Here is a 71,562-nt window from a genome sequence, read left to right as displayed (position 1 = left end):
TTTCTCAATTACCATCTCACAAATTTTTATTTAACAAACGGTACGGAAATATCGATAACAAATAAACCAAAATTTTCTCGTAACACAAGGTTTAACAATTAAAATACTGCGGGCATAATTTATACAATTTAAACAAATATTTTCATAAAATAATTAACCTAATTATACCCGAAAATAATACTTAAAACCTCGTACGATTATTACCGAAATATACTTTGCTCATGCATAATAAATAAATTAAATCACAATAAAACCATAATTAAATTGTACCACATGAGCATAATTTAAATACCAATTAAACATAATTAATTGCCCAAAATATTTTTGAAGGTGGGTCACTCACCTTAAGCGCGTAAATCAGCTAAGATCCTCCGCAGGATCAACTCCACTACTCGCGCATGCACCTAAAACATCCACAGTATACCAACCAAATATATTAATATTTTATTCGGGTAATTCCCAAATGGGTACCCGGGGAGCGAACACAACAACAACTAAAAGTTACGAGTTATATACCGAATCGAAGCTCAAGTGATGAGGATCACGGATTCGATCTTACTTTCCGGTGATCGGACACGAGGTGGTCGGAATCTCGCCGGAAAGCTTTCGGGTTTCGACTTCGCAATTCTCCCAAACCATCGTGAATTGGTGAAAAAGGATGCCGGATTCGGGTTCAGGAGGTCGAACACAGTGGACAAGGACCGGCGGTTCGACTGGGTACTCACCGAAACAGTAACTTCCGGCGAGCCGCCCCGGTCACCGGCAACCGTCGCCGGCGGCGGCGCGTGCAGTGGCCGTTGGCTGAGATTTTTTGCATATTTGTATATCGAGGGGAGAGGAATCCAACGGGACCGGCGGTGAGGCAAACAAAGGCCGGACGGCGGAGAAATCGGGGTTTGAAGAATTTCGGCCCCTCGCTAGAAAAAGCTCCGATCCACGTGCATCGGAGGTCCGGTGGCCATGAAATTTGGTGGGTAGGCCAGACTTGAGGAGGTGGTGAGGGGTGGCTGGTGTGTGTGGCCTGAAAATGGCCGGAAAGGGGTCAATTGGCGGTGGCCGGCGGTGGAGGGAAAAATCGCCGCCGATTTTCGCTTCCTCGATCCGAGCGCATCCGGCGGCCAACGGCCGTGAAATTTTGGGGTTTTGCCAGAAATGGGGAGAGGATTCCGTCTGGCCGGCTCGTGTAAGGTGAATCAGCCAGAAAATTTGAAAATTTCGGCGGCCGGTCGATTTCTCTCTCTCTCTCTCTCTCTCTCCTCTCTCTTTCTCTCTCTTCCCCGAGATTTTTGTCAAATAAAAGCCATCGTGTGACACTGTTCATTCCACATGGACCAATCGGGTGATGACACATGGCATCACTGTGCACTTAAGCCAGATATAATAAAATATTACGGTATCCGGCGAATTTCAAACGTCCATAACTTTTTAACCAAATGTCCGATTTCAGTGTGCCGCTAGTCTATGCACTCATATCGACGAGTGATTTACAACCATATAAGAGTCAAAACAAAATTACACCACAAGAAAAAGTCAACTCCCGGCACCTTTTGGACTGTTTGTACCTCAACTTGTTTTGCCCATAACTTTCAAAACGTAGCTCCGTTTTCGACGTGCTACTAGTCTACGAACTCGGGGCATCATGCACTTCGCCACGGTACCCTGGTCAACTAGAAATTCCAACTTGAACAAAAAGTCAACTTTTGACCCGCTCGGTCAACGGTCAACCTCGGTCAACGTGCACGAATTCCGGTGCGATTTGGGATGGGATGTTACAGCAGAGGTACGTTTAGCTTGAAGGGGCGTATTGCTCAGCTTAGGTTTTGTTTTCATATTGCTAGATCAGCATAATAGTTGGAGGAGGTCATGTGGCTCACCACGTGGTTGTAATTAGATATTAGTTTGTTCGCTTTAGTTTTATGTTAAGTATAAGAACCTAGTTTAGCTTCGTCTATAAATAATATAATCTCAGCCTCTTGTAACCTAAGCTTCTGCAGAATTACTAAATAGAAAATTCTGGAAACTTTCTAGTTTCTCCCTACTACTTTCTTGCCCTTTCTTTTTCTTTCTTGCATTTTCTTTTCTCACTTTTTGGTGAACTATAAGTGCTCAAGGGTCTTTTTTATCCAGAAGTTAGATGATATGGTCAAATGTTTAATTGTCTCGATGCAAAATGGCAAATTTCCACAAAGTTTGCAAGACCTTGTTTTTTTGAAAACGGTTAGCTATTTTTTCTGTCTTTTTAATGAAAAGTAGCCGTTTCTTCCCAAGCTAAGGAGTAATTGTAACACCCCGTCCCGAAGTACACCAGAAATTTCTCAAATTTGACCAAGGTTGATCGGGTTTGACCCTCGTTGACCGAAAAGGGATCAAATGTTGACTTTTTGCTCTTGATGAAATTTTACATTGATCGAGGTACCATTAAAAAGTACACGTTGTCACAAGTTCATAAACTAGTAGCACGTTGAAAACAGAGCTACAGTTTGAAAGTTGTGAGCAAAACAAGTTGAGGTCCAAACTGTCCAAGGGGTGCCGGAGTTGACTTTTTGTTCATGAAAAGTTGAGCTTTGACTCATGCATGGTTGTGAATTACTCATCGATACGAGTCCGTAGACTAGCAGCACGTCCGATTTAGACATGTGGTTTGAAAGTTATGGATCTGTAGAGTTTTTCAAATACAGTATTATTTTAATATTATTTTTAAATATGTGAATAGTATGCAACATGTGACTTAATAAAAGGTGTCATGGGTCATAATGGTGAGATGTCACATGTCAACTATGGTTAAATACCATATTATTTTATTATTATTTTATACAATAATATTATTATGAGATCTTTAATTTTAATTTTGTTATTGTTTTTATTATTATTACTACCATATGGTACTTTCGGATAAGTATCATAGCCTACGGGCAAGAAAGATACCCATCAGACAAGTATAATAGTCATCGGACAAGTGATAGCCTCTGGGCATGTGAGATAGCCCTCAGGCAAGTTGCATTAATACATGTGTGGGAATATAATAGTCCTCAGGCAAGTTACATCAATACCATCATCGTTAAAACGTTTGTTATTGTTTTTTAATTGTTAATGTGATGTAGTTTACCTTTCTTTCTATGTTACGTATTGGCATATTTGTAAAACGATATTTAAAGTGTATTTGACATGTGCAGCACTCAGTGGGTGGTGTGGGCGGACGAGAATCTATGATGGTATATCTTAATTGGTTATTTACTAAATTAATCCCATTATATGCCTTTTGTATAATTTGTTATTGAAGTGCTGCCAGTTGTAGAACTTAAATTGTAGTAATGTGGGAGGAATAAGGTGGTGTATATAGAAGTATATTTTCAGTGCAGGAAAAATTGTGATAAGTTCAACCCTTAGGGGAGGTTCTGCCGGATTTTCCATTGGAGGATCCGGTAGAGTTTTCTTGGAATCAGGACTTGTCTAGGGTTCCGGTGAGGAATTTTGGACGGGTCCTGACAGTAATGATCATTCTGGAAAAAAAAAAATGACTTTTTTCTTGTATAAAATTAATGTTTCTTTCTTTCTTTCTTTCTTTATTTTTTAAGTTGGAATTTGTATTTTTAAATATTATAAAAGGGTTTCAATCCAGGTTCTACAATATTCAAAAACTACAGTCCTAAATGGCTCCTAAATTTTTTGTCTCAATGGAATAAATGTTTTCTTCATAAAAAATATTGAAAAACTACCTTTCTTCATATTCTAGTTAAAAAAATAAATAAATTCTTCAATTAATTTGAAAATATCTTTTCTAAAAAAAATTTAACAAAAGTTGAAAATATTTTAATTATATTTTTATTTATTAACCCACATTTTCTGATTTTTTTAATAAATATATATATATATATATAAATATAAAAATAATATGGTAAAGGACTTATAGAAATTGTAAGGTACAGCATTCATTGGCATCAAATCTTCATGATATCGGTGATGTGAGAGTCCTTTTTTATAACTTTCTTATTATATTATATATAAAAATATACAACTAGACTCGTATTAAATGGAAATAGTAGTGCTAAATTGATTTGATTAAAACCGGTATAAGGATTTTAGACGTATACTTAAATTACGAGAACCAGAAACAATCATTCTAGGCATTCTATGTAGTCTTATTATTTTCCTGAATAATAAATTAACTATATTTGTTGCATCATCAGTTTTATTACATACAATAAAATCACCCACACTCCCTTATGACATATTAAATTACCTTTATATGCCTTGTAAAATTAAATTACTTTTAAATGCCTTATTCTTTTTTTATTATTATTTTTGCAAAAATTAATTTTTTTTTAATGATTTTGTGAAAATAAATGTGAAGACTTGAATGTTTTGCTAATTTATATTCTTAAAGTTAAAATAAAAAAACACTATGTTATAATTTTAATTAGATAAACTTTTTAAATTAATCAAATGATTAAAGTGTATTATGATATCACATATTTTTAACTAAATATATTATTTTTCAAATATATTTAACCGAAAGTATTTGTCAAATATATAACTTAAAAAGAAGATTATGTAATTAAAATTATCATTTTAAAAAAATAACAAAATTTAAATAAAATTTAATTAAAAATAAAAAAAATTTTCAAAATTTTTAAATTAATTATTGCGGAAAAAAAAAATACACAGGGAAACAAAGGAATTTGAAAATAAATAGCTTTATAAGGTTACAAGAGTAAAGTTCATATTATTCCAAGGGGTATAATTGATTTTTACAGAACCTGATAGATTTTATATTTAATCAAGACCTGAGGGTCTAAATGGATTTTTCCTTTAATTTTTGATATAATAAAAATATTTTTACTAAACCAAAAATTCCAATTTTATTTTTATGTATTTTTTTTGTAATTTTTTTTTCTTTTGGTTTAATTTTTTTTATGGTTTAGGCATAAAATATTATTATTATTAACTTTTGGTCTAATAAAGTTATTTCATTTAATTTTTGGTTTAATAAAAATAAGTTTATTGGACTAGAAATTCAAATTTTATTTCTATTTTTATGTTTTGATCTAATTTTGGTCCAATATTTAATTTCTTGGACATTTTAATTTAAATAAGGCAGGGGATGAATATAATTTTTCAAAAAAAAAATCATAAATATAAAATGGAAAAACAAATAATTTATTTTTCAATATATATATATATTAATTTTTTATTGGAAAAACGAATTATAGCATCAATAAATGAAGCACAATGATATCATTCAATAGGATCATTAATCTCTAACCAATTGGATTAATTTGCATCAAATTTAAAATTTCAAAATTCAATCAATTCGAACAATTTCAAACTTCAAAACTTAAATCATACAATTTTGAAATATTAAACTATCAAAGTGAAATTAATTTTTTTATTTATTTTCACAAAAAAAAAAGGAATATATTTATGAATTCTGAGTATATTAATGAATCCTGATGGTTCCTTCCACTCCTACAGGATGCTGGAAACTTTCTGTTATAATGCAATAGATGTTCTACTTCAATATATATATATATATATACACACGCATTGAAAAACTACATTTCAATTTGTATATTATATGTCAAAAAAATTATTAAGTTGAAAATATCTTTTCCAAAAAATTTATAAAAAAGAGTTGAAAACATTTCAATTATGATTTTTATTTTGGAAGCCATATCTGGTGATTTTGTGTGTGTGTGTGTGTGTGTGTGTGTGTTTCTGAATAGATATTTTATTACAAGATAGAAATAACGTCTGAATGGACAAAAGGATCCAACCAAGAGGGACCCTTCAGAGTGCTCTACATATTGAGCATTTATAGCTAAAAGATAGGCAACTTTATTTGTGCTTCTTTTTGAAAATAACACAATTAAAACAACCCAAACTTGCTAGTTTCTTTCTTTCCTTGATTCCTCTAGTAAAAAACAATTGAAAGATAGACACCTGTCTTCACTATTCAATAGCCTTATTGTACCTTGTGAATCACTCTCAATAATGCCTCCGCAACCCCGACTCCAAACACAGAATTGACCCACAAGAATAGCCATCAACTCTGTTTCTAAAGGAGAAAAAAGTTTATTTACTGGTTTCAACATAGGCACCATACTTCATTTCTAATAACCACTCCCAATCCCAACAGCTGAATCTACATTAATCTTTACTTCACTAGGTTTAGAGGGAATCCAATGCATAATCCTCACTTCTTCTCAACTATTAAATTTCATCATACTCACAATGAAAATTTGCTGCACCATCTGGTAAAAACTCATACGTAACCAGGCACTTTAATCATTTCATCTAATTTCAAATAGCCCAGCTTATACGAAGCACTAGTCTTTCCACTTTGAAATATTATGTTCCAATGCCCAGTATAAGATATCAGCAACAGCGCTGACCCCAAGTGATAGCAGCTCCTCAAACATTTCAGAATTGTTCCAAATCTTTCTTGCCTCTCTTCTTTGCTACAAAAACCACACATAGGATTAATAACAAGAATCTTCCTTTCAACTAAATTCTTTAAGCACTATAGATTAATTCCCAGAAATGCCCTCCATGCAAACATCTTCTCTTTATTAGGCAGATTCATATTCCATACAGTCATTCATCCACCATGCTTTACCCACTTGTCCACTAGCTTCTCCTCCAGCTTTTGTTCCTGTTTTCCCTCCTATAACCCATAGTTATTGCAACTCAATAGCCAGGTTTCTCTGTATAGGCGCCAGGAGCTAGAAGAAGCTTGATAAAACCAAGCACATCTATCTTCCACACCCCAACCACCTACACGAATTTTAAAATTTTTCCCTGTGCGTCACATGGTAAAAGCACATTGTTCAATTAATGGTATATATTCCATCCACTTGAAGCCGTTAATAATTCTGAGACTCTTATATCAGCGTGAAGAATCCTTGGAGAAACCACTTTTTAAGAAAGATGGTCGTGGAATCCAATTATCGCCAACGACAAACACCAGTGATCCATCTCCAATCCTCAATGTACATCCTCTTGCAATAACATTCACTTCCCCCCAATAAACTTGCATAGCGATTTTTCTTTTGTCTTTTTTTAGCAAATACCAATCTTACACTTACCTAATTTGTACTAATTGATGAATTTAAAATAACAAACACCAGAATAAATAAATAAATGAATATATATATATATATATATATTTACATATATTCGACTGGAGATTCTAATTTCTTTACATATAAATTAGGCACATATTACTTACATATAAAGTGCACTAATTACAAAAAAAATTAAAGTTCATAGAAAATTAAAATACAGCCCCAAAAGGAAACCCCACCAATGGCTGTAATTGTAAACAATAAAGATAGTTAAATAGAGAGTACCTAACAGCAAGGTTAGAATCAAAGGTGCTGATCATGAGGACGGCAGTTCTGAATTCTGAGAAGGTGCTGATCATGTTGGGATGGAGATGGAGCCATATGGAGGTGGAGCTGTACCTACACCAATCGCTAATTTCCCCATAAAAGGCACAAAACCGTAAAGTGAAAAGCCCCGAAAAGTTGTAATAGGTATGGAAAAAATATATATATATATAAATTAATGAAATAAAAAATAAAATAAAAAGAAATTTGAGAAAATAAAAACAAAATGCAAAATCAAAAATTTAAGTTTTCATTACCGTGCTCAAAATGGTAGCTCCCTTAACACTAACGAAGTTCTAATCTATAAGGGCTTGATGATGCTTCATATCTGCAATTGCAAGGATAAATATAATAATCTACCGCTTTATTCCTGCAAAATTAAGAATATTAATGTCAAATCCGTAATGTGTGTGTATATGTATTTAAATTTTTATAATGAAAAAAAAAAAAAAAAAGGAAAAATGCAGAGACTTACAGAGCCCTCATGGTCAAGAAGACGAATCCCATAGAGAGCGGGTAGATGCATGGGAATGATAAATGGAGATGCGGTTCGGTGAAATACATCACTTTTGGAACAGCAACACCAACTATACAAATTCAGATTTATTTGCGCAACCAAAATTTCTTCTGTCACTTCTCTTCTATAGCAAATGATTAAATAATCTTTTATCCAAAAAAAAAAAAAATTAAATAATCTATAAATTTTTTTTTATTTAAATAAATAGTTTTTTTAGAAAAAAGAAGGAAAGCAACCACAGATTATGCAAACGCTTAAAAAAATTTCCAATTGGGAATTTCGAAAAACCAAGATCTTTTGGTTCTGAAAAATTTAGATTTATAAAAACTTGAATTTCATCTGATCCAACAATGGGACTTTGCTACTTGAATTTCATCTGGTTGCCAACTTTTCTTCAGCAATTAGTTTTCTCTCCTTCCTAGATTTCTGGTAACATTGTTTTCATTTTTTTTTTTTTTTCTCTTTTACGTTCAATGTTTCTGTCTTTCCCATTTTCTTGGTTAATGATTGATTACGAACCATGGATTAGAATCCAATAAATTTATTTGTGAATTTCGTTAAAAAAAAAATTATATATAAATATGTTGGCATGTGAAGGAAGTAGGATTCTAAATTTGGAATTTCGTAAAAAAATAAAATAAAAAAATTCTAAGTTTTGGGGTATAAATAGCGAATGTTAAGTTCATGATGTAGTTTGCAAATTTTTTCCTTAAAAGTTCAGGGATATTGCTGCAAAGAAATCCTTTTATTTAATTTTTGTCACAAACGAATAAGGCTTTGTTTGGATCTTCAAAATATTTTTTTTAAAAAAAATGGTCGAGGAAAGAAAAAACAAAATTTTTCATATGTTTAGTTTATACAACAGCCACCTAAAAAACAAAGAGGAAAAAAAAAAAATTGGAAAAACAATGGTGATATCCCTGAATGTTAGAAGTTACTGTTGGCAGAAACTTCCTATGTTATAAAGAGGAGAGAATAATATAATAGAGAGAAGAGAAAGAGTTACACAGAGAGGGGCATTAGATATGGAGGAAAAATGAGAAACAAAGAGAGATGATGAAAGAAAGAGAGCGTAAGAAGGACAGAGAAAGAGAGAGGAGAGAGACACAAAGGGAAAGCATGAGAAAGAGACAGAGGAAGAGCAAACGAACAAAAGACATATAGAAAGAATGAGAGATAGGAGAGAGGAAAGAGAGGTCAAGAGAGAGAGTTATAAAAAGAAAGGTGAGTTTCCAAAAGAATTCCGATTTTCCTCCTAATTTGAAAGGAAAACAGAAATCTACATTTTTATGTTAATTTTTCCCTTGACTTTTCCTCCATTTTTTTTTATCAAATCATTTCACAACCAAACAAAAGATTTCCTCCTTTTATATATCACTTTTCAAGGTTGATACAAAGCCTAAAAGTATAAAACGATTATTCTAAACCTTTTTCTTCCCCATCAAAAGCCTATTATTGAAAGCACCAAAGAATACAGGCCAAACTAGCAAGAAAATCAAGCAAAAAGCGTATCGTCATCGTGCCTTAATAGAGCATTTGTTTCCAACATCAAGCAATAAAAGCATCTTCAATATTACTCTCTATTTTAGAGAACATAATTTTCAATATAAAAGTACCTTAAACAATTTCAAAAAAATAAAGAATGAAATTTTTTATGCAACTCCAATAGCACTTTTTAAGTACTCTTTACTTTGCATTTCCCAAAAGCAATAATGGTTCACTTTTTCCTTTTTTTTTTTCTCCCGACAAAAAAGTAGTACTTAAAAAAAATGAAATATGATGTTAAAATTAACATGCATAATTATAATGATGCATAAGAACATACGAAGTAATCAATAAATATATTTAAAATCTTTATGTAGACAATTAGTGTGATTCTATATTTGAAGAGTCAAAAGTCACTCATTGTTTAAATTTTTTTAATTTAGAATCCCATTAAATCTTTCAAAAAAATTTGTGGCTCTCTAGCGGTATGTTTGGATTGAGGAAATCGGAGAGAAAGGAAAGGAAAGGTTTTAAATCCTTTACTTGGATTGTTAAGATGAAAGGAAAGGAAAATAAGAAAGGACAGAGACGGAAAAAGAATAAATAAATTATGCTTATTTTAACCATCTAACTTACTACTCAAATTTGATAGGAAATGAAAAGAAAAGAAAAGAATTTAATGAAACTTTTTCAATATTCCAATATTGTTCTTATTAATTAAAAACTAATTTATTGAGATGTTTTATATCTAGGTTTTTTTATAAAAATATAAACTACATTAATTATATTTTACTTTTCCTTTCCTTTCTATTAGTAATCATCCAAACAAACAACTATTATTAATATTTTCTTTTCCTTTCATTTCTTCATAAAACTTATCATTTCTTTTCCTTTCCAACCTCCAATCCTTACACAGTGTAAATTAGAGAAGATAATGCTTATAAAAAGCATGTTGAAGATTCTCTAAACTCTTTTATAATTTCTTTTCCCTATGCTTATAAATTCTAAACTCAAATAAAGATTGGAGTTTATTTTCAACTTTTAATTATTCTTTTTCTGCAAGCCGAGTAACAAAAAATAATAATAATAATAATAATAATAATTTTTGAATAGATAAGGAGGGATAAACAGCATTTATTATATAACAATAAGTGACCTAGATCCTATACTTGTTTTTTCACAACTTTCTTTGTGCTTGAATTTAAATTTCAACCATTGATTATCAATCTAACGGGTAAAAATACACCATTTTATTAACAAAAAAAATTAAAATGATAAATAAATTCAATTTAAATATGTGTTCAAATATGTTTGATGATAGGACCAATCTTGAGAACTTCCAAGACTTCTTAGTGGTCTTGCCTAAGGAAGTTCCACTGGGCAATCTTTAGAGAAATCCAATAGAATCTCACTCAACCATGGACAAATGACATATATAAATATCAAATAAAATCTCAATATATAAAGATATAGCAACAATAGCATGCAAGTCTACAACTATAGTTAACATTTACAACCCGTCATATTATAGATTATTACTACATATACATAATATGGTAGCTACTACTGGGGTCCATAAGTTAGGTTAGAGCATTCTAAGAGCATTTGAAAAATTAAATAATACAACTTATTCGAATAAGTCTAGGAAAATTAATATGAATAAGGAAAAATAGATATTGCTAATGCTGTGGAAAACATGGAATAACAAATGTTGAGTGAGGTAAGACTGTCTACTAACTACTTGGACTTAAAAGAATGAATTAAAAATAAATAAAACATGAGATAAAGATTTTGCAGTAAGTGGCACAGTAAATAGAAAATTCATATTTTATTTTTGTAAATCTTTCTCTCATAATCTCTTGTAACACTTTTTTAAAAGGTTTCTCGTTTAAAGTTACTTTCCTAAAACCTATACACCAAATCAATATCATAAAACTAATCCTTAAATTGTATAAATTAATGACCATTAAAATATTTTAAAATTGATTAATTATGATTTAAATATTAAGCATAAAATAGCATAAACATAATTTTATAAAAAATACGGTAAAACTATAAATATAAAAAAATCGACAATGTACTCAAAAATAAAATAATATACCATATAATAAACCTAGTGCTAACAATTGGTTTATGGTATCCCGAAACACCACTGAATAATAAAAAAAAAGAAACATGTGGGATAAACCCACATCGCGACCCTTAACATTATAAAAGTATCATGACAATATAAATCTATGGAATGAACTCACCTCACAACCCTTAATATATGAAAAGTACCGTGGCAATAACGTACCTGTGTGCTGAACCCGCTTCACGACCTTTAGCATACTACATGCATTGAGGCAAATGTATGAGCTATAATATAATACTGAATAAAGATATTGGTATTATATGGTATACCAATTAAAAATAATAGTACAACATTTATAAAATAATCTTTTTAATATCATATTTTTCCATTTTTTAAACAATACCATATCATGAAGCATAATTTAATATTCAAATCTATCCGTTAATTTAAATATTTCAAAAATTTTCAAATCATCATTTCATACCAAAACATAAATACCACAATTAATACATATCACCATAAACCATTTTTAAGCACTTAAAAATATTTGTAATTCGCTTTCTTAAAATCAATTACTTTTGAAAAGGGATAAAATATCAATTTAATTATCAAGATATTTTAATATCAATATTTACAAGTTCATTATAAACTTATTAGAATTTAAAACCATTAAAAATCTTATCAAGAGTTACATGAAATTATAATATATATATATATATGTAAAAACCAATATTCATATATACATAAAATTAACATTTAAATCAAACCATATATATATATATATATATATAAAATATCCAAACCACATATATGGTACTACAATGTCCAAAACTATTTAAAATATGACCATTCACAAGTACCGCTAATGTTCACTTTTGCTCCTTCATAGGGCCATCTTAAGACTCAATATGAGTGCTTGTAATATAATAAATTATTTTTCAAACTCCTATAAATCAAACCCCAAGATAATGGTATGCACCAATGTCTTAAAATAATTTATACAACTAAAATATTATATAAATTGGATGCCAAATAGTTTAATTATACTACGAACTCTTAGAACCTCGTACCCAAAATTAAAGTTTTTTTTTATTTATTTTAAAGCCAATTTTATGAAATTGAACTTTCAGTGGATCCTATTAACATCTAATTACAATAATTTAACTTCAATTTTGTCCAATTTGTCTATTTTTGTCCAAACATAGTCTAGTTATACCCTATAATTAACTAATTGACCTAAAAAAAGAAAAAATAATCCATTGATGTCCAAAAATCACACACTTTAAATAGAAAGCTCAAGAGATAAGAAATACATTCGTATGCTCACATCGGTCCAAAAGTGTCACCGGTGGCCAGAAAACTCGTCGAAAGAATTAGCCAAATTTTCTATTGATGAATCTCTTAAATAATGAAGAATCTTGACAAACAGAGATCAAAAATGGATTCAGAGAGTCTAAATTAGTTTAGAAAGGTGTATGAGTTAGTTTGAAGTAGTCGAAGAATCTACTCGAAAAAGCCAAACAGTTGATCCTGATGCGTTGACTGGCAGTTTAGCCCGAAAATTTGGCAACTTGATAATTGAAAGGTGGGCTTGTTAGTGGTCAAGTTCGTGTAGCTTGCTAGTGGCCAGAAAAAGGAAAAATAATGGCGACCTGTGTCAGGACCCGTCCAGAATTCCTCCCCGGAACCCTAAACAAGCCCTGATCCCAGGGAAACCCTATCGGACCCTCCAATGGAAAATCCGGCAAAACCTCCCCTATGGGATGGACTTACCACAAATTACCTGCATTGAAAACACACTTCTATACTCATCCCCTTATTCCTCCCGCAAACTACAAATTGTTTCACAAATTTTGACACTTCTCAATATAACAACAGTCCAGTGCATAAATAAAACATAAATGTCCCAATAGTATACAGAGCTTTAAGAAATGCTAATCAACAGAATTACAACCAGGGTGAAAGAAATAATACACTGAAATGAAAGAGTACAGAAGTACTTCTCGAAACACAACAGCAGCGGAAAAATTGGTTTGCTCCGGAAGAACGTCTACCACCACTTGCACCTAAGGGAACATAACTTAAAAACATGAGATGCTAATCATCTCAATGAGTGACCCTAACTACTGAACACTTTTAATGATAATAAAATAATAATAATAACAATTAAGGAAATTGAATAAATACCAACAATTAATAAATAAATAATAATAAATAACAACTGTTGGAAACAATAATTTCCCTCAAAACTCTCACCAATCACTCCGTTTGAAATGTTCCCTTTTTAAAACAATTTCACAAAACCCGATGTACATACTTCCCGAAAACCAAGGGATTAAACCATTTGATAAACAGTAAATAAATAAATACATACCCCAATATATAATTAAAATGTAATAAATTATAGTAAATAATTTTTTGAACACCTTTGGGGTTTAAAACATTATTTGTAAATTACACCTGACGCACCACACCATATACCGGTGATGACCTCCGATACCCAGCGTCCCGAGCACTTCGGCGTCCCGAGCACTTCGGCGTCCCGACAGTACCGCTGCTAAAACCATCATCTCGGCCAAGGAGGGGGGCGGCTGTGGCCAATAACAAACTTGCCTGCCCACGGTCCAATGGCAACAACGGGAGAAATAATACCTGCGCGCTAAACCACATAATACTTGCGCGCTACCACGTGTCCATACGCCAGAACACCAATACTGTATGAGTGCATCTAAAATAATCATTATTAACCAACCGTACCGTTTTCCAAAAATTACCGTGGAAAATATATTAAATTCTCACACTTATCATCCCACATATTTTTATTTAACAACTCGGTACGAAACATCGATAACAATAAACCACAATTTTCTCGAAGTACGAGGTTTAACAATAAAAATACCGCGGGCATAATTTATAAAATTTAAACAAATATTTTCGTAAAATATTTTATCCAATTATGCCCGAAAAAAATAATACTTAAAACCACGTACGATTAATACCGAAACATACTTTGCTCATGCATAATAAATAAATTAAACCACAATATATCATACCACATGAGCATAATTTAAATACCACTTAAACATAATTAATTGCCCAAAATAATTTTTGAAGGTGGGTCACTCACCTTAAGCGCTTAAATTAACTAAGATCCTCCGCAGGATCAACGCCACTACTTGCGCGTGCACCTAAACAACCACAGTACCAACCAAAAATATTAATATTTTATTCGGGCAATTCCCAAATGGGTACCCGGGGAGCGAACACCAAAAGATATCTAAAAGTTGCGAGTTATATACCGAATCGAAGCTCGAGTGATGAGGATCATGGATTCGGAATCTCGCCAGGAAGCTTTTCGGGTTTCGACTTCGCAATTCTCCCAAACCGTCACGAATTGGTGGAAACGGATGCCGGATTCAGGTTCAAGAGGTCGAACACAGTGGACAGGGGCCGGCCGGGAGACTGGTTACTCGCCGGAACAGTAACTTCCGGCGAGCCGCCGCGATCACTGGCAACCGTCGCCGGCGGCGGCGCGTGCGGTGGCCGTTGGCTGAGATTTTTTGCAGATTTGTAGATCAAGGGGAGAGCAATCCAACGGGACTGGCGGTGAGGCAAACGGAGGTCAGACGGCGGAGAAATCACGGTTTGAAGAATTTCGGCCCCTCGCCGGAAAAAGCTCCGATCCCGGCCCGTCGGTGGTCCGGTGGCCGTGAAATTTGGTGGGTCGGTCGGACTTGAGGAGGTGGTGATGGCTAGCTGGCGCGTGTGGCTGGAAAATGGCCGGAAATGGGTCAATCGGCGGTGGCCGGCAGTGGAGGGAAAAAGTCGCCGCCGATCTTCGCCGCCTCGATCCGAGCGCGTCCGGCGGCCAATGGCCGTGAAATTTTGAGGTTTTGCCGGAAATGGGGAGGGAAATCTCGCTGGTCGGCGCGTGTAAGGTAGATCGGCCGAAAAATTTGAAAACCTTCGGTGGCCGGTCGGACTCTCTCTCTCTTTCTCTCTCCTCTCTCTCTTTCTCTCTCTTCCCCGAGATTTTTATCAAATAAAAGCCACTGTGTGACACTGTTCATGCCACGTGGACCAATCAAAAGCTGACACATGGCATCACTGTGCACTTAAGCCAGATATAATAAAATAATACGGTATCCGGCGAATTTCAAAGGTCCATAACTTTTTAACCAAACGTCCGATTTAAGCGTGCCACTAGTCTATGAACTCGTATCGACGAGTACTTTACAATCATACAAGAGTCAAAACAAAATTACACCACAATAAAAAGTCAACTCCTGGCACCTTTTGGACTGTTTGCACTTCAACTTGTTTTGCCCATAACTTTCAAACCGTAGCTCCGTTTTCGACGTGCTACTAATCTACAAACTCGGGGCATCATGCACTTCGCCACGGTACCTTGGTCAACTAAAAATTCCAACTAGAACAAAAAGTCAACTTTTGACCCTCTCGGTCAACGTGCACGGATACCGATGCAATTTGGGACGGGGTGTTACAACCTGATTGGATGTTCAAATAGATTTGGATCGATCCAATTCAAGTCCTTAGTTTTGGAGAGAGCTTTTTCAAGTTTTGGGGAAAAAATAAGTATTTTGGATTTTGTTCACTTTCGAACACTCTCTTCAACATTTATATAGGGTCTTGGATTACTAGCAGATCAAAATCCAAGACTGATTTGGAAATTCATATAATATTAATGATTAAAATTTTTTAGAATAATAACTTTGAATCTTAATTTAGAATTTGACATGCCAACAGTCGATGAACTCATAACTACGAGCTCTAAATAATGGTTCATTAGTCAAATCAAAACCTTAGATATAGAAAAAGTCAATTTGAGACCCACATACTATCCACTTGCTCAAACCCGATTAAACTTATACAACATGGATATTTTGATATGAATTGTTAAATTTGAAATACTTAAAATAAAAAAAAGTAAAAAAACCTAACCCAACAGTAAATTTTACATAATCAAATTATATGATATAATATTCATATTTAATGATTAATTAATATCCCAATGCTTCCCCTTCCCCCTCCCAAAAAAATAAAAAAAATAAAAAAAAGAGGTTAAGAGCTGGACTTAATTTGAGGATATGTATATAATTATATTTTTATCTTGACCTAATTAATTACTAAGAAATTATTTTCACCATTCCAAAGAAACTCTATATAATTATAGAAATGTTCACCGGTTAGTTCCTAGGCCAACAAATCCAATCAGCTGATTTGTATATCGCCGATGACATTTTTTAGTTTCATAAACCGACCAATATTGACCCGTCGATTTCAATTGTCTATGTGCAATATGGGAAGACGAAGAGTTGAGGAGAAGAAAGCAAAGAAAGATGAAGGGGGAAAAGAGAAGAGAAAAGGAAAGTGATGCTCTTAGAAAAAGCCTTGGTCTTATATATATTAGTTGTTATATAGAAAGATAATAACTACCTTGTTTGTAAATCATGAATTCAAATAAGTCAAAGAGACTCGCAATATGTAATCAAATAAGGCAAATAGTGACTTGTAAAATGATTGGGAACATTCTCAAAAGTGAGATTTCAAACTCTCTATTTCTCCTTCTCTTTCTCTGCATCTATACTCTCCCTCTTTTTCTTTATGTCTTTGCTTTTTGGTGAATCTTGCAACGGAGATGGAACTTAAGGCATAACATGAGAAGAAATGGTGATATACTTGTCGGTTTTAGTGAACGATGATTTTCCAAGATGGGAAACCAAAACCAACCACCACCTTCACACCGATATAGATTAACCAACCAAATAGCCAATCATTGAAAATTTTCCGTCAATGTAGTTCGGTCGGTCGTTTTTTCGATTAACCAGTATTTGTGCACACCCTTATATAAACCCGTTCTTTATACACCACCAATAAAATATTCTAAACTTTTAAGAAAATTTTATACATGCTTTCTAATGCCTAAATTCCACACACCTTCACATTTCAATCCAAAACAATCCTCTCTCTTTTTCAAAAAAAAAAAAAAATGGTTAGTGAAATGAAAGCAATGGAATAAAAAAACCAATTGAAAGCCATAATTCTAATCACTTGATCCACAATGTCAAGCCCGAATCCAATTGCGACATCAGCAATGACAATGGCATCGATTGATGTGCCAAACTGTGCTTAGGCATTTGTAAATATTTTAATTTATTAAGCTAACATCATTCTTGCACATCTAAAAACAAATTAAATACTAAATAATGATTTTTTAAGGTCAAACATCATGAATAATATATTTTTTAGAATATTTAATTGTATAATTTTAAATAATTTTAAAGATATTAGATCATATATTTATGAACAATTTCAAAATTATTCAATTGTAAATTTACAAATGTTTTTGGAAATATTCGGTTGCACTTTATGGAGCGAATTAATAAATGTCTCAATAATAATTTGATATGAGATTACAGATATAAATCTATAATACAGTTAGATAAAATTTCTTCGTTAATACAATTAGAACTTCTTTAAATCAATATAAAAAGAGATAATTATTATTGAATTCAAACAAAAAAAATTATTAAATCATACTATTTCTTTCCTACTTACTTTCACCCTTACAAAAACAAAGGAATATTTCAACAATTCAGAGGTCATTTTATTTTGAATTAGGCAAATCCACAGCCAAAGGAGGTCAAAACCCAAAAGAAACTAAGCCGTTGAAAGACAACAGCACTCTTTTTACGCAAACACTTAAAAAATAATAATAACAAAACAAAAACAAAACAAAACAAAAATCATCATTGGTATTGGTACTTCACTTCGGTGGAAGCTCCAGTTGAGATCTCAATATAATGGATTCAAAAGAAGTCGATATTTCCCAGAAAAAAAAAATTAAAAAAAGGTAGAAAATCTAATTGCATGCATTTCAGTGCACAATGTAAAAAAAAAAATTTTACAAAACTGAGTATTATAATAATACCCTGTATCTGTAAACTATTGAGCTGCCAGTCTCTAAAGATGATCCAAGAATACCTCAAAACTAACATCATCTATAAGGATAACCATCTCCCCCAGGAACAGTAGCCTCATTGTTAAAGAAAGCGTTCCTGCATAATTTACATTTACATTAATATGGTTCCCAGCAAGAGGGAATATATATGTTTGTATCAAAGTATGTGTTATTTTCCAAAATGTTAATGGCACTAGCTCTCATATTTGTTAGGTTTACTCAACCTTATAATATACTAAAGGAATACAATCGAAACATATGACCGCAGAACTTGGTAATGCATAAAAAACTTGGCATATATATACTGAAAGATGATTCTTCAAATCAAAGAATTAAGAAGCAGAATATTGTAAAAAGTTATAGACGCTCCCTGGTTTATAAAATTTACTCCCTTCAAGTTTGTGATTCAACTAAAAGGCATAACTGATTGAGAAAAAAGTGACTTTCATGGCAAAAAAGCGACCCCAGCACAAACAGCATCAATATCGGAAGGAAGGTTACCAGTGCAAGCGGAAACAGACACCATTTATCAACATGAGTCAGGCCAAAGAACAAAGCAGGACAAATGATAGAAAAGAAGAACCAAAAAGTTTAAGAATAATCTGAGAACCCTGCTGGTCACAAACTACAAAGTGGGGAACTGGAAATCTTACCTTGGAGCTTGCAACAACTGGGCAAAAGCCTGCAAATACATCGTAGCTTAGTTCATAGGCCATAAAATTGTCAACATTGAGTCGTTACCACCCCTGTAATTGAAACTGTCTCATAAAAGTGAAAATATTATTTAGGGCGAGTGGGATATTATGACTGGATGAGACACTTGGAAATCACTATTTAATTACATAAAGAAATGCAAGACAGTGTTAGCTGGAGCTTGCAACAATTGGGCAAAAGCCTGCAAACACATAGCAGTTTAAGTATTGAATAAATTAATATTTACGGACTTTGCATAATCAATTACTCACTTACAGGGCCTATTTTATGCCATTAATGGGACTGATTTATTTTATTATTTTGTAGTAGGGCCCTTGGTCACACACTTTCTATAAGACTCCACTTGGCCCATTGGACTGGAGGACCAACTCTCTTTATAAGCCCATTGACTTATCCATATTTTTCCTAGTATAATTATATTATCAAATTATTATTACTTTATGTGTGTCAAAATTAATGGATAAGTCTGACTTGTAGAGACTATTTAAAGGGTCTAGGGCAAGCAGTCATATATACCATACAGTATTTGGAGATTAGGGTTTTCAGAAATCTGAGAGTGGTTTGAGAGTAGTGTGTCCATAGGCATTACTTTACGTTGTTTCTATTTTGCAGGATTAAAGATCTAATCTATCAATGGATGCGTTTGGAGGTTAGTTATTTATGATTTATAGAATTTATTATGTATATTTAGATCCATAAAATTTCTAACAATTGGTATCAGAGCCTAGTTAATATGCATAATAAATTTCTTTGTGATTAGTTTTCATTGTATCTATGATGATAGAATTGAACTGTATGTGGCCATTGAATGATATGTGGGATTCAAATATATGTTCTTTATTTTATTTTTCTTTCTGCGTGCATGGATCTGTGAAGCTATGATCTTGATGTGTGAAGAAACATAATACATGTCCGATTGTTATTTGTAATAAAAAAAAAATTGTAAATATCAGGCATGTATTTGTTTTCCAAAATTTTGGGGAAAATTTGTTTTGTATGAATTCATGATCTGGGTTAACTTGGAAATTGTTTTTCAGTTTGAATGGAGTGAATTAGACTAATTAATTTGGTGCAAAACCTTGTAAAATCGATTATTTATGGACCTTCCATGGCCGAACGTTTTCTTGCTTGGGTGTTTGCTTTGAGTTAAATTTAAATCAAATTGATTTGTGGAAACTGTTACCTACGGAAAGAAGAACCAAACGCCGTCGCTATTGTCAGAAACGGTGGCCGGAACGGCGAGATATGGCCGGGTAAAACTAGCGGGTCGCGTGACCCGGTTGGGTGAAGAAGAAGAGAGAAACGGCATGCCGTTTGGAGCTTATGCTGATGTCAGCACAACGTGTCGTTTGCTGACGTCAGTAGGCAAAAAAAAAAAAAACCTTATTTATTTTTATTCTCTTTTATTTTTTTATTTTTATATTTTATTATTGATTTATTTGTTGTTTATTTATTAATTAATTTAATGATTCAATTGTTCAATTTATTTATTTATTTGTTTAATTATCACATTCCAATTTTATTAAATTAAATTAAATATTTGTGATTGAAAAATTGAATTGTGTGAGCTTACCCAAAGAGGCTTTGTGCCTAGTTGGTATAGTAGTGTAAGATTTTAGGTACTCACCTGTCGTGAGACTTATTTTATCTGCATTATGTGTACCAATGTAATGTATGTTGGCATAGTGGATGGGATGTTTTATATTTGCCTATTTCATGAAATTGCCAATATGTTATTTTTCTCCCACTTATTAACCAAGGTCTATACAGGATAACTAGGCTACCCTGTCGGTAGTTTTAGTTGCTTTGTATGACGCTTGGAATGGCAGTGGAAGTTAATTAAATGCCATGTATTGCAGGTTCTGAGTTGCCCTGTCAGTGATTCAGTTCAATGCATTTGATTGTGGTTATTTGGTTGACTGTCTCTGGCCCGCGTAAGGGTATCTTTAGTGCTACAAAGACCCTAAGCGATATTTATGTTTGTGTTTTTATGTTGAGGGGCTAGAAAATAGTAATTGAATTGTCTTAAATTTTTTAGATGTCTTGTTGTTTACTATTTTTACAGCTAGTAGCACCCCAAACCTTCTGCCCATGACTGCCATGATGAAATTGGATGGGACAAATTATCAGAAATGGAAGAAAATCTTAGTTATGAATTTGACTTTCATGAAATTGGATTTGGCTTTGGAGATAGATCCACCAGAGATACCGACTGATGAGAGTACTGCAGCAGCTAAGAAACTTTATGAGGATTGAAAACACTCTAATAAGTGCTGTATGATGATGATGGAGAATTACATGGATGAGGCCATATATGCTAGTATTCCTAAAGTGGATACTGTAAAGGGACTTCTTGAGGAGATAGGAAATAAGTTTATCAAGTTTGATATGAATGAGAAGCATCATTATTTGGACCTATTGAATAATACAAAGTATGATGGTATTAAAGGAGTAAGGGACCATATTATGCTACTTTCTTCCTATCATAATAAGCTGAAGGATCTTAAGATGGACATTGGAGAGGAGTTCTTGACCTATTCTATAATGAGGAGTCTTCCATCACAGTTTGATAATATAAGGTCGAGTTTGAATACTAAGAAAGAAGGTTGTAGTTTGGAGGAATTGACTACTATCCTTGTCAAGGAAGAGGATGATATTAAATTAAGTAAGTCTAGGTCTGTTGCTATGGTTTCACATCAGGTAGATAAGTTCAAGAAGTTTTTCCAAAAGAAGGGACAAGGATTCAAGCCAGGACAAGGTTTCAAGCCTGGGCAGGGTTTTAACCCAAATAGGAAGAAGTTTTCTGGTATGAAGCCTAAAGGACCGAGGGATGGTGCTTTTCAGATTAAAGAAAGGAAAGAGTACTTCAATGGAAGGTGTGGATACTGCAATAAAGTTGGACACAAGAAAATAGACTGTTGGACCTTAAAGGGAAAGCAAGAGAAGAAAGGTAATATTTTAATGATTGAGACCAATATTATTGATGTGCCCATGAATTCTTGGTGGTTAGATACTGGAGCAACAATTCATGTCACTAATTCGTTGCAGGGGATGATAAGCCGAAGGGGCCCAACCAATCTTGAGCAGCATGTTTATATGGGAGATAGCTCAAGAGTGAAGGTGAACATTGTGGGAACAATCAAGTTGAAGCTTGCCACTGGATATGTTTTGGAGTTGAAAGAAATTTCTTATGTACCTTCAACAAGAATAAATTTGTTATCTATTTCACTTTTGGTTAGTCAAGGTTATAGTTTTTTGTTTGGAAATAACAAAGTTGAATTATTTCAGGATGGTAAAGTTGTTGGTTTTGGAACTTTATGTGGCAATTTATATAAGCTTGATTTATTTAATAATGGTCTCAATTTCTCTGTTAATTCTATTGTTGCTTCCAAACGCCCAAGAGTTAATGACAATTCCTCAATGTTATGGCATAAACGTTTGGGACATATTTCTAGGCACAGAATAGAAAGGTTAGTGAAGGATGGGATACATTCTAATCTTGATTTCTCTGATCTGTTGACTTGTGTTGAATGTGTGAAAGGGAAGTTAACTGCCAAGGTAAGAAAGGATAAGTTAGCTAGGTGTGGAGATGTTTTAGAGTTAATCCACACTGACATATGTGGACTTTTTACACCAACTGCTTTGGGTGGTTATAGATATTTTATTACCTTCATTGATGATTACTCTCGTTATGGATATGTTGAGCTTATTCGTGAGAAGTTAGATTCTTTAGTTGCCTTTAAAGAGTTTAAGGTAAAGATGGAGCTTCAAAAGAATAAGAAAATAAAAGTTGTAAGGTTTGATAGAGGTGGTGAGTTTTATGGTAGATATGATGAGACTGGAAGGAACCCAGGGCCTTTTGCTATTTATTTGAGTGAGTGTGGCATTGATGGGCAATATACGATGCCTGGTACACCTCAGCAAAATGGCATAGCTGAGAGAAGGAATAGGACTTTGTTGGATATGGTGCGGTCTATGTTGGCAAATTCTAGATTGCCAGATTATTTGTGGGGAGAGGCTTTAAAAACGGCGGCTTATATTTTGAATCAAGTTCCAAGTAAGTCCGTTCCTAAGACACCTTTTGAGTTGTGGTCAGGAAGAAAGCCTAATTTGCACCATTTTCGAATATGGGGTTGCAAAGTTGAAGTAAGGATTTATAATCCCCAAATTAAGAAGTTGGACCCTAAAACCATTAGTGGATATTTTGTTGGCTATTATATAGGATCTAGGGGTTCAAGATTCTTTTGTCCTTCTCACACCACCAGGATCGTGAAATCAGACAGGACCATTTATTTTGAAGATGATTTTGGGTTTGTTGATAGTAATGGTCCAAGGGAATCTCAATTTAGAGAAGAAAGTGTTTTCATTCCCAGTATAGTTGTTCCTGATAGAGATATTGTTGATCCAGTAGTTGGTTAGAATGAACTCATTGTTGAAGAGCAGGATATTCTAGCTATTGCAGATGCTGATGTACCTTTGACGAGGTCACAAAGGACTAGGAGATCAGCTATTCCTTATGACTATGAGGTTTACTTGCAGGAGCATAAGTTTGACATAAGTGATGATTCAGATCCAGTCACTTATGAGGAAGCCATAAGCAGTTCAAATTCAAATTTTTGGTTGGATGCAATGGAAGATGAAATGAAATCCATGGCATCAAATGGAGTTTGGGATTTGGTTGAGTTACCAGAGGATAGCAAGCCTATTGGGTGCAAATGGGTCTTTAAGACTAAAAAGGACTCCAATGGTCAAGTGGAGAGGTATAAGGCTAGACTTGTAGCTAAAGGGTTTAGCCAGAAGGAATGAATTGATTATACAGAGACTTTCTCTCCTGTATCCACAAAGGATTCTTTTAGAATCATTATGGCGATTGTGGTGCATTATGACCTGGAGTTGCATCAGATGGATGTCAGAACTGCTTTTCTGAATGGTGATTTATATAAGGATGTATATATGGTTCAACCAGTTGGTTTCCAACAGACGGGGAATGGTAATTTGGTTTTTAAGCTTAAGAAATCTATTTATGGTCTTAAGCAAGCTTCAAGACAATGGGATCTTAAGTTTGATGAGGTTGTCACCAAAAATGGCTTTAAGGAGAATGTTGTTGATAGATGCATATATATGAAGGTCAGTGGGAGCAGTTTTATATTTCTGGTGTTGTATGTTGATGACATACTTTTGGCTACTAATGACACTAACCTATTAGCTGAGACAAAGTAGATGTTGTGCAACCATTTTGATATGAAAGATCTTGGTGAGGCTTCTTTTGTTTTGGGTATCAAGATTGTTCGAGATAGGACTAATTATGTATTGCAATTGTCTCAGAGAGCTTATATTGATAGAATCCTTAAGTGATTTGATATGCATAATTGTTCTCCTGGAAGTGCACCGGTTACGAAAGATGAAAAGTTTTCTAAAGATCAGTGTCCCAAGAATGATAGAGAAAGGATGGCAATGAAAAATGTTCACTATTCTTCAGCAGTGGGTAGTTTGATGTATGTTCAAGTATGTACACGGCCTGATATAGCTTTTGCTGTGGGTTTGCTTGGTAGATTTATGAGCAATCCTGGTCCTATTCATTACCAAGCAGTTAAGAAGGTCTTTAGGTATCTTCAGGGTACTAAAGATCATATGTTGACATATCGTCGCACCAACTCTCTTGAAGTAGTAGGTTATAGTGATGCAGACTATAAAGGTTGTGTGGATGATAAGAAATCTACCACTGATTATATATTTATCATGGCAGGAGGTGCTGTGTCTTGGCGAAGTGCCAAGCAGTCAGTGACAGCATCCTCGACTATGGAGGCAGAATATGTGGCATGTTATGAGGCTACTCGTCATGCAGTTTGGCTACGGAATTTTATCCGTAATTTAGGAGTAGTTGACTCCATTGAGAGGCCTATTATGATGTATTGTGATAATACTGCAGCGGTGTCTTTCTCCAATAATTTAAAAGGTACTCCTGGTGCGAAGTACATTGATGTGAAATATTTTGTGGTAAAGGAGAAGGAGAAAGTTGAAGAGGGCTTCATTACTGTTGTTCACACGCCGACTTATAGCATGGTGGCAGATCCACTGACCAAGGCTTTACCGGTAGGCATATTTGAGGAGCATGTGTCCCGTATGGGATTGTTAGGCAGTTGAGACTGCTGTGGGTCAGTGGGAGTTTGTTATGTTTTTTGTAGTAATATTCATGTTGAGTATTATTTATTTCTTTGAATATTTTAATACATTGATGTATGTGGATCATTATTTATTTATGAGATGATTTATTACACATATTATTGCTCCTTATATTTACAGGCCTGTTAAGACTATTAGTCTATGTATATGTGTATGTTGATCCACAGGTGCCATAGTGAATCCCTACTACCTAGTTTGGGTATATTGTTGTATCCTATCGATACGCAATGTGCTTGAATGAAATGGTTTTGTGTGTTGGGGGATTGCACATGGTTAGGTAAATCTCTACTATCTAAACTGAGTTTATAGCATGCAAAGTACTCAGTTGAAATGGTATAATGTTATGGGAGATTTACTAAGAGAATCTCTACTGCCTAGTCTAGTATATTATTGTGCCATGTCGGTATACTATATATTTGGATGAAATGGCATTATGGTTCGGGAGATTCTATAATAAGTGAGTTTGGATTTTATATGATGATGATTATGCAGTCCAAGTGGGAGAATGTTGAGTAAATTAATATTTGTGGATTTGGCATAATCAATTACTCACTTACAGGGCTTATTTATGCCATTAATGGGACTGATTTATTTTATTATTTTGTAGTAGGGCCCTTGGTCACACACTTTCTATAAGACTCCAGTTGGCCCATTGGACTGGAGGACCAACTCTCTTTATAAGCCCATTAACTTATCCATATTTTTCCTAGTATAATTATATTATCAAATTATTATTATTTTATGTGTGTCAAAATTAATGGATAAGTCTGACTTGCAGAGACTATTTAAAGGATCTAGGGCAAGCAGACATATATACCATACAGTATTTGGAGATTAGGATTTTCAGAAATCTGAGAGTGGTTTGAAAGTAGTGTGTCCATAGGCACTACTTTACGTTGTTTCTATTTTGCAGGATTAAAGATCTAATTTATCAATGGCTGCGTTTGGAGGTTAGTTATTTATGATTTATAGAATTTATTATGTATATTTAGATCCATAAAATTTCTAACATTAAGTTCATACGCATAACCAAGCCCAGAGTATCTCACATTTTCTTTTTCTCTCTGTCAAACACACACACACACACACACACACACACACACACACACACACACACACACACACACACACACACACGTATAGAAATATATTTTGGCATTAAAGACAAGGACAAAAGGTATTACATGCATAACCAAGCCCTGAGTAGCTCACATTTTCTTTTTCTCTCTGCCAAAAAGAAAAACCAGACAAGGACAAATATCCAGAAAATTATCTCACCTTCAAATTTTCAATTGATAAATGTTTCAATTTTTTCGGCCAGTAGTTTTTGCTTTACACCATGAAATGTATTGAAGACTACATGGCAATAGAATGATAGAAACGCAAAAACCATCACCCAGTTATTGTTAATATCACCATATGCTGGCAAAAAAGGAATATTAATTATTACACATATATAAACAAGCAACAAAAATAAAAGTAAAGATAAATGGATTATTCACATAAACTGGACATAGTGACGTAGGCAAAATATATAGAAGGGAAAATTTTGTGACCCGTTGGATCCCCCATGTCTTCAATGGGATCGGCGTGTATGTTTTTGAAAAAAAAAAACAAAGGCCCCTTCTATATGAGTCAAAAGGAAACTTAGTCCAACAAGCTCTGTAATGAGGATAAACATCCCCACTTTGGGCCATGAAGCCTGGCTTCTCCTCAACTCCTGAACTGCATTATGCACCACCCGCACACGGAACATCCTCATCCATATGACCAACCTGAAATATCGTATATAGAGCAGTATGGGTATGTCTCGCCATGGCTTATCTATTTTAACTGGAGTGACCTATTGAAAAAACATTTATGTGGTTAGAAAGAAACAAAATAAAATAGACAACAAGTAATCATCCATGTCTTAGAACAGACAACAATTTCTTGACATTTCATGAAGCATATGCTACATAGACATATGCTCTTGGCATATGCTACTATACATATGGTAAGGGAAAAATAATAATAATAATAAAATAGATAACAATTTCTTGATATAAAGCTAAAGATAAGGTAAAATTCATCTTACCCTCCGGAAGATAAAAATCCATGGTATGTATCCAATAATATCACACACAACAAAAAAGCTGCAAAAAGAAATTAAAGAATGTAACTAGATATATATATATATATATATATCAGATTCATATTTAAATATGTAAATGTGTATTAATAATGTATATGAAAAAACTAAAAAGACTAATTCACCAAAAAAATAAAAAGAAAAAGATAAACTTACATGTTTATCCATGTCCACCCAATGCCTCGGCGTTTTCTGATGTACAGTGTAAGGGCAACATCAACGGAGCCTATGAGGGTTATTAGCCAGTCCAGCCAGCTTATGACAGGGCTCCTTATAGAATTCGCAAAATGAAAACTAAACTGAATTGGGCTCGCGTAAATGATAAAAGCAGTCGACAACGCCATCAAGTATTTCCATGCTAATGAATCATGCCACCTGCATTGTACAGCATGTCGATCAACAGTCTATTATACAGTATAAAGGTGACAACAAGATGAGAAAGCTTGATGAGGAAAACCAGTTTAAATAGCTACTGTACAGAACAGTTACAATAGATAAACAATGCTAGGCTTCTCTTCCTAAATACGGGGTATAACAAAAGCAGATGATGAATACATAAACTCATATCGTTACAATATTCTATCGCAGTCAATCCACATTGAATACACAAAATATCACCATGTCAACAGGCAGCATGTAAGCACCTGAAATACACAAAAAATAAAGCAAAAAAAAATTTTTTTTTTTTAAATGTTGGAATCTGACCAGAAAAAGAAAGATGTTTGGCTGTTCACTCCGTTCTTCTTGGCCCTTAATTTAAGCACAATTTTCACATTAAGATATTTATTAGAATAAATATAAAATGCAAAATCAAAGCCAATTTACCACAAGAAAAACTAAGAAAGATATTACCGAACAAAGCGACCTTTGTTGATCGGCTGTTGTCCGCTACTGGTCTCCGACGTTATTTGCTGGAGCGGGCGGCGACGTCTGATTATCAGCTTGCCAGTGATGGTGAATCTTTCATTTTCACCTTGAATGTCTATGACCTCCTCTCTTGGTTGCTCAGGTGCCTCTGGCAAGAGAGAGGTATGTGATGCATCTCCTTGTAACTGTGTATGTGATCCTGATGCATGTTGTATGTCTGTCACCGCCTCCCTTGGTGGCTGACGTGCTTCTGGTAATAGAGAGGCCTGTGATGCATCTACTGGAGACTGACTTTCTGACCCTGATGCGTCTTGTATGTCTTCCAGCTCCTTGATAGGTGGCTCATGTGCCTCTGGCAATAGAGAGGTGTGTAATGCATCTGGGGACTGTGTTTCTGACCGTTTCACCTCCTCGATAGGTGGCCTAGGTGCCTCTGCCAACTGAGAGATCTGTGATGCATCTTCTGGGGACTTTGTTCCTGACCGTCTCCTTCTTGAGACACAAGCTCACCACCTTCACAACCTGAACCTTTCTCCTTCACTTTAGGTGGTTTTTGTGGAGATTTTTCATCCTCATTTCTGGCGGCGGATTTCGCTTTTAAACTAGAATCTACAGATGTCTGTTCTGATTCCTCCTCCTCTTCAATCTCAAGGTTACTGAACCTTGAGGTGGGTTTGGTCCTTTCTCTTGAGGTGGTTTTGGTCCTTTCCTTTCCGGTGGTTTTGGGTTTTCCTCCCCGTCTCTGGCGGACACAGAAGCTGTAGATGTCCCTTTTCCTTCTTCATTGTCGTCAGACACAAGGTCACTTAAGCATAACCCTCCTCTTCAAGTTCCTTCTTCTCCAACAGAGGGGTCCTCAGCTGTTTTGCTTTTTCATCAACATCCATCTCGGTGACTCTGTAAGCTACAATATCCCCGTAACCAAGGGGAATACTAAGAATATCTCTTTAGCCTAATAGAGTAAGCAGAAAGTAGACTCTACACTTCTGTTGTACAAACATGCCATTTCGCGGCTTCCGAATGAAATATGTGGGTTTCTCTTTTCTATTTTTTTTTTTTTTTATTATAAATCTTAAGAAATTTTTTCCTTCTTTTATTTTTTGTTTGGTTTTGTTTTAAAAGATTACTTTTAGAAATTTTTATCAGAAATCCCGAAAATGGCTGAGTTATTAAAACATTTTGTTTTGGTTCTTATTTTTATTTTACTGAGATTGTTTTGTTTGATTTTATGTCTTCAAAGATTATTTTCATAATTTTGTTATGATAAATGATTATATTTTTATTTAAATTAAATAAAAAAATTGATTGATTCAATGGAATCCTCTCGTGGTTACCATTTACCGTTTTTCTTCACTAACAATGGTTTTCAGAAAATTTCCTTTAAAAAAAAAATGTTTTTCCCTACTAAAACATATATTCACACCAAGGCAAGCTTTTTTAATCATGAAAAATATTAGTAAAATTAAATTTAAATGCTACTTTTTAGCTTCCAAATAAAATATGACGGTGTTCTTGTTTTTTTACTTTTCTTCCCCTCCCCCCCCCCCCCCCCCCCCCCTTGAATTTTTTAACTTTATTTTTATTATAGATCTTAAGACATTTTGCTTTTGTTTGAGCTTGTCTTAAAAGATTGGTTTTAGAACTTTTTGTCAGAAATTCTGAAAATCGTTATGAGTCATAAAAACATTTTGATTTTGTTTGATTTGTCCTTTTTTTTTTTCTGATATTGTTTTTATTTGATTTTATGTCTTAAAAGATTATTTTCAGAATTGTTTTATGATAAAAGATTATCATTTTTATTTAAATTAAATAAAAAATAGATTGGTTGAAAGAATCTTCTCATAATTAACATTTACCATTTTCCTTCACTAACATTGGTTTTCCCAGAAAATCCAATAAATTTTTTTTCCCAAATTGAAAAAAAAAATATATATATATATATATATATTCACACCCAAAAGAAAAAAAAAAAAAAACCACAAAAAAACACAAAAAAACAAAAAAAGGAAGTAGTCGACTTATCCCATGATTCCCATCATGCCCAGCTCCACCAACCAAATGTTTTTTAGGACTGAATGTTTCTCTATCATGGAACTCAAATTACAACTTTCTAGTCATGATGAACCTTTTGAGTTAAAAACTAAGGATATATCTCTTTCTTTTTTTCAGTTAGAAATCTAAAGATATGTCTTTTTAAGATGAGTTAACCATATTAATGGTAGTTTATAAAATTCAAAGTGATATGTAGCTAGTCATGCACATGGCATTGATGGTTTAGTTTGCAAGGTGTTATTGATTATCATTATTCTTCACTACAATTATTTCGAATTGAAAACCAGATTCTATTTTTCAAATAATTAGCATTGCCTTTGAGCTTACTAATTACTAATCCTTTTGAACGACAAATAAATTTAAATAAAAACAAATAAAGACAATTACTAATCCTATTGTAAGCTATATAGGGCCATGGTGTTTGAAGATAAATTTTAAAAACTGTGATGTACAATTGTTTAGTTTTTACTCTATATAATAGTTTTTCCTTTCAAATATGAAAGCTATTAGTATATCCAAATGTTGCTACGCTTGGAACTAAAATATCAAGGTTTTTTGTTTGCTTTTTTCTACTTGTCTTATTATTGATAATTTGATATATATCTATATATATCTATATATATTTATATATAGATAATAATAATTATCCTATTAAAATATATCTTTGAAAATAAATCTGGATGAAATGTAAATAACCAATTTGTCTAGATATTCATATTAATTAATTTACATTTTTAATTTTATGTAGGATCATAATTATTTTTTTGGTGAATATATAGGATCATAATTATATATATAGTTGTTATATGGGGAACATATTTTCAATATATAATAAATACTAGTGATATGTCACGTGCTAAAAATATCATCTCAATTAGTAAGCTGTATCTATTCATTAATTTTTCATTAATATAATTTTGTTTTAGAATCACTGTCCAAATACATACCAACCTTTAAATTCACTGGTTAGCGATGATTCTCTACTTTGATAATATTTATGATAAGTTTAATTATAGTTTATACATATATAATCACAATCGGTGATTATATAATAACCTTATAAAAAATAATTTTAATGTATTAGCTAGCATTAATTAATTTTTTGGCAAGTGATAAGACTGTTCATTAATTATAATTGAAAATAAGAATTAAGCCTAAAGTAGACGAACGGGTTCGAACACAACAGATTAATTTTTATCTCTTACTCTCTAAAAATAACATAAATAAATATAAAAAGTTGATTTTTTTTATTAAGTTCGATCAAATTTGATTTTTTTTTTTTATAAAAAATGTATTTATGAAGGCTCAATTTTAAATTTAATTCAATATTCATATCAAACATATAAACAAGAATAATAATTCATTCTCTTATCTTGATTTCCATAAAAAGTTAATCCCATTTTAATAAAAATAAACATTTTATAAACTAAACGTGCCTTTATAATTAAATATTTACAGTAAGAGATTAGCATTGGATATCTGAATAATATTTTCGGTACTGATGGCATGCTCAAACACAGCTTTTTCTGAAAATTCTTCTTTGGTAAATAACAGCCTTTTCTGAAGTTGTTTTAAGGATAAAATACCAGTAATATATAATTTCATCAATCTCTTTCTTCCAAAAAAAATCGATAGAATTGAGAAAATAACGTGTTAGAACGGACAAAAATTTCGGGTCGTGCCTTTTTGGGTTTTTTAGGTAATTAATTTCAGGTCGTGCCTAATCGTGGTACATATCTTCCATTTTGATATTTGTGATTTCTGTCAAAGCCTACACCCAAGCTACGGTAAAATTTGATATTTATCAAAAGGACTTTCGAAAGGAAAAATCATAAAATATTGGTTACTAAAAAGATCATAATTAAAATATTTACAACTTAATTTGTATGTATATACTATACTGATGAATATATACATACAAAAGCAACATTTTCCTTTTTTGCCGTAAAGGAACAGGGAGAGAAATATTAATTAATTTTGTCTCTGAGGGAGCTCCTCCTTTTCTGCTTGCTATTTTGTCCTCAGAGGAGACAGGTGCTCCCTAAGCTGTGTAGTCCCTTTCAGCTTCTCTTTTGGCTTTTCAATAAAAGTGCAAATTATTATTATTTCAAAAAAAAACAAGGCTTTAGACCACAATACGAGGAATATAGCTGCTGATCCATTTTGGCTGCCTAGCACCTAGCTTTCATCATTACTACTTTTTGGTGAATCACTCCCACAAGAAAAACTACCTAATATATTCCCTTTACTTTTATTTATTTATTTATTTCTTCTTGTTTTTTTGTGATATATATTCCCCTCACTTGTATTCAGAACAAAATGAAAAAAATGCGAAAATGTTCATTTACCATGAGTTAGCTTATTTTGTAAAGCTCATTATCACAGAAAAAAAAAAAAAAAACAACTTATCTTATTTTTTTGTTTTTCAATCTTGATTATTTTTTTTTTTTCATTAAATTCTTCATATCCGCCGTACTTCTCTACCGTTTTGACCAACACTTTTAAAAATATAAAAGAGGTATAATTAATTAACGATATTTACGATATTTTGTGCATATGATTTTAGGCCGGATAGTTAAAATATATAATTTTGGGTATAATAGCATGTATGTGATGATGTTAAATATGAATTAATATGAATGTATTTGTGGAAGCTTTTAGATTAAATTTAGTCAGGGTTTGTGTGTCCTAAAAGAGGGATCTATATCTATTTCGTGCACTCTCCGGTCTCCTCCTTTACATTGGCGATCTCAAAGCTAATTCACCATAAAAAAAATAAATAAAATAAAGGAAAAAAAAAAAAAAGGGATGTCTCAAAATTAAGGTTTTCTTTTGCAAGAGAGACCGAGATACAATACATGTACATAGGGGTGGGCAAAAACCAAATTGGACCGATCAAACCGACCAAACCGACATATTTGGTTTGGGTTGGGTTGGTTTTAATTTATTAATCGGTTTGATTCGGTTAAATATATAAAAAAAATCGAAACGGTCGATTCGGGTTGTAGGTTGGATGAAATTTATCCAACCCAACCCGCACCAAACCGATCATCAATTAAACTAATATTTTATTTTACTTTTATATATAAATATAGTATATAATTATAAAATAAAACTATTATTTTATTTATTGTGAGAATGGAATTGAAGAGTGTAGAAGAAAACTTTTTAAAATAATTTTTATTTTTATGAATTGTTAGTTTGTTTAATTATAAGTTCATTTTAAAATTTAAGATTTCAAATGTGGATTGTATTCTATTTTATAATTAATAATGGTTGTAGATTTGTTATAGAATTTATTTGTTGGTGTATGATGTACTTGTATAATTAGGTTGTAGTTGTAGACTTATATTATAGTTATATGGTTTTATTTTGTATTATCTTACTTGTATTGTAGTTGCATGGTTTCATGTTGCATTGTAGTTAATAGTTAGTTTATTTGGTATTTTTGCTAGTTGAATGTATATTAAAATTATTTAATTTAGATATTATTTAATTTAGATAATAGCTTGAAAAAGATGCTTAATTCAAAATATAATGCATGAATATGATTGAAGATTGATAATTAAAAAAGCCTAAAAAAACTTTATACAATTTTGAACCCAATGTGTATAATTTTTATCTCAAAATAGCATAAATAAAAAAATTTGGGCATAAATCCAAACCGATCTAAACCGTTAACCCAACCCAAACCGACCAAGGATCATCGGTTTGGTTTGGTTCGGGTTGAACATGGTGGTCGGTTTGGTTTGGTTTCGTATCCAATCCAAACCGAATTGGTCGGTTCGATTTAAAAAAATCTATAAAACCGAACCAAACCGTACCGAGCCCACTCCTACATGTACATTATTCACCAAAATGCAAAGATGCATACATATGTAAATATAGACAAATCTTTTATAGTATTGACCTGAATTTGCATAGGGTACACATATATAGTTCATTAATTTATTATTAACTTGATCTCAATTGGACTTTTCTGTTGGGTATTCTTTTTTTTTTTTCAATTCTGTAAACAAAAACAAGAAATTAATTGGTCAACTCATTTATTTTGAATTCGATTTACATACTCACAAACGTAATAATAAAGCACAAAATTTTGTAATTTCCAGGAGCAATCATTACAAAAGAAAATTTGGACAGTAACTACAAATTTTACTTTGACACAAAAAAAATAAAAATAAAAAAAACATACAGACAAACAAACAATAATTGTAGCATATGATCATCAGAATTTCTACTAGAATCATCAGAAGAATCTGGATCCGAAGGGTTACTGTAAATTGTAATATATGCCTGAGGCTGAGAAGGAGAAGGATTCTTTACAGGATGCATATGATCACCAGAATTACTATAAGAAGAATCTGAAAAATCACTAGGACTTGTAACATATGCAGAATCTGAATCGTAAATATCAGCATGTTCATGAACAGGAGGTAAAGGAAGATTCATATTGCTGCCCATGTTGTTATTTTGTGACCAGAGCATACCGTCCGAAAATTTGATCAATCTCTTACGCTACGCAGTTAATACTATTATATATAATAATTTATAATATTATAGAGGGTTTAGGATTTAAGGTGAGAAAGAATTCTACACAAATACAAAGACTAGGTCAATTGATTTTGATTATCCTTTTTTTTAAACCCCTTTATATATGTATATACTAGGAGGAGTAGCAGTATGACAACAGCCGTTTGTTGTAATGGACTAGAGTGTATTGGATTTTTAAGTTTAGCTCAACGAAATTTCACTTAATTTATTCTAAAAGTTCACTTAATTTAAAGCTAATTAAAATAGACAGGACTGATTAATTCTACTAATCTTTTTATACATCTGAATTCAAAATTAACAAAGCAAAACTTAGAAGAAAAAAAAATAAAAATAAGTTATAGCCTCATTCCCTAATTAAAAGATTAATAAGATAAGAACATGATCACTTTTGAAAAATAAATAATAATTTGTAAAATTAATCGTAACATTAGACCCTCTGTTTTTGGAACTACTCTACTCGTACAAATTAATTAATTCAACCTACTGCTTACACACCAATGCCTAAATTAGGGGGTCCAAATGGGAAATCCAAAATTTGCCCCTTCTACTTTTTTGAACAATTCCACCTTAATATCTTACCAAAAGAGGCACAGCACTAGCAGTCAAACTGCTTCGAAACTTGACAGATTCATGAGGGGTTATCGCAAATATTGCAGATCCATAAGCGATGATGATAGAGACAGTGGCAACCCACAATTCGAAATGAAGAGGGAATCTGTAAGTGAGAGAGATGATGACCAAGATTGCTGAAGAGAGAGCCAGAGCGTTTGATATCAAAAACACAACTGATAGAAATTATATTTCCCCCGACATTGCCACATCAAAGAAACGTGTTTGGGTTGCAAATCATTAGGCTTTGGAGACTAAATTGGAGTTCTGTCTTATTATATTAACTTGGAAACCGATTTAGTTGGTTTTTTCTTTTGTACCATCACACCTGTATTTCAACCCATACGTATATATACATTAATTGATCCAAACCATGTAATTTCTATTTTGGGGAGAGAGAAAGAGTCCAGCCTTTTCAACATATTAACTATGAATTCATTATGTAGCAAAAATTACTTGCGACGGAAAAAGATAGGGGTATCTATTTTATTTCATGTGTCTTTCTGTCCCTTTGAAAATTTGGCTGTGATAGTGTTTCTTTATGAGTAAAAGAATTGTTAAATTGCAGCACCTAACCATAAGTAGAATTAAGAAATTAAGCTGCCAATAGAAAAATTTCTACAAACATTCAGTGGTTTCTTAGATAAGTAATAGGAAAGAGGCCAATGCTGCAACGCAACTGTGTTGCTTCCTGGATACGATACATTTTGATGCCAGCAAAAGTGATTTTATATAGAAATTTTTTAATGTTACTCTCTCTCTCTCTCTCTCTCTCTCTCTCTCTCTCTCTCACACAATATCTACACATCCAAGAAATGTGTTTGTACAGAGCCTTAAAATTTGAAGGAAAAAAAAATGCCAATAATTATAGGGATATAAACCATCTCTAACTAATCATCCAATAGTTCAACTAACACGCAATCTTTGGTACGAGTATTATTTTTCTTTTTGATCAATTCAAACGTTGTGCAATGTCCTGCTCTGTTACTTGTCTTGTTATCCACCTAGTGTGCCTTACAATCTCAAGTCGATTTTACTAGCCATAATAATCCTTTCTCTACAACGATCAATGATATATTCGAATTTTTGAAATGTTCAAATTTCGATTTGGAATCATATTTAAAAATATTTGTGGCTTTTACGTTATGAATAATTGAAATAAACGAATTTACCCAAAAACCAAAAAAAAAAAAAAAAAAATCTTACAAGTAAAAATAGTTATGTAAAAGAAAGCATGGCATATATTATTGTTTCAGTTGAAAATTTTTTACGATATTAAACTTTAAAAATTACTAATAACTTTAACAAAATTATAAAGTAATATAAAAAATTAAAAAATAAACTATGATTATAAAGTAATATAAAAAAACGAATGAAAGATTATTTCATTTGATAATCCCCATATGCTTAGATTGCTGCAGCATCTCCATGCTTAATATATAATAATATAGAAAATGATTAATAGCAGAGCTTAGATATATTACCTAAGTTGATCACTGACAAAAGGCTTACCATCAACTTTCCATGACTTTTGAAAGGATAAAAAAAAAAAAAAAAAAAAATTATTCTTTTTTATGAATTAATGATTATGAAATTCAAGTTTGTTGCTCATATTGAATTAAGTTTGAAAGCTCAAACGGTTTCAAAGCGTTAGTTTGGGCTTACGGTTTGCATGTAGGGGAAGGACGGAATAGAAAATACAGATTAGTGGGGTCCACGAAAAACCAATAACTACTTCCAGTTAATTTACAGCTTCACCAAGCACATTCTGATTCTTTTGGGCTTTCTGTGTGAATAACCACAAAAATTGCGTAAATTACAGTTAAGCCATATTCCTGTTACCGTACCTATGTGTTTTGTTGATTGGCGTTATGTTCAGAAAGAATTTGACATTTTACAATAAAATTAAGCATTTCCATAATGTTTTTCCTTGGAAGAAAAGATGGAATTAAATGAAACCAAGATACATACATATATATATATATATATATATTGAAAAAAAACATCTCTTTCTTTTCTTTTCCCATTGATATTCTATCACATTTTCTACATATGGCTGAATCAATAATGATTTCGATATAAAACATATAATTAAGCAACTGACTGTTGAGCTCCTAAACAGCTTGAACAACATTGAACATTGAACATTGTTTTTCCACCAACGTGGAAATTTCAGTCCACACCTTCGCTAATGATTATTTTGCCACCAGGATGCTTATCCTTTGCCCCTTTTTTGGACCAAGAAAAAGAAAAAAATAAATAAATACGCAACTTGTAAGTGAAAAAAAAGTAAAGAACATTTCCAATTTCCCTTAAACAAAAATAAGGACCAAAAAAAGGCAAAATCAACAGAATATCTGGAGATTGTGAGTGATATGGGGAGTGGGTCCCATTGAGGGGAATCTCAGCAACAAACTTCCTGCTGTACCAAACATGAAGAAGATCAAAACAGTGAGAAAGGAAAAGAAAAGCAAACAAAAAGAAAAAGAAAAGGTTGACCATCTCTTTGTCTCTCTCCGCAGTTGTTTTATATATTTGGATTCAATTCCAAACCCACTCCTCTCTCTCTCTCTCTCTCTCTCTCTCTGTATCTTTTCCTCCTCAGCTTTTCATCCACTCTCTCACTATCTCTCTCTCTGTATATTGACAAACATCAAAAAAATCTTGCTTCCAAAATGTATGGAGATCAAAATGGCTGCAGCTTTGATTGGGAAGAAAATGCTGCAAAATCAGAAGATGGGTTCTCACAGACACTCCACAACATGAACCCCCAGCTTCCCTCTCAACCATCCTCCTCCTTCAAGCCCCAGGAAGGCTGGACTAGCACCAACGCCACCATTAACGGCCAACCAAGCTTCGTTGTTGAGGATATCACCCTCTCCATGGAAGAAATTTCGAACCACCAAGCTCACCATCACCTCCGTCATCATCATCATCCGCCGCAAGAAGGTGATCTCCTTTCTGCTGCCACCGCCATGGATATGGAGCTACAGCACCAGTTGGCATTGGAGGCCGTCGAAAACTCCTACAACAGCAATGGCGGCAACAGCAACAACAACACCCACTTGGTGTCGTCGTTTGAACAGCAGTCCAATTGGGTCGACCCACAATTGCCGGAATCTCCATACCCTCCGGCACCGGACCTTCTCAACCTCTTCAACTTGCCCAGATGCTCAAATTCCTCTTTGCTTCCAAATTCTTCTTCCAATCTCACCTTCACAAACACAACTCTGAAACCCATCCAAAATTCCCTGAGTTTTCTTGGTGATAATCATCATCATCTTCCAACTGCAGCAGTAATGGACAGCGCTTCTGCATCCTCTGTCCTCTATGACCCTCTGTTCCATTTGAACCTGCCTCCACAGCCTCCATTGTTCAGAGAGCTTTTCCAGTCATTACCAAACGGCTATAGCTTGCCGGGCTCCAGAAATGGTTCTCTGTTCAGCAATGGAGGGGATGAAATGGAAGGAAGTGGAGGGGTTTATCAAGAAGGGTCTGATGGGAGGCAATTTGAGAATGGAGTTTTTCAATTCACGGCTGCTATTGGTGAAGGAAGGGACGGGAAAGGGACCAAACAATTCCCAACTGATCGCCAAAGGAGAGTTCAATTGAACGACAAATACAGAGCCTTGAGGAATTTGGTTCCAAACCCAACCAAGGTACACTATTCATATATATATATATATATAGATATGGCAAAATCCGTGTACATGGTTGAATTTTGTTGCAAGTTTTCATTTTCCTCGTTTAATCAATCTCCATTGATTATGTTTGATTTGTGGTAAAATAATGGTGCTTTTCAAAGAATAGAACTCTAATGATATGGGTTTGCTAGGCCTGTTTTTGCTTGCTTGACATTAATCAATATTCTTCATTATTGATGTTTGTGTTTTTTGGTTGGTAAAAAAAAATGGTGCTTTTGGAAAGAATGATAGAGCTTCAGTGGTGGGAGATGCTATAGAGTATATAAGAGAGCTGCTGAGAACGGTGAACGATTTAAAGTTGCTGGTGGAGAGAAAGAGATGCGGAAGAGAGGGGATCAAAAGGCAAAAATTGGAAGCAGAAAATGCAGCTGGAGCGAATGGAGACGTTGATAGCTCAAACATTAAGCCTCTCATTGTTGATCCGGCAGACCAAGCCTACAACACCTCTTTAAGAAGCACATGGCTTCAGAGGAAATCCAAAGACACCGAGGTCGATATTCGGATTGTCGACGACGAGGTTACCATCAAGCTTGCTCAGCGGAAGAAGATCAATCTCTTGCTGTTCGCATCCAAAGTGCTAGATGAACTCCAGCTTGATCTTCACCATGTTGCTGGTGGCCATGTTGGGGATTACTACAGCTTTTTGTTCAATAGCAAGGTTACAATACAATTTTAACCACAGCCATTTGAACTAATTGGTCATTTTCCCATTTTTGGCATTTTGGGTATTATTAATCTTTGATCTTAATTTCCAATTAATATTTGTTGCAGATCTATGAAGGGTCTTCTCTGTATGCAAGCGCCATAGCCAACAAACTGATTGAGGTTCTGGACAACCAATATGCAGGAGTTCCACCTACCAACAGCTATTAGCTAGACTAGAGAATTGATATTTAATTGCATTGCCTGGATTAATGTATATCCATATACGTACGCATTTGTATACGCGTAAGGTCTATTAATTGGGGATATATAACATGAATTCGTATACGGATTTTGAACATTGTTAGACAAATATTTGGTCCTTTGGAAAGAGCGCCATTCGGAACACATCTTTCTTGCCTCCTGGAAACTCAACAATTTAACGCCTACAAAAAAGTGGCTCTTCCAAATTATTATAATTATTTTATTAGTTCCTCCGACATTCCCATCTCACATATATATATATATATATATATATATATATATAACAAAGTATGGCTTTTTGTACCTAGTTTCTTACCACTTACCAACGGCCTTTATGTACTATATATATATATATATATATTATCTGAATGATTGAATACTTTACGTGGGAATTAAAAAGAAAAGAGTGAAAGTTGTGTGAAATGTTTTACTTGTTGCTTTTGTTTCCCTGAATCCCGATCACTTTGATCCGAATCTCCAACCGCTTCATAACCTTTCCTTTTTGTCCGACAACTTCAGATACCCACTTCTATATGAATTTTAAAGTGCATATATTTCTTTGAAAAATGCCTTTTAATTCAAGGGTAATTTTCCCTGCAACATCTCTATGCTGCGTATGTTTCTCATTAGGAAAGCTATTGCAGAGCTCAGATCAATATCGATCAATTGGACCCATTTTTTATGACTTAAAAAGGAAATAGAGTGATGTTTTGGTGAATTTATTAGAATATGTGCAATAGCTAATATACTTCAGTTAATTCACAGCACCAAGGCACATCTTGATTCTTTTGGGTATTGTGGGGAATAAGATCAACCACAAAATTTGCGTGAATTATAGTTAAGCCCATATGTGTTTTGATGGGTATAGTTTTACAAATAATTTGACATTTTATGAGAAAAAAAGTTTCCCATTCTTTAGGTATTCCGATGATGAAAATAAAACAAGATATATTGACAATGTTTTCACACCTCAATCTTGTATATTATTTTTCACATCTTTAGTTCTCCATTGGTAATATTTATCACATTTCCAACCATAAACTTAAATCAATTATGATTTCTAAAAAACATATAATTAAGCAAATAAAATGCCCGAAGAACAATTTGTTTTTTTCTTTTTTTTTTTTTTTACCAACAAAAAATTGTAAACCATTGATGGGCGCTTTGGTAAATTTAAATCCGCACCATGATCAATGATGATTTTGTTAGCAGCGGTGCTGCCATGTCACATGGTAATCCTTTTAACTGTTTTTGGACCAAGAAAAAATAAAATAAAATAAATTTCCGAGTGAAATAGTCAAATGAGCAAAGAACATTTCCAATTTCCCTTAAACAAAAATAAGGACAAAAAAGCAAAATCAACAAATTTCAGAATACGGAGATTGTGATATGCCGAGTGGGTCCCAGTGAAGGGGAATCTCAGCAACAAACTTCCGCTGTACCAAATAGGAAGAAGATCTCAACGGTGAGAAAGAAAACAAAGGAAAAGAAAAGAAAAGAAAAGAAAGGAAAGGAAAAGCTTGAGTATCTCTTTGTCTTTGTCACTCCCCTCTCCTCCATTGTTTATATTTTCGGATTCAATTCCAAGCCCACCTCTCTCTTCTTTCTCTCTTTTCCTACTCAGGTTTTCATTCCCTCTCACTCTTTCTCTCTCCCTCCAAATACCCCATATATATAGTAAACAAAAAAACAAAAAAACAAAAAAAAAAAAAATCAAAAATCTTTTTTCCAAAATGTATGGAGATCAAAATGGCTGCAGCTTTGATCCGGAAGAAAATGGTGCACAATCAGAAAATGGGTTTTCCCAAACACAACCAAACATGAACCCCCAGCTTCCCTCTCAGTCATCCTCCTTCAAGCTTCAGGAAGGGACTGGCACCACCACCACCACCATTGACAACCAAACCGGCTTTGCTGTTGAAGAAAATCTCATGCTTTCCATGGAAGAATTTTCGTACCATCAAACTCACCACCACCACCACCACCGTCATCCTCCGCAAGATGATATCCTTGCTGCTGCCACCTCCATGGATATGGAGCTTCAGCACCAGTTGGCACTTGAGGCCTTGGAGAGCTCTTACAACAGCATTGGCGGCAACAACAACACCAACTGGGTCGACCCACACTTGCCGGAATCTCCATACTTTCCGGCACCGGACCTTCTCAACCTCTTCAATTTGCCCAGATGCTCACCTTCCTCTTTGCTCCCAAATTCTTCTTCCAATATCACATTCACTCAGAAACCCACAACAAATTTCCAAAATTCCTTGAGTTTTCTTGGTGATTGTCATCATCTTCCAACTGGAGTAGTAGCGGACAGCGCTTCTGCATCCTCTGTCCTCTATGACCCTCTGTTCCATCTGAACTTGCCTCCACAGCCTCCATTGTTCAGAGAGCTTTTTCAGTCATTACCAAACGGCCATAGCTTGCCAGGCTCCAAAAATGGTTCCCTGTTCAGCAATGGAGGGGATGAAATGGAGGCAGATGGAGGGGTTTATCAAGAAGGGTCTGATGGGAGGCAATTTGAGAATGGAGTTTTTGAGTTCACCGCTCATATTGGCGAAGGAAGGGACGGCAAAGGGACCAAACATTTAGCAACTGAGCGGCAAAGAAGAGTGCAATTGAACGACAAGTACAGAGCATTAAGGAGTTTGGTTCCAAATCCAACCAAGGTATTCATATACATGCACATATAACTAAATGCATTTAGCTGTGTGTCAAGTGTTTGATTTTTCTTATTTATCAAAAAAAAAAAAAAAAAAAAGTGTTTGATTTTTCTTGCATAGTTAATCAGTCTACATTCATGATTTTTCTTGCTTAGTTAATCAATCTCCATTCATGTTTGTTTTCTGGTAAAATGAAATTAATTGGTGATTTTAACAAAGATTTAATGATATGGGCTTATGGGCTTCGCTTTTTGTTTTTATCCTTGGTTAATTTTAACCAATGTTCTCCAATGTTAATGGTCTTTGTTTCTTTGGTTTGGGGGGGGGGGGGGGGGGGGGGGGGGGGGGAATTGGTGCTTTTCGAAAGAATGATAGAGCTTCAGTGGTGGGAGATGCTATAGAGTATATAAGAGAGCTGCTGAGAACAGTGAACGATCTACAATTACTGGTGGAGAGAAAGAGATGCGGAAGAGAGAGGATCAAAAGGCAAAAAACAGAAGAAGAGAGTGCAGCAGGAGCAGATGGGGACGTTGAGAGCTCAGACATTAAGCCTAGTAATATTGTGGATCCAGCCGACCAGTCCTACAACAGCTCTTTAAGAAGCACATGGCTTCAGAGGAAATCCAAAGACACCGAGGTCGATATTCGTATAGTGGACGACGAGGTGACCATTAAGCTTGCTCAAAGGAAGAAGATCAACCTGTTGCTGTTTGCGTCCAAAGTGCTTAATGAGCTCCAGCTTGATCTTCACCATGTTGCTGGTGGCCATGTTGGGGATTATTACAGCTTCTTGTTCAACAGCAAGGTTATTACAATCCATATCATCATCATCATTAGAATTAATTGGTCATTTTCCCATTTTTGGCATTTTGGGCATTGATCTTTCCAATTGATATTGATGTTGTTGCAGATCTATGAAGGCTCTTCTTTGTATGCTAGCGCCATAGCCAACAAACTGATTGAGGTTCTGGACAGCCAATACGCAGCCGTTCCACCTACCAACAGCTATTAGCTAGAGGACAGATATTGAATTGCTTGTTATATATTTATACATATATATATATATATATATATACCGAATCTATGCAGCTTCTATAAGTTTTCTGTCTTGTTTAAAATCACATTGCAGGGGACTGCTGATTTTAACTTTATAGTAGCAAAACTTTCTATTTGGTAGGATTTGGATGGAGAATATAGTAGCATAGGAATATGACTTTCATTACTCTTTAAGGCTAAGCTAGAAAAATGGTAGTTTGATTTTCCTCATTATGCAATTTTGGTAGTACATGTTTCACTGTTATGGTTTAAGTTGCTTAATTAATTAATTATCAATTATTCTTGTACGTTGAATACATATTCTATATATTACTAAACTAATCAAGCGTATGGCCAATTAATTGAGGTTGTATAAGCTGTATTTGTATGCGCATTTTCTACGTTGTTAGACAAATATTCGGTCTTTAATTTGGAAAGAGGGCCACTCGGGACACAACTATGTTGCCTCCTTGAAACCCTACTGTTTAATGCCTACAAAAAAGTGGCTTTTCCAAATTATTATTATTTCTTATGCCAAAAATGAAAAAAAAAATTATTATAATTGTTTTATTATTTATTTTCCTCAGAAATTTGGGTGATTTCCAATTTTCCTTGGTCAGTCAAAGCAAAACCAAAAGAATTTCAGTTAATGGGTCCCAGTTTTACCGAATACAACTGTCTTAAATAAGTTAGACAAACAAGAAAAGGATAAAAGGGTCTTTTTACATCCAGTCACCAACAACTTACACCCCAACCACTTCAAAACCTCGTCTTTTATTCGCGTAACTCCAAGGAACCGCCATTTCTATTAGCGACTTCTTATATATGAATCTTGATGTTCATTCCTTGGCACGAATTCTCAATTCCTGCACCACACACCACTCAATACATTATGGAAAACAGCTTCATCTTCTCTTTCTCAAGAAGGGTCTTCTTAGTTCCACTGTTTCCATCGGAAACCGCCTTCTACAGATGTATATCAGGTGTGGCAGCATCAGGGATGCATGCAAAATGTTTGAAGACATGCCCCAAAGAAATTCTTTCTCTTGGAATACCATGATTGAAGGTTACATGAAATCTGGGGACCATGTAAAATCACTGGAGTTCTTCAGGTGCATGCCCAACAAGAATGATTTCTCTTGGAATGTGATCATTTCGGGGCTTGCAAAGGCAGGTGGGCTGGCTACTGCACGAAGTTTTTTTAATGACATGCCTAACAAAAATGGGGTTGCATGGACTTCTTTGATTCATGCGTATGCTCGAAATGGACAGCCAAGAGATGCTTTAAAACTCTTTAAAGATTTGAATTCCAACCCATTTGAAGTATCGCGTTGTGATGCATTTGTATTAGCCACGGTTATTGGGGTTTGTACTGATTTGATTGCTCTTAATTGTGGCAAGCAAATCCATGCTCGTATTCTGATTGATGAACTGGAATTCGACTCGGTTTTGGCCAGTTCTTTGATCAATTTGTATGCTGAGTGTGGGTACTTGGATGGTGCAACTCATGTTCTGAACATGATGAAGGAACCAGATGATTATTCTCTATCAGCATTAATTTCAGGCTATGCAAATTGTGGTAGAATGGATGACGCAAGAAGAGTTTTTTATACTAAAACCAATCCAGATGTTGCCTTATGGAATTCGATGATTTCTGGATATGTATGCAATAATGAAAGCATAGGAGCATTAATTCTCTTCAATGAGATGCGGAATAATAGTGTCCAAGGCGACTCCTTGACTCTTGCAAGCGTTTTGAGTGCTTGTGGTACCGTAGGCATCCTTGAACATGCTAAGCAAATGCATACACATGCTTACAAGGTTGGGATTATTGATAACGTTGTGGCTACCAGTGCTCTTCTTGATGCATACTCCAAGTGTGGAAGTCCTAATTATGCCTGTAAATTATTTAGTGAGCTCAAAGCCTTCGACACAATATTGCTTAATTGTATGATCACCATATACTCAAATTGTGGAAGAATTGAAGATGCAAAACAAATCTTCAAGACAATGCCTAGTAGAAGCATAATATCATGGAATTCAATGATAGTAGGTCTTAGTCAAAATGGTTATCCAATGGAAACCTTAAATCTTTTCCGGGAGATGAATGAGCTGAACTTGAAAATGGACAAGTTTAACCTGGCTGGTGCTATCAGTTCGTGTGCTGCTATGACCTCACTTGAATATGGTGAACAGGTTTTTGCCAGAACTACTATCATTGGGCTCGAATCTGATGAAATCATTTCCAACTCGCTTGTTGATTTCTATTGCAAGTGTGGTCTTGTTGAAAATGGGCGAAAAATATTCAACAAAATGGAAAAATCTGATGAAGTCCCTTGGAACTCAATGCTGATGGGTTATGCTACAAATGGTCATGGAATCGAAGCGTTAGCACTTTTTGACGAAATGAGCCAGGCTGGTGTAAGACCAAATGCTATAACATTTACTGGGGTCTTGTCTGCTTGTGATCATTGTGGGATGGTTGAAGAGGGAAGGAAATGGTTCAATAGAATGAAATGTGATTACCATATTGATCCAGGCATTGAACACTTTGCTTGCATGGTTGATCTTTTGTCCCGGGCAGGATATATTGAGGAAGCCATGAATCTAATTGAAGAAATGCCCTTTAAGGCAGATGCAAACATGTTATCACCAGTCTTGAGAGGTTGTGTGGCTCATGGAGATAAGGCTATTGGGAAGAAAATTGCAGAGCAAATCATTGAGCTTGATTCTGAGGATTCTGGTGCTTATATACAGCTATCTAACATATTGGCTTCCTTGGGAGAATGGGATGGATCAGCACAAGTTAGAAAGATGATGAGATATAAGAGAGTAGTGAAGAATCCTGGTTGCAGCTGGTCTGATTGTCAAAAACAATAACAGTAATAAATAAAAAAAAAAGACACCTAACATCCAATTTAACAAGCCCTTGTAAGTTGCTCTGTATGGCGATTCTTTTATCAGGTTTTGATTTGGGTTCAATATACTTTATATATGTTTTCAAAGCAATTTGATTTTGGTAGCTGTGCATTTATCATTATCTTACGAACTTACCCAACATATATATATATATATATATATATATATATATATTCTGAGAGCATAACTACTGCATCAGTTTGTGTTTTCCACATACATATTATATTTATATAGTAACAAATTTTTAACAGAAAAAACAAACCAAACCAAAAACATATGTATTAAGGGTTTTTTCATTTATTTATTTTTTAAAAGTTTTTAATTAAATAATTTGTAAACCACTGAATAAAAATGGTCACGAAAAGTATATATATAATATATTTTCCGTGTATATATATTAATTTGTTCATATGGGCATTTTTCTAAACAAAACCAAATAAGCAAAAGGTTAAACGAAGAAAAAGAAAAAGGAAAGTATACGGGCTAATATATTGGGTCAAGGAAGAGAGAGAGAGAGAGAGAGAGAGATGGCGATGAGAGAAAGAGCAGTGGCGACGCTGCCGAAACTAATTCGGAGCCTTCGGAAGGAGCCTCCGAAACCCACTTTCCAAAAAAGGCTTCCCTCCCTCAGGCGCGCCTTTTCCCTCTACGACCAGATCAATCTCATCGACAACGTTCCCGAAGACCAGCTTCGCTTCCAAGGGTGTCGTTTGCTTCCTCTTCACCACTTGAAATTTTCCATTTTTATTTATATTTTTTTATTTTCCGCAAATAATAAACTGTGAATGCTTGCTTTGTATTCTTCTAGGTATACGGAAACGGGGTTCACAGTGAATGGAGTGGACTACGAAGGAAGCTTGCTCTGTGTTGGGAATTTGCTCATGTCTTGGGCTCCTAAGAAATTCTCTGATATCACTCCTGATAGGTCATTTTCAAATCTATATTTATTTGGGTCTTTGATTTCTTTTCTTAATCAAATATTGCAAATTGGCTTTAGCCAATTGGAATTATGATACTACTAGTTCTCGCCTATCGTCTTTTCTAAACTCATTGCAAATAATTCATAAGCAACTAGAGAGCAATAATCCCATGCAAATTTTTTGGCAGCTCAATCTGACATTTCATAAATTTTCTTGCAATGATGCAGTTTATCCATGTTCCAAATTGTGCGACCTATACCAGGTAAAAGATTGTTGAAGTTATAATCCCTTTAAGTTGGTCTCTGATCAGTTTCTTTTGTCTGTATTTTGTTTTTCCAAATGACATTTTAGTGAGAATGTAAATCAGCAAAATATCGACGAAAATAGGTGGTGGTGATTTTAGGGGAAATAAGTGGAGATGCAGATAAAAAAAATATTATTGAAATAATCTTTTTGGAGATTTATATCATAGGGGATGTTTGGTTTTCTGGTCTAATTATATTATAGGAAGTAGGAACAATGGTAATGTGAACATAAAGTGAAAGAAATTAGCCTTTCTTATATGCTGGTCTAGTTTGCATAAACAATGACTTATGACTCATTATGATACTTGTTGCTAGTTAATGTTTTCAAGTATTTTAACGAGCATATGTTTGTCCATAGATTTACATCCATAACCATTCTGGTTATAATTATCGCCTATTTCTGCTTCTCCTTTTGGTGTTGAAATTCTTATTTTGATATTTATTTCAGAGATTTTGATTCTTGGCTGTGGGAGGCACATTGAACCAGTAAATCCTGAACTACGAAGCTTTGTTCGGTCCACTGGAATGAAATTAGAAGCTCTTGACTCAGTATGTTTATTGTAGCTTTACTAATTACTGGAAAATTATTGACCGTAATTACTTCAAAAGAGGAATCTGTGGTATTGCAATATATTGTTCTGTTACCATCCTGAATTTCTGATTGTCGACTTACTTAGTGGTTCTGCACAGACTTGTCAAATTGTAAAATCTTTAGTGACGATAGTACCATCTCATTTTTGAGACCTTTATTGATGACAATTATATAGTGAATATGTGGAAAATAGACTGAAAAGACTTGCTTATGTGGTGGGCTAGGTTTGGAGGAAATGGCTAACAAAATTGGTATAATGCTCTTGCTTTGTTGTTGAAATTTGCAAGAAATTGTGAATTGTGGTTGTGGGAAGAGAATTTGGTAAGGCTGTGGGTATGGGTGGTGGACTGGAAAATGTGGAATCCGTGGATGACCATATGGTGTTTCTGTGTTGGTTTATGAAGGTTCTACAGTAGTTGGTTTATGGATGGAAATATTCTTATAATTTATAGGGCTTAAAAAGTTGCAACACTGCAAGTATAAGAGTTTGTTGTAATCCCTAGTGTTAGAACTCCAAGCCACACTACAATGGCACCAAATCTGTATTAAACTCTTGGATTGTCTTTTCTCGATTACCCCTTTCTCTTTCAAACCTAAAACTTTGTGGGCTTATGGTTGGCTAATAGTTACTAGTCCAATTCCTAAGGTATAAGTCTTAAGAGCTGAAAAAACTTAAAAAAAAAAAAAAAAAAAAACAAATTTGCTCATTGATTTAATTATTCGTATGTTCTTGTTCATATTCAAGCACCACTTGGTTTTTATTTATATATTTCGATTATCCTTTCAAAATGCTTTTAGTTTTAAAATGTGAAATTTATTTAGGTACCCTTTTTTTCAGTATATATGTATATATATATATATATATATATATGGATCAAGCAGTTAAAAGTGATTTGTAGCGGTAGAGATTTATAGTATTTTTGTGTTTTCTTGGTTGCAGAGAAATGCTGTGTCAACTTACAACATACTGAATGAGGAAGGTAGGATCGTGGCTGCAGCAGTTATACCATATGGAGTTTCCTCATGATGCACCCTGAATTTCCATTGCGGCCTTATCATAACATTTAATTGTCTTCATCAACTGTGAACATACTTGACCTTGAGTCGCGGAAAAAATAGATTTATAATGTAACTAGTGAAATGATTTGAGAGCTAGGTAGATGTTTTCCATTTTCTGTAATTAATGTGGTATTTTGCTATCTTATGCATTTGATAAACCGTGCACGGGGAAGCCTTTCCATTTTCCATATGGTAAACTGTAGGGAGGATTGAACAAGCATTTGGATGCTTTGTAGAACTATTTTGTATGTCATTGATGAATAAGCATTTATATATGTGGACACATATGTTAAGCGGCTTTTTGTGAAAGTTGGTCATTTTTGGACTTATTTATTGTTGGACTTTATATTTATGTTTTCTCTTTTCTAAAATTTCTTTTTCACTTTTCAAAGGCCGAAAAAAGAGAAAGAGAAAAAAGAAAAAGAAAACAAAACGACTTAAGAAGACTTCGTATGTATTTTTATTAGTTGTAGTTATTAAAGTCATATGGAGGAATACATATGTTTACGAGTTGAAATTGATGATAAAAGACAAAATACAAATCTAAAAACCAAAGGAAACACGGACAATTATGTCACGCGTATGGCACGTGATCATAATCTAATTCACTTCGCCCGCCACCGCCGGATGCGGATAGATGATAAATAGAAATTAGAAATCATTCAAATGTGTAAATTAGTTTATTTCTAATTTCTAACCAGGCAGTGGCAGCAGTAGCATTCAGTAGTAGCTAGGTAGCCGGTTGGGTTTGGCTGAGAAACTTTGGTAACTAACCTCTCCATCAGCCTCTATGCTATATATATATATATAAAATCCCCATCCCGCCACCACCACCACCACCACCACCACGTCCACTTCAACCGCTCGCTCACTTTTCAAAATCTCTCTAAGCATGACATGAAGATTTCTCTACTTCTCCTTTAAATTTCTCCAAGCCCTAATTTCTCTGCTCTCCTCCATCAATGGCGTCTCTGCTTCACTTCTCATTCATTCCTTCCTCTTCTTCTTCTTCTTCTTGTTCTTCTTCTTCTCTTTTCTCAGCGTTTCACTCTCGCTCTCCCGTTTCATCTCCTGCTCGAATTAGAACTGGCGTGGTAAGCTTGCCTCCTTAAACTTTTCCTACTCTTTCTCTCTGTTTTTCTTCCGAATTGCTAACTGTGATTGCTGTTTTGATTACTGTAATATGATTATTTAAATCTTCCCTATTTTCCTGTTTTGGAATATCAAAATCAAGATTCGATTTCTTTCATGTTACGTGATATTTGTTATTTGTTATTTTTATTTGTTTTTAGAGGTGTAATGTTATGGAACCTCTGAAATTCATGAACGGAAAGCCGACGCTTCTCAATGGAGAAGCGGCGCTGCCGAGTGTTTTGTCGTCGAGAGTGCAATTGGAGAATGTGATTAGCAAGAACGATACCAGGCTCCGGATCTTCTCTGGCACTGCTAATCCTGCACTTTCTCAGGTCACTTCTAATGATATTGCTCCTCCTTCTTATTCAATGTTTTTCGAATTATTTTCTTTTTCATATAATACATAAAACTAGAATCTTTCTCTTGCTGTATCCTCTTTATATGCGATATTTTTTTCTTCAATTTAAATCATTCGTATTTGGACCCCAAAAAAAAAAAAAAAAAAAAAAACTAATCAATACTGTGTATATTTACGTCTTTGTTGAAACCTTTGATTTATTTATCAAAATAATAAAATAACATAAAGGAACTTTAATTAGGATCTTAATAGTCGATGCACACATATCAAATTCTATGCAGCGTTATCATTTCATTGTGATTTTGACTACGATGCTATATTGAAAATATTTAAATGATGAGGTGATGTGGGAAAGTTGGGGATCGTTAGCTTTTGCTTTACTAAACCGCATAAAAGGCAGTGGGATTCGCATTTCCTTTTTCTTATCTCCATAACTATTTTCAAATTCTACATCAAACTCATTTTTTTGGTTCAAATTTTATGTCAAACTGATTGTCTATGGTAAAATGATCCAGATGACAATTTGATTTTGGATTTAATGAATCTTATGAAAAATTTCTTGGATATCAGATTGCCTTGCATGGTGTTTACAGCATGATAGAAGAGACTTTTGTTGAAATGTAGAGCTCTGGTTTGCTTCTGGCTACTAGTTAGTTGGAAAGACAGTTATGGGGACCATCAAAAGCTTGAACTTACTGGAAACATTATGCAAAATGGAATGAGAATTTATATAAGTAGGCTGAAGTGTTTTTTCACTTAAATTATTTCCTTTTTCTTGAGATTGATTAGAGCTTTTACTAGTTGTATACGTACATGGACTTTCTATGTTCATACTTTTTGGTGTATGATTGTGTATACTACAGGAAATTGCTTGCTACATGGGTTTAGAACTTGGGAAGATCAAAATAAAACGATTTGCAGATGGTGAGATATATGTCCAGTTGCAAGAGAGTGTCAGAGGTTGCGATGTATACCTTGTACAACCTACGTGCCCTCCTGCAAATGAGAATCTTATGGAGCTTCTCATAATGATTGATGCTTGTCGGAGGGCATCAGCCAAAAATATTACTGCAGTTATTCCATATTTTGGTTATGCCAGGGCTGATAGAAAGGTAACTGTGTTTAACAAGCATGTCCTTCATAGAATTGCAGCTTTATCATAACAAGAAACGAAATTTTTTCTATTCATTATTTACTTAAGTTCCTAATCTTCATGAGTAGTTTATTACATTCATCAGGTTTATTTTCATTTTATAGTTAAATACAATGTATCTTTAGTAAAAATATTATTTTCCCAAGCAAGTAATTAGTTATAAAAGCATAAATCATTTTAAATGGAAGCCTGAGATATTTAGTGAGATCTGCGATATGCATATGTATAATTTTGGCGAACAAGTAAGAAATGGTAAATGCTTTAAGCATTATGAGTGGAAGGCTGATATAGTTTGTAAGATCTCGGATCTGCACACACACCGTTATGGTGACTAATTAGGAAATTGTAAATGCATAATTCATTATGTGTGGAAGCCTGCAATTATATAGCAGTAGCAATTATCTGAACCTGCATATCCATTTTATAGAAATTTCACCTTAACCGAGTGAGTAGAGCTGATATCTGGTCCTTGCTTGTATGCTGAGTTCAATTTTGTTATGATTATTATCTCCAGACTCAAGGGCGTGAATCCATTGCAGCCAAACTTGTTGCTAATTTGATTACAGAAGCAGGTGCAAATCGTGTTCTTGCTTGCGATCTTCATTCAGGGCAGTCCATGGGCTATTTTGATATTCCTGTGGACCATGTATATGGTCAGGTAAAAAATCTGTAAGCTTTAGGTTTTCATTAGAAATGAGTGTTTTATCAACCAAGGATGTGTTGTCTCTAACACAGCAATCCCAAATAAAGAAAAATTGATAAAGAGTTTGGTCTTTACCGAGAGCGCTAATAAAAGAATTTGGTAACTTACCATTAACTCATGCAGCTACAATCCAAATTTCAGATTTTTTGCTGTAATTGTGTCACTGTGTGCTTATGTCTGAAATTTGGATACAAGAAAAGTTTGATATTGATGACATTTCTCTTATGGATCGGTGCACTGATTTGATTTGCGGTTCTTTATGCATACCAGCCTGTGATACTCGACTACCTGGCCAGCAAGACTATATGTTCTGATGATTTGGTTGTGGTCTCACCTGATGTTGGAGGTGTTGCGAGAGCACGTGCTTTTGCCAAAAAATTATCTGATGCCCCTCTAGCCATTGTGGATAAAAGGCGTCATGGGCATAATGTTGCAGAGGTAGGATCTGTTTAAATGAGGTTGCATATTACTGTAATTATCTACACTGAAAAAAGTAGTGAAATTTGATTGTCACTCTATTTGTTACACTGAGAAAATTTGAAGAATATAAGGTACATGTTAGATCCATACATTGCACAAGAAATTAAAAACCTGGTTTGGGAAGTTATAAGCTAAAGGTAGTTATTAACATAACCATTTAGAAATATATGAAGTTTTTGTAATTGTCTTGTTAGATAACTTAGTTTGACATATATAGCACATCATAAAAATCTAAAGAAATTCCATCTTGCAGGTGATGAATTTGATAGGTGACGTGAAGGGAAAAGTAGCAGTAATGGTGGATGACATGATTGACACAGCAGGTATAACAATTAGTCATGTGATTGTATTGTTAAACTGTTATGAACAAAAATATGGTTCCCCTAAGTCTATTCTATAAACTATCTGAGCTACAAGCAAGTATGAAGGATATATTTTCTTGTTGTATAGCACTGGCTTGATTACTCATGTTGTCAAAAACAAATTTCCCTGCCTTTCTCTGGTACTGTGGCTCGTGCTTATTCTCTTGCTTATTCATACATTTAGTAATATTATTTTGCCCATGTGTTATAGGGACTATTGCCAAAGGTGCAGCTTTATTACATCAAGAGGGAGCCAGGGAAGTCTATGCTTGCACTACACATGCTGTTTTCAGGTATGTAAATCCTATCTAGAACATGTCTTCGCTTTTCTTTTTTTGAAGTATATCAACAAAATTTTGTTAGGAGGCTCAAGTGGAGCTAACAACCATCAGCTTTTACTCATTAATATTATATGCATGCTTTAATTTGATATTTAATTATTTTTTTTAGGTGATTCATTATTTTCACTTTGTGCAGTCCTCCTGCAATAGAGAGGTTGTCAAACGGTCTGTTTCAAGAGGTGATCATAACAAATACCATTCCAGTGTCAGAGCAGAACTATTTTCCCCAGCTAACTGTTTTGTCAGTGGCGAACCTCCTTGGCGAGACCATATGGCGTGTTCATGATGATTGTTCTGTGAGTAGCATATTCCAGTAAATTTGATCTGATAAGATGTTGATGAAATTAGTTCATTCTATTCGAAAATAACTTTTTTTTTAAATTAATTTTCTACATGAAGTATGAGTTCATGCGGTTGCCTTTTAAATTTTTAGTGGTACATTCAGCTAGAAGAATGAGGTTGCTTGAAATTGATTATATAAATCATAACAAGGAAACAATTGGATAATTGAAGTGAACACCTGACCAGACGTAGAATTTTACTCTGACTAATTTTCAGACATGAAATTTTCTTTCCTGTCCATCACTTCCTTCTCTGAAATCTCCTATTTTTATTTTTGCTCCTTTCACTGGAGGTATTTTAATCTAATTCGTCTTAGTTTGGAGAGTTAACACAATCTTTACGTAGTTTTGACATTTACTTTGATGAAAAGTAGCACTGAGAGATGTTTCGTCTTGAATATTTCTGATTGTCAGGGTGGCTTTGAAACTTACTCCACCTTGGGCATTGACTGATCAATTTATGTTGGTGGTGTTCCCATCCCAGCTTCCATTACTGCCATTAGCTACCTTTTACAGATACAAGATATCTCAATAGCAAAAGCACTAACTTTTTAGAGTGACCTTACCTTTTAGTTGGTGGTTTTCAAACTTTGTACAAATTTGGATTGATTGGAACAATCAGTTAAGCTTGAAATGAACTCATATAGGTCTTCATTGTTTCTCAACTGGTTGATTACTGTTGAGAAATTAGTTTTGGAGTCGGATCCATAGACAATACTTGGTTTTTGATCTCTATAAAATGTTGTATGCCTCCTTTTAGTAATCATTTTTATATTATGTGCTGTGCACTTATTGATTATCGCTGAGATTCTGTATCATACTTCATGCATAGTCCATTGATCGGTAGGATGCTCAGTTCTGGTCTATCATCATGAAAAAATGACTTCTTAATTTAAGATTTTCTCATGGCTAGCTTATATTACCTTGTGCCATGACAATCTGTTAGTTGTCTAAATAGAGTCAAAGACAATTTGTTAGTCATCATAATAGTGCGAATTTCATGTAAAACTTTCCGTTATTCTCAAGAGGATTTCTACTTTTTGATAAATTTTCTTTGGAAATTATGCCTTTTGTTTTAGTTAATTTCTTATTTTTTGGTGGATGTTTTAGTTAGTTTTTAGTTGTTTATTGTTGGATACTGTTGATGCTATGGTTTGGGCTCTCTTTTTTGAAAATTTTATAACTCTAAAAGTAAAGAAGTATTTTCAAAAAGAATAATTTAATATTTTAAAATTTTAAAATAAGGAACACATATGTATTCTACAAAAGTAGGGCATTGGTCCTTTCACACAACCCCCCCCCCCCCCCCCCCCCCCAAAAAAAAAAAAAGGAATTTGGTCAAATCATGTATGATGAAGGGCAAATGAGTAAATATAAAAAATGTGCAGAAAACAGACGCTATAAACTGGGGGTCTCAGGTTTGCAGGAGGACCCAACTACCCTGGGAGAGCCTTTCACCATTGGTAGACTACCCTACTTCCCTTTTTCACACACGGTCACATCCCCCCTCTCTCAGCACTTTTTCCAAAAACCTCTCCATATTTAGCTTCATCTTCCTCCTCTTTTTCACCATCTTTTCCATTTCATACCAGCAAGAGCAACACCTAGTCGTTGGTGCAAGTGGAACTTCGAACTTGCCCTCTCAACTCTGTTGATTGTGAGTGTTTGAGGTCCCATTTGTATCAAGAGCTAGTGGTTACTTTTGGTGGTACGAGATGGAAAAGAGGGTGAAGGAGGAGAAGGATGAAGCTCGATATGGAGAGGTTTTCGGAGAAAGTGCCAGTGGAGTTTGGAATACTGAAGATCTGTCCGGGAGTTGGTAGTATCGGAGTTTTTTTTTTTTTTCATCTGCAAGAAGCGACATTTGCCTAATCCTGTCCTTCTCAGCTTCAGATTCTTCCTTCGATGTCTATGATTTTAGGGTAACTGTTTATTTTCACGTGGCAGCTTGATTTCTACTCCAAGATAAGGCTTTGTCTTTTTTGTTTCCCTTTGCGTCTGGGATTTAGACTGTCAAGAACAGAAGTATAGCTCTAGTATATCAAAGACATGAACGGGTTTATTTTGAGTGTTCTGTGCCTTTGGTATTGGTCCATGTAAAATATGTAATTGATGTCTATGTTTTCCACTTGGTTTTAATTTAGTATATTGCATTTTCCTACACTTGTTTAGTTTTCCAATCTATTATTTTTATCTTTGCTGCTTTCACTGGAGGAATTTTAATCTAATTCGTCTTAATTTGGAGAGCTAACGTAAATCTTTATGTAGTTTTGACATTTATTTTGATGAAAATAGCGCTGAGAGACGTTTCGTCTTGAATATTTCTGATTGTCAGGGTGGCTTTGAACCTTACTCCACCTTGGGCATTGACTGATCAATCATGTTGGTGGTGTTCCCATCTGAGCTTCCGTTACTGCCATTAGCTACCTTAAACGGATACAAGATACGTCAATAGCAAAAGCACAAGCTTTAACGAGTGACCTTACTTCTTAGCTGGTGGTTTTCGAACTTTGCACAAATTGGGATTGATTGGAAGAATCCTTTAAGCTTGAACCGAACTCATCATATAGGTCTTCGTTGTTTGTCAACCCTTTGACTGCTGTTGAGAGATCGGTTTTTAAGTCAGATCCATAAACAAGAATTGGTTTATGATCTCTATAAAATGTTATAGGCCTCCTTCCAGTAATCATTTTCATATTGTGTGCTCGTTGATTTTCGCCTAGATTCTATATCATACATGGTCCCATTGTTTGGTAGGATGCTCTGGTCTGGTCTATAATTATGAATAAATGGCTGTTTTTTATTTAAGATTTTCTCATGGCAAGCTTCTATTGCACTGAGCCATGACAATTTGTTAGTTGTTATAATAGAGCCAAAGACATCCGCAATCGTCATAATGGTGCCATGACAATTTCTTGGGGATTTCTTGGGTATGGTCAACCGTATTCGCTTTCGCTTTTTGAATTTAATAATTAAAAAAAAAAAAAAAAAAAAAGGTCACGCTGAATCTCCTTGTTGCCATTGTGCGGCAATGTGGTACTTGGGAAATTCTGCTCTTTTAGTTATTTTTTCTTAAATATATATATATATATATATATAAATAATAATAATAATAAAAAATAAAAAAACAAACAGTTTTCATGGTTTTTGGTCATTGATCTGACTGTCAGACCCTCCAGACGTGGTCAAACATGTGGACAGCGCTGTTAGTCGAAACTGTGTCGTTTAACCATTTCAGTTTGCATGAAAGGACAGCTCGTCTTCAGCCTTGAGCTACCCTGAATTTTCACCATTTTCGAATCTTGTAAGCTCTCTGAACTTGTTTTAATATTAAGAATTGGACCACCGTGGCTTCAAAATCTTTATTTTTGTTATTTAAGTCAAAAATTGAACTACTTGTATGTATATATATATATATATATATTGTTTTTGGTAAACTTTTTATAGTAATGTCATGGAATATAAGAAAGGCGCGTATCATATTAAAAATGAGATTTTATTTTCATAGTGGTACAAATGATTAAAGGTGAACCTCACTCGATCAGTTGAAGGAGAGAAGCTTCACTAGTCAGAGAAAGAAAGTAGCTGGGGAGCATACCATGGAGGACCTTTAGGTAATCAAAACTATTACATTGTAATAAATTTCTTATTCAAACCTTAGCAAGGTAGGTTTTTAACTAATTGATGATGAGGTACTTGGAAGTTGGTATCGATTACAGGCGAGCAAGAACTCCGACGAGCGGTGCAAGAGTAGTAGTGGTAGGTTGACCGAGTTGGAAATTAGATCTTGAATCTTGGTCACATCATTCTCATCGGGATCTCCCACAATAGCCCCATCAATAACATTTGGACTGGGTGAGTTGCTGTGGAACCACACATCATAGCCTCCTTGGCATGAGACAGGAGTTGGATCCTTCTTTATTGATACAATGGATGATCCTCTATATAATGATGTTTTTGGGGATAATTTGAACCAAATCTCACCATATAGCTCAACTTCTGTGGATTTTCTCTCAATATATAGTCCACCTAACCAATATAATTAATGCAAAAGCTAAAATTTCTCTAATTAAGGGAACGTATTAGATTAATTTATCAGCAAGAAAAAATGCAACAAAAAGAAGATGAAGGAGATACTATTAATTTAGTTGGGATTGGGCAAAGGCAACGAGATCAGCAGGCTGAACATTACTACCATCGAAGCAAACGAATGAGGTCTCATTTTGAGTCAAGTACTGGGAATAAACAGTTGCAATGAACGTGGCAGTTGAAGGGTACTGAATATTACTCCAAGGAAGAAACCATATCAAACCCCCTGGAGTTTACTTAAAATTGTTTTCGCCTTTTTGAATGGTGGAGCATATCTTCATAACATAACAGTCACTTTGTAAGAGCTGCTTCATAGTCTACTGAAGCAACTTCATGGATCAATAAAATTATGAAACACAGTCTAACCACACTAGATAAACTAATGCTACAGTTGATCATGATTACTGCTTCTTAATAGTTTAAAAGAAATATATATAACAATCCTGCTGAATGTTAATACAAGGCTATCATCTCTCTGTAGTAATTCATATTTATAGAGAAGTTAAGCTTAAAATATGGACAGCTATCATTTAATACGTTCTTTCTATATAACTAGACTGATTTTATGAATACTGCATATCAAAGCCCGTGGTTGTAAAGCCAATGAAAATAATCTGCTTTGGAATTTCTTAATTTTCTAACTCCACATAAAATTGGCAATCAGTATTTTCCGTCCAAGGCAGACTTGATATTCCAAAGCCGGTATTCATTCTAAGCGAAGAAGATATATATTGAGAAAATCATCATTCCATATGGATTTCCAAATTAATTAAGCATGTGCAGAAATTTTGCAAAGTACCTACCTTTTATATATATGCATTGCTCAGAGACATGGGATGTACGGATTTAGGCAGTTTAAATGGCTAGACTTCTAATTTGGGGTGATGCTACTTAATTTCTGTCCTATAATTTGGATTTTCCATTAAATTGAAATTCATTTTTTATCATCATTAGATCATATTAAAAATTAAATTTTAAAATTTTAAAAATAATCGAATATGGATTTACTAATATATTAAAATTTTATTTAAAAAAAATAAATCTTTTCAGAATCCAATCTCATTTGAAACAGTTCAAAAATTAAAAAAAAAAAATCTAATGTCACTCTATTAATTTTTTTTGTTGAAAACATTTAGTGAAATATAGTCCAGCTGATAACTTTTTTGTAGCATATGCCTATATTGGAGTGGTACGCTGGTACCACTGTTGCACTGAAGATTTTCTCTTTGCCATCGGTTGCAAATTTTTTAAAAAATGTTGTATAGTTCCTATCACACCTAAAGTGGAGAGAGCACTCTTGGAAACGGTGCATTTACTAATCTCTCATTTATATCAGCTATTATAGCAAAATAATATTATCCTATGAAGTGAAAGCTTTTCCAATTGAATTCATATATTTAGTTAATTAATAACATTATTTCATTTCTAAATTCAAAAATGATTTGTAATTTGGTAACAAAGAAAATCTTTGTCCCCAGATGCAGAGCCAGAATTTTTCATTTGAGAGGGCAAATTTATTAATTTTTTTATTAAATATATATTTTATTTTTGAAAGAAAATTATGATAATATTAATATTTCGCCTCCAACAACATATATTATTTAAAAAAAAACATTAAAATAAGTTTTAAAAATGGATATATTTTATCATACAAAAGTAAAAATGAATGTACTTACATTTAGGTCTTCATAGTTTGTTTTCATTAAATCTTTAAATTCACTTGATGATCGTTTTATTTTCAGTGGTATCTAATACTCATTTTCAGTATGTATAACAAAACAATTATTCAGCCATTGATATATTTATAGTTTTCGAACACTTATATTATTTATATCTTGGTATTATCGTTCATGTCAATAATTAGTTTCTTATATAAGCAATAACTCGAGCTTCCTAATTGAATTAATAGTAAATAATGGAAATATTAACTTAGTTGAAACATAATTCATTTGAATTTGGTCTTAGTTGTAACAATGAGGCAAACCAAAATTTTAAATCTATAATCATTTTTCATAGATGGATGATTTAGAAGAGCATGTCAATAACATTAACTTTACATCTTATATTTATATATTTGAAAAATATATATGAAAAATTGTAGAAATGTTTTGTAAATTGCAATGAATAAATAAATAAGGGAAGTAACAAAAATAATATTTCTTTATCAAATCAAATTAGTTTCTAACATTGATTGAGTGAAACTCGATAGAAAAATAATAATAATAATGAGAGACGAAAACGAATAACTGAGAGTAAAATTGAAAGTTTTTGTACCAAAGTTACTATTTTAGCCTTTGTTGTTTCCAATTATAATAATTTAAACATGGAAGCAAATTTGGTAGGGCAGTTGCCGCACGTTGGTGTCACCATGACCTGCGTGCGTCATAGTCCCACATATTTAAAAATTATTTTCATTTTATCAAATTTTGTCCAATTTCTAACCTATTCTCAATCCTTTAAAAATATTACTTTGATTTTTCCTTTATTTTTTTTTTGTTTTTTTTTTAAATAATAAACCACGTAGAAGAGCATCATAGAAGCAAGTAGATGGAAAGTAATCAAAAGTTTCATATATAAAATTTTACTATAAAGAGCACAACACTTACATTATAATGGGAATGGTGCCTAATTACAGATGTAATTTAAAACTTAATGAGTTACTGTAATTAGATGGGTGTGAATGCCCAAAATAGTGAAACTCTATATATATATATATATATATATATTATAAGTTATCATCAAGCAAGATGAGCCAGAACGCCAACAAGTGGAGCAGGAGTAGTAGTAGTAGGTTCAGCCAGTTGGAAATTAGATCTTGAATCGGAGTATTCATCATTCTCATCCGGACCACCCACAATTGCCCCTTCCAATACATTTGGATTGGGCGAGTTTTTGTTGAACCACAAGTCATACCCTCCTTTGCATGAAACTGGAGTTGGATCCTCTTTAATTGAAACAATGGATGCTCCTCTATGATGTGGTTGTTGTGGGTAATTTGATCCGAATCCCACCATATAGCTTAATTCTTTTGGATTTGCACCCAATATATAGTCCACCTACTTCAAATGGGTCACCAAATGAAACACTAGTAACAAAATAGATTGATCAAATAACCAAATTGATTAAAAAGTTTAATTTAATTATTACCTGTGTTTGGACAAAGGCGATAAGATCAGAGGGCTGAACAGCCCCACCCGGGCAAGCAATTGAAGCTTTCTTGGCATCCAAGTAAGTGGAATAAACACTTGCAATGAAAGAAGCAGTTGTAGTGTACTGAAGATTATTCCAAGGCAGGAACCAAAGCAAACCACCAGGAGTCTTCTTGAAATTGCCGTTCCCTTTTTGAATGCAGTTGCATATGAATTGCTCAGCTTGGCTCTTGTATCCACTCCAACTACCTGATTCTTCTACTTTACCTTCCAATACCAGCTTTGCAGCCAACACCTGTACCCCAACAAATTTGTCATCCCATGCAAACACGGTTCTTGCACCACCGCTATTGCCTGATCCTCCCACGTAATCTAAGTATGTCTTGTCGTCGGTCGCCCGATGAAGCCATGCGGCAGCCCAAAGTAATTCGTCCTTGCAAGCCACCAGAAATAATTCTTAAATGATCAATTCACTATGTAAATGTATGTACTTACTTATATGGTCCTTTTCTCATCAGTGGAATATATACTAGATAAAATTTATTGAGGATTCTCCTTTACTGGCTAATAGGGTGCCTTTCATAACCCTATTACCAGTAATAAGGAGAATTATGGACAAATTTTGTCCAGGCTTTTCTGAGCAAGAGAAAAATTTTGCTAATATATATACATATATGTATATATATATATATATGACATGTTCTTATAATTTGGTTTGATTAAAACCATGTTCTCCTTTACTGATTAAAAATTTTGCTAATATATATATATATATATATACCTCATATCCACTGCTGGCATAGAATGCTCCAGCTCCGTTGATGCTGTTTTGATATAGACCAAGGTGGTTTCGAGCAAAATCAAAGAGCTGCAATTACAAGAGAAAAAATATTATTGAACAAAGTAAAAAGCTAACACACACACACACACACACACACACACACACGTGTAAACCAATTAATAATGAATTAATTTAGCCTCTTTATGATTGCTTTTGATTCCACTTTAAAGGGGAAAAACAGAATATTTGGAATATCATTGAACCCAACTAAAATAGCAAAAAATTATTAATAGATTTTGAAAAAAAGTCAAAAACATATTTTGTAGCATGCATGCAGAGATGATCATGAAGATTAGAAAACTTGATCAGTACATTTTTCATATATGTAGGACTCAATTATAGAAACTATACATTACATTACATATTGATGATCAAAATGAGAAAGCAATATATATATATATATATATTGTATAGTATTGAAAAAAAAAAAAAATATATATATATATATATATAGAAATTAACCTGTTTGGAATGGGTGAGAAGCTGTGAAGAATATTCAGGATTGGAGGAAGAGAAAGCAATGGATGCAGCAGCAAGAGCAGCAGCAGTTTCAGCAGCAAGATCTGATCCAGGATGTTCCTCATCGATCTTGTAAGCGGAACGATCTGTGGTCATGTCCTCTGGTCTTTGCCAACAAGCATGGTCTGATTCTCCATCTCCAACTTGTCCATAAAACATATTTGGCTCAGGATGAGCCTTTATCAAGTAATCTGTTCCCCATTTTATGGCATCCAATGCATTTGAAAGCTCTTTCTTTGCTTCAAGTTGGCTTCCAAATTCTACCGCACTCCATGACAGCATTGTTATTGTGAATGCCATTGGGAATCCAAACTTCACATTGTCCCCTGCATCATAGTATCCTCCCGCTAGATCTATCTGCATAATATATATATATATATATATATAGATATGGAAACAATTACAATATTGATCAGTATTTCACTTGTATAATAATTTATGTTTTTCTTTTAATTCCTATAACCAAAAATACAACCCAAATACCGAATAACATTGTATGTAAAGATTTTGCATCCAAAAAGTACTTAAAAGAAATACAACTTGTAGTATAAAGAAAATTAATTTTAATAATAAAAAGATTACTTTAATATATATATATATATATATATATATAAATATATAAATCAGTCACACATTACACATTATATCGACCGGTGATTTTAATATGAAATCTACCATTATTATTAACTTTTGGATCATATTAAAAATTAAAATTTAAAATTTAATAATTGATCAAATAAAAATTTAATAATATATAAAAACTTTATTTGAATAAAATAAATCCTCTAAGACACACATAATCATAAATGAAATTTTTATTTTATTTTTAAAAAAATTAACTGTTAAAAAAATTAATATGATAAGATTTTCAAATCAACTTAATAGGAGTTTGATTGTATATCTATATATATATAGATAGATAGATATATAAGTGAAATTGCATACTCTAGAACCAGTTCCATCACGAAGGCCAGAATCACCACGCCACTGAACTCTCTGATTGGAAGGAAGCTTTCCTGATCTTTGAGCTTCATAAAATAACAATGACTTTGTAAGAGCTTCTCCATAGTTTATTGCGCTCGAAACTCCATGTATCATAATTAAACAAAACATGCATAATGCAACCAAACTAATATTACTAGACATGATGATGAATACTCTTCTTAAATTAAAATAGTAATAATAATAATAATAATAATAATAATAATAATATGTTTTATGGAAATAACAAAATACTGCAAATAATATGAGTATACTGTTCCCGCATGCATATACTCATCGAATGGATGGCTTTAGAGGTAGCAGTTCATATTTATAAAGGAATTAAACTTTAAATTGGAGATCAATTTGAAGGATTGCGACGTCAATGATTTGTAACTTCTTTCTATATTAATCGACCAATTTATTATATTATTGCATAGAATCCCATTAGTCAAGCCAGTAATATGTATTATGTAGAATTTGTTATATTAGATCTATCGATCTTATTCTTTATTAAGCACTTGAATAACAAATTTGTTTGTAATTAATTAATATTATTTCCATCCCCCAGCAGATTTTATTTTTAAATTTAGCCTCTGCTTTGACAAAATATTGACAATAAATGATCAAATATTATTCTATACATATGAGGTTTTGTGCAGGAAATGTAATAAGTGTCTATATATGAAATATATAATCCGTAAAAGGATTCCACCTAATGTTTTTTAGGGAATTAAATATTATAACTTGTATAGATAAAATTGTTATCTTGTATGCATTAGAGACTTGAGAGTCGAGATGCTTTTACGCATTTTAAATACTAAGTATTTATTATTATTATATTTGCAGAGCCAAGATAAGTGTCAAATTAACATGTTATCGAAGCGAATCGTATATTCTTTACAAAGAGAATCAAATATATAGGAGTACAGTCTAGGAAGAAAAAGGAAGCTAAGAACGAAAAAAGGAAGCTGATTAACACCTTCCTATATTGTTTGGAATTTAAAATTCAAAAGAGGTCACGTCAACCAATGTCTTTTAAAGGCCTTCTCTATCAACGGGATACTTGACATATGGGAATCCCTTGACTTGGAGTGATTGTTTCCTTGATTTGTACATGAGCCAAAACTGGTTCTTCATGACAGCAGTGTCAATATTGATGGATCATGATAGCAGTGGATGACGTGTGTTTGACATCTCACGTGTGTTTGACATCTCTTCTTCTTCATCAGTTATTGTATAATAGACTCTGCCCTCTCTCAATATAACACCAAAATCAACACTCTAATGTCTTTTATGATAATATACCTAAGTATCATCCAAAATAGGCTATAATATCATCCATATTATCTCTAAATTTTCAATATCACCAATGGTAATAATAGACCCCAACTCAAAAAATTAATCCATCTTAAATATGAAACTAAATCTAATTTAAAAAAATCAACAATAACACAAGTCAAACTTTTAACTAAAAAATTCAACATTGCCAGAATCGCCGACAACCTGCTGGAGATTGTCGGTGTTTCTTTGACTCCGGACATGGTGGTGGTTTGATCTAGTAGAAGAGAAACATATTGAAAAGATGGACAACAATTTAATAGGGGTATTATAATAATATAAAATTTATCGCACTGTGTAAAGTTCCTTTTACAATTGAAGTAGGATCTCTTTTTAGAAAAAAAAAAAAGAGTTTGCATATATAGCTGGTATTACAGCTAAGGTGAAGGTCGCACTCTTGGGAAATGGTGCATTTACTAATTTCTCATTTATATCAATTATTATACCATGTCATTACAGTAATATTACCCTATTAAGTGAAAGCTTTTCCAATTGAATTCATATATCAGTTAACTAATAGCTTTAATTCATTTATTACTTCAGAAATGATTGGTAATTTAGAAACAATGAAAAACTTTGCCTGCTGGCCAGTGGTGAATGTAATTGGTTATCACGTACGTCGTAGTCTTACACATTTAAAAATTATTTTGATTATCAAATCATTTTTTTTTTTTTGGTTGAATAATAAACCATGTAGAAGAAAGTTGAATTACCAATTTTATTTATATTTTACTCTAACACTTTCCTATATATAGGCCTATCTCTTTTGGATCCACTTTTTTTGGGCTTTCTTTATAGTATTATATTTTCTCTAATACTCTAACACTCCTCTTTATGTAGACCTACCATTTTTGGGTTTTTTTATGAGTCTTTACATGTGTTTTTAATTTTTTAAATGGAGTTGTTGAGTTTTGAACCTAGGACTTTTTGAAGTTGTTGAGTTTTGAACCTAATACCTCTTGAACTTTTTGTTCTAATACCAATTTGAATTATCATTTATTCTAAAAATTAAAACTAATAAAATATAAACTTTCGTTTCATGTATATTTTTCTTTAACAAAAAGCTTCATAGAAGTAAGCAGATGAAAAGTACTCAAAAGCTTCATATTGAATGTGGAGTAAATTGAGTACAATAAGAATGTGATCCAAAGCAGATGAAATTCTTCACAATCTTGGGTATACATAAAAAATTTTGCTATGATGAGCATAACGCCTACCTTATAATGAAAATGATGCTTGACTACATGTAATTCAGAACCTCATAAATTACTATAATCAATTGGCCTGTGGATGCCCATTATAACAAAATTCTCTATATATATATAGTGAGTCATCATCACGCAAGGCGAGCCAGAACGCCAAGAAGTGGAGCAGGAGTAGCTGTGGTAGGTTCAGCCAATTGGAAGTTAGATCTTGAATCGGAGTATCCATCATTTTCATCCGGTCCACCCACAAGTCCCCCTTCCAATACATTTGGATTGGGCGAGTTTTTGTTGAACCACAAGTCAAACCCTCCTTTGCATGAAACTGGTGTTGGATCCTCTTTAAATGAAACAATGGATGCTCCTCTGTGATGAGGTTGTTTAGGATAATTTGACCCAAATCCAATCATATAGCTCAACTTTTGTGGATTTGCACCCAATATATAGTCCACCTGTCCAAATGGGTCACCAAATTAAACACTAGTAACAAAATAGATTGATCTCGCAAACAAATTAATTAACAATTTTAATATTATTACCTGTGTTTGGACAAAGGCAATAAGATCAGAGGACTTAACCATCCCACCAGAGCAAGCAATTGAAGATTTCTTGGAATCCAAGTAAGTGGAATAGACAGTAACAATGAATGTAGCAGTTGCAGTATACTGAAGATTATTCCAAGGCAGGAACCAAAGCAAACCACCAGGAGTCTTCTTGAAATTGCCGTTCCCTTTTTGAATGCAGTTGCATATGAATTGTTCAGCCTGGCTCTTGTATCCACTCCAACTGCCTGATGCTTCAACTTTGCCTTCCAATACCAGCTTTGCAGCCAAAACCTGTACCCCAACGAACTTATCATCCCACGAGAAAACCGTTCTTGCACCGCCGGTATTGCCCGATCCTCCCAGGTAATCTAGGTATTTCTTGTCGTTGGTTGCCCGGTGAAGCCATGCAGCAGCCCAACGTAATTCGTCCTTACAAATAACAAGAAATAATTCTCAAATCAATTTGCTTTGTAAATGTATAGATGTACTCATATGGTCCTTCTCTCAACAGGAAAATCTTGGACAAAATTTGAGTCTTTCTCTTATCATGGAATCTTGGACAAGATTCTTCCTCTTACGAGTAGTAGGGTGCCTTTCACAACCCTAGCTATTACCGGTATTAGGGAGGATTATGGACAAATTTTGTCAAAGAGTTTTCCGGACAAGAGAAAAATTTTGTACTCAAAAATGGAACTTATGTTCTTATCATTTCTTTGGAATATTGGAAACTATATATACATTATATTGATACTAATATACCTCATATCCACTGCTGGCATAGAATGCCCCAGCTACGTTAATGCTGTTTTGATATAGACCAACGTGGTTTCGAGCAAAATCAAAGAGCTGCAATTACAAAAAGAGAAAAAAAGGTTACTGAATAAAGCCAAAAGCTAACACACACACACACACACACACACACACACTATATATATATATATATATATATAGATATATATATATATTTATTTATTTATTTATGAATGCGAATTAACAATGAATAAGTTACCTTCTTTGTGATAGCATTTTAATTCTACTTTAAAGGGGAAAGGCAGAATATTAGGAATATAATTAATCCCCATTAAAAATAGCAAAAATTATTAATAGCTATCTTTTGAAAAAGTCCAAAACATATTTTGTAGCATGCATGCAGAGATGATCATGATTCATGAAGATTAGAAAACTTGATTAGTACATTTTGTATAGAAGTAGGACTAAATTATAGAAAATACACATTACATATTGATGATCAAAATCAGAAAGCAATATATATATATATATATATAGTACTGAAAAGAAAAATAAAAAATACAGAAAGAAAGTAATGAACCTGTTTGGAATGGGTGAGAAGCTGTGAAGAATATTTAGCATTGGAGGAAGAGAAAGCAACGGAAGCAGCAGCAAGAGCAGCAGCAGTTTCAGCAGCAAGATCCGATCCAGGATGTGCCTCGTCAATCTTGTAGGCCGGACGAGGAGTGGTCATATCCTCCGGTCTCTGCCAACAAGCATGGTCCGAATCTCCATCTCCAACTTGTCCGTACAAAATATTAGGCTGTGGATGAGCTTTTATCAAATAATCTGTTCCCCATTTTATAGCATCCAATGCATTTGCAAGCTCTTTCTTTGCTTCAAGTTGCCTTCCAAACTCCACTGCGCTCCATGACAGCATTGTTATTGTGAATGCCATTGGGAATCCAAACTTCACATTGTCCCCTGCGTCATAGTATCCTCCAACTAGATCTACCTGCATACGTTATATATATATATATATATATATGTGTGTGTGTGTGTGTGTATATATATCAAACAACAGTTGATATTCATCAATAATATTTCACTTTTTGTATCTTATATGTATATTTTTCTTTTAATCTTTTTAACCAACAAAAAAATAAAATAAAATAAAATAAATTAAAACAACCCATTTTCCAAATAACATTGTTTGTAAACTTTTCGCATCCTAAAGTACATACTTGAAAGAATTAATACAACTTGTGGAATTAAGAAAAATAATAATCAATTAATTAATTAAGAGAAAGTTAATATTCCTATATATATATATATATATATCGAATTAATATAAAAGTGACATAATTGCTTACTCCAGAACCAGTTCCATCACGAAGGCCAGAATCACCACGCCATTGCACTCTGTGGTTGGGAGGAAGCTTTCCAGATCTTTGAGCTTCATAATATAACAATGACTTTCTAAGAGCTTCTCCATAGTTTGTTGCACTCGAAACTCCATGGATCATCATCAAACAAAACATGCATAATCTAACCAAACTAATACCACTAGACATGATGATGATGGTGATGATGACAATGACGACGAATATTCTTCTTTAATTAAAATTATAATGTTAATATATTCTATGGAAATATTGAAATGTTACAAATAATATGTGTAATATTCCTGCACGCATACACGAATCCAATGAATGCCTTTGTGTAGCTATTTGCTCATATTTATAGAGAAATTAACTTTAAAATTTGAGATCAGTTAGTGGGATTGCGACAATTCTGTTCCTCCTTTCTATATTAATCATCCAATTAGCACAATATTTGCTCCACACTGGTGTAAAGGCAGGTATTTTTCTTATATTATTGCATAGATATCCTAGTAGTCAATCCACCAATACATATTATATAAAAAGCTTTAGGAATATAGATTAATCATAATCTTTATAATTAAGATCTTGATATCATTAAAAAAATAATTTGTAATTAATTAATATTTTCCTCCCCCCAGCAGATTTTAATTTTAAATCTAGCCTCTATTTTGAAAAAATATTGACAACAATAATTTATCAATATCATTATATATGATTTTATTCCAAAAAAAAAAAATCATTTTATATGAGGTATAATTGGTGCAAGAAACTTTAGTGTCTATATATCAAAAAAGACAGTCAAAGGACATGACCAAATGTGTTTTTAAGGTATTAAATGGAGGAATTTTACATGGAATCCAATTTAATTTTGTTCCAATTTGGTATACATACCCAATACACTACATGTGCAACTGTGTATAGATCAGATTAATCATCTGCAGCTTCTTCTCGTTTCTGGCCTCCACCATAAATATAAAACTCAAACTCAAACCGCAAAGCTTTGGCCTCCAGCATAACTGTAAAACTTAAACTAAACCACATAAGCTTATGGTTTTCAGCATGGTTAAGGCTTACTAATTTTATCTTAATTTGACGTTTAGGTATTGCCCGGTGGATGATAGAACCCCATTAAAATCTGTTAGAGATTTATATTTATTTTGGCTAAATGATTCCAGTAACCGATCCATTTTTTTCTTTCCAATTTATTAATAATGGATTTGCATTACTAGATTGGTTACTTTTACCTAATAGCTTTAAAGCCATAGGCTTTCATCTGCTTGTTTATTTAAATTAGTAAAAAAGTAAAAATAAAAAAATAAAACTATTTTTTTGTTTTATATGGAATTGGTAGAGGGATTTTTTGAGAGATGGTAACAAATAAAAGGGCTTCCAGTCCTTTATTTTAATTAAAAGCTCTTTTATAAGTCTGAAGTACTTCCATAAAACTATCCAAATATTACTACAAGCAACAGAAAACAATTTTTTAGAAAATATACTAAACATGGTCTACTTTGTTTTTTTAGTGTGACATTGCATCAAGGATACACATGGTAAAATATTATAGCTCCATTGGTAAGAGCACCACCATCCAAGGCTAGGCTAGTGACCGGGTTCAAGTCTATTGGGGGGTAAAGGATGCCTGGGGGCATAGCAAAAAAAAATAAAAATACAAAGAATTTATGATAAAAGAGAGAGTGGGTTTTTCAGAAAATAATTATGGTCACAATATTTGTAGAGCCCCGGTTTGGATTGAATGTATCAAATTGATAATAGAGTATTCGTTGTATGAGTGGGTTTGGGTACTCAAAGTGCTAAAGAATATTCCTATTAACCTTATGCACTTTCTGAAATAATAAAATTGTTATGGTACACATTTTATTTTTTTTAAATAGAAAAGAAAAAAAATGATTAGGAGAAATTGCAGAGATAATTGAATTAGATTCGTAGGCTAGAATAATAAGCTAGAAATTTAAAAATAAGTAAAAGAATAATATTGACATTCCTATAACTATTTGATTGCTAAATGGTTATTAATGTTGTTGTTGTTATTGTTATTTTATTATTTTGTCAATATTATAATTTTTTATACAAAAATCAACAATCATAGTTATCCATGCTCCTTCAACTATGAAACTCTAATACCTATATACAAAATAGGACAAGCTATATTAGAAGGCCTTTAGGGGTGCCAGTAGGGCACTAGCCAAAAACTCTCCCATGCTTAAGTCAGAAACTGAAGCCTTCAAC

General features: G+C 33.6%; 7 protein-coding genes across 17 annotated transcripts; 5 read left to right on the top strand and 2 right to left on the bottom strand.

Annotated features, from left to right (window-relative positions):
* The first annotated feature begins 38,201 nt into the window (after window positions 1–38,201).
* LOC107429189 (transcription factor bHLH91) lies at window positions 38,202–40,402 on the top strand. Its single transcript, XM_016039844.4, has 3 exons — window positions 38,202–39,215; window positions 39,484–39,918; window positions 40,032–40,402. The coding sequence occupies exons 1-3, from the start codon at window positions 38,232–38,234 to the stop codon at window positions 40,131–40,133; spliced, it is 1,521 nt and encodes a 506-aa protein (XP_015895330.1). The 5' UTR covers window positions 38,202–38,231; the 3' UTR covers window positions 40,134–40,402.
* A 1,252-nt stretch (window positions 40,403–41,654) lies between these two features.
* Window positions 41,655–44,164, top strand: LOC107428844 (transcription factor bHLH91). Its single transcript, XM_048476108.2, has 3 exons — window positions 41,655–42,838; window positions 43,200–43,637; window positions 43,743–44,164. Exons 1-3 carry the CDS (start codon window positions 41,900–41,902, stop codon window positions 43,842–43,844), a joined length of 1,479 nt encoding a protein of 492 aa, XP_048332065.2. The 5' UTR covers window positions 41,655–41,899; the 3' UTR covers window positions 43,845–44,164.
* Window positions 44,165–44,494: 330 nt separating this feature from the next.
* Window positions 44,495–46,876, top strand: LOC107429102 (putative pentatricopeptide repeat-containing protein At1g77010, mitochondrial). The gene has a single exon (XM_016039754.4). It carries the CDS (start codon window positions 44,693–44,695, stop codon window positions 46,745–46,747), a length of 2,055 nt encoding a protein of 684 aa, XP_015895240.3. The 5' UTR covers window positions 44,495–44,692; the 3' UTR covers window positions 46,748–46,876.
* Window positions 46,877–47,216: 340 nt separating this feature from the next.
* Window positions 47,217–49,979, top strand: LOC107429027 (uncharacterized). Its single transcript, XM_016039653.4, has 5 exons — window positions 47,217–47,489; window positions 47,595–47,711; window positions 47,934–47,968; window positions 48,460–48,560; window positions 49,544–49,979. Exons 1-5 carry the CDS (start codon window positions 47,314–47,316, stop codon window positions 49,628–49,630), a joined length of 516 nt encoding a protein of 171 aa, XP_015895139.2. The 5' UTR covers window positions 47,217–47,313; the 3' UTR covers window positions 49,631–49,979.
* A 358-nt stretch (window positions 49,980–50,337) lies between these two features.
* On the top strand, window positions 50,338–58,538 carry LOC107429559 (ribose-phosphate pyrophosphokinase 1). 11 transcript variants are annotated; one of them, XR_007241435.2, is made up of 11 exons: window positions 50,339–50,756; window positions 50,955–51,128; window positions 52,018–52,266; window positions 52,822–52,965; window positions 53,281–53,448; window positions 53,744–53,813; window positions 54,064–54,145; window positions 54,330–54,489; window positions 57,705–57,838; window positions 58,080–58,148; window positions 58,254–58,538. XR_007241435.2 is itself a non-coding variant. In XM_048475427.2 (10 exons), the coding sequence occupies exons 1-9, from the start codon at window positions 50,625–50,627 to the stop codon at window positions 57,804–57,806; spliced, it is 1,281 nt and encodes a 426-aa protein (XP_048331384.1). In that variant the 5' UTR covers window positions 50,339–50,624; the 3' UTR covers window positions 57,807–57,838; window positions 58,080–58,538. The 11 variants fall into 11 exon arrangements, 6 of the variants coding, with proteins under 6 accessions (XP_060673184.1, XP_048331384.1, XP_048331382.1 ...); XR_007241434.2 differs by having other exon boundaries at window positions 58,238–58,538; XR_007241431.2 differs by having other exon boundaries at window positions 58,043–58,148.
* A 2,823-nt stretch (window positions 58,539–61,361) lies between these two features.
* LOC125422978 (endoglucanase 13) lies at window positions 61,362–64,278 on the bottom strand. The gene is made up of 5 exons (XM_048475701.2): window positions 64,078–64,278; window positions 63,076–63,489; window positions 62,554–62,640; window positions 61,771–62,205; window positions 61,362–61,679 (listed from the first exon to the last, which is right to left on the bottom strand). Exons 1-5 carry the CDS (start codon window positions 64,276–64,278, stop codon window positions 61,362–61,364), a joined length of 1,455 nt encoding a protein of 484 aa, XP_048331658.1.
* A 2,273-nt stretch (window positions 64,279–66,551) lies between these two features.
* On the bottom strand, window positions 66,552–69,618 carry LOC107428859 (endoglucanase 13). The gene is made up of 5 exons (XM_016039454.4): window positions 69,304–69,618; window positions 68,532–68,945; window positions 67,961–68,047; window positions 67,196–67,630; window positions 66,552–67,108 (listed from the first exon to the last, which is right to left on the bottom strand). The coding sequence occupies exons 1-5, from the start codon at window positions 69,502–69,504 to the stop codon at window positions 66,791–66,793; spliced, it is 1,455 nt and encodes a 484-aa protein (XP_015894940.4). The 5' UTR covers window positions 69,505–69,618; the 3' UTR covers window positions 66,552–66,790.
* Window positions 69,619–71,562: the final 1,944 nt, after the last annotated feature.

The sequence above is a fragment of the Ziziphus jujuba genome, chromosome 5 (assembly GCF_031755915.1).
Source record: "Ziziphus jujuba cultivar Dongzao chromosome 5, ASM3175591v1".
Classification (NCBI taxonomy): domain Eukaryota; kingdom Viridiplantae; phylum Streptophyta; class Magnoliopsida; order Rosales; family Rhamnaceae; genus Ziziphus; species Ziziphus jujuba.
This window is presented reverse-complemented; position numbering and strand designations above follow the sequence as displayed.

What these genes read in the sequence shown, in the direction of transcription:
- LOC107429102 (XM_016039754.4), top strand. Translation starts at nt 44,693, where the DNA reads ATGAATCTTGATGTTCATTCCTTGGCACGAATTCTCAATTCCTGCACC.
- LOC107428844 (XM_048476108.2), top strand. Translation starts at nt 41,900, where the DNA reads ATGTATGGAGATCAAAATGGCTGCAGCTTTGATCCGGAAGAAAATGGT. An exon ending in TGGTTCCAAATCCAACCAAG is followed by an intron (nt 42,839 to 43,199) that starts GTATTCATATAC and finishes GCTTTTCGAAAG; the next exon opens with AATGATAGAGCTTCAGTGGT. An exon ending in GCTTCTTGTTCAACAGCAAG is followed by an intron (nt 43,638 to 43,742) that starts GTTATTACAATC and finishes ATGTTGTTGCAG; the next exon opens with ATCTATGAAGGCTCTTCTTT.
- LOC107428859 (XM_016039454.4), bottom strand. Translation starts at nt 69,504, where the DNA reads ATGTCTAGTGGTATTAGTTTGGTTAGATTATGCATGTTTTGTTTGATG. An exon ending in ATGCCAGCAGTGGATATGAG is followed by an intron (nt 67,631 to 67,960) that starts GTATATTAGTAT and finishes GTTATTTGTAAG; the next exon opens with GACGAATTACGTTGGGCTGC. An exon ending in TTGCCTTTGTCCAAACACAG is followed by an intron (nt 67,109 to 67,195) that starts GTAATAATATTA and finishes CCATTTGGACAG; the next exon opens with GTGGACTATATATTGGGTGC.
- LOC107429027 (XM_016039653.4), top strand. Translation starts at nt 47,314, where the DNA reads ATGGCGATGAGAGAAAGAGCAGTGGCGACGCTGCCGAAACTAATTCGG. An exon ending in GACCAGCTTCGCTTCCAAGG is followed by an intron (nt 47,490 to 47,594) that starts GTGTCGTTTGCT and finishes GTATTCTTCTAG; the next exon opens with GTATACGGAAACGGGGTTCA. An exon ending in AATTGTGCGACCTATACCAG is followed by an intron (nt 47,969 to 48,459) that starts GTAAAAGATTGT and finishes TATTTATTTCAG; the next exon opens with AGATTTTGATTCTTGGCTGT.
- LOC107429189 (XM_016039844.4), top strand. Translation starts at nt 38,232, where the DNA reads ATGTATGGAGATCAAAATGGCTGCAGCTTTGATTGGGAAGAAAATGCT. An exon ending in TGGTTCCAAACCCAACCAAG is followed by an intron (nt 39,216 to 39,483) that starts GTACACTATTCA and finishes GCTTTTGGAAAG; the next exon opens with AATGATAGAGCTTCAGTGGT. An exon ending in GCTTTTTGTTCAATAGCAAG is followed by an intron (nt 39,919 to 40,031) that starts GTTACAATACAA and finishes TATTTGTTGCAG; the next exon opens with ATCTATGAAGGGTCTTCTCT.
- LOC107429559 (XM_048475427.2), top strand. Translation starts at nt 50,625, where the DNA reads ATGGCGTCTCTGCTTCACTTCTCATTCATTCCTTCCTCTTCTTCTTCT. An exon ending in TGACATGATTGACACAGCAG is followed by an intron (nt 53,814 to 54,063) that starts GTATAACAATTA and finishes CATGTGTTATAG; the next exon opens with GGACTATTGCCAAAGGTGCA. An exon ending in ACTACACATGCTGTTTTCAG is followed by an intron (nt 54,146 to 54,329) that starts GTATGTAAATCC and finishes CACTTTGTGCAG; the next exon opens with TCCTCCTGCAATAGAGAGGT.
- LOC125422978 (XM_048475701.2), bottom strand. Translation starts at nt 64,278, where the DNA reads ATGTCTAGTAATATTAGTTTGGTTGCATTATGCATGTTTTGTTTAATT. An exon ending in ATGCCAGCAGTGGATATGAG is followed by an intron (nt 62,206 to 62,553) that starts GTATATATATAT and finishes GTGGCTTGCAAG; the next exon opens with GACGAATTACTTTGGGCTGC. An exon ending in TCGCCTTTGTCCAAACACAG is followed by an intron (nt 61,680 to 61,770) that starts GTAATAATTAAA and finishes CATTTGAAGTAG; the next exon opens with GTGGACTATATATTGGGTGC.